At 37.7% G+C, this 60,948-nt stretch overlaps 1 protein-coding gene and 6 non-coding genes across 7 annotated transcripts; 5 read left to right on the plus strand and 2 right to left on the minus strand.

The window, feature by feature from the left end:
* The first annotated feature begins 5,817 nt into the window (after positions 1–5,817).
* On the plus strand, positions 5,818–5,899 carry TRNAS-GCU (transfer RNA serine (anticodon GCU)). The gene has a single exon. It is a non-coding gene; the product is annotated as a tRNA-Ser (tRNA).
* A 3,420-nt stretch (positions 5,900–9,319) lies between these two features.
* TRNAT-CGU (transfer RNA threonine (anticodon CGU)) lies at positions 9,320–9,392 on the minus strand. Its single transcript has one exon. It is a non-coding gene; the product is annotated as a tRNA-Thr (tRNA).
* A 2,810-nt stretch (positions 9,393–12,202) lies between these two features.
* TRNAL-CAA (transfer RNA leucine (anticodon CAA)) lies at positions 12,203–12,317 on the plus strand. Its single transcript has 2 exons — positions 12,203–12,240; positions 12,272–12,317. It is a non-coding gene; the product is annotated as a tRNA-Leu (tRNA).
* Positions 12,318–25,105: 12,788 nt separating this feature from the next.
* Positions 25,106–41,354, minus strand: Taf9 (TBP-associated factor 9). The gene is made up of 5 exons (XM_083130442.1): positions 41,211–41,354; positions 33,050–33,186; positions 31,617–31,748; positions 29,339–29,594; positions 25,106–25,573 (listed from the first exon to the last, which is right to left on the minus strand). Exons 1-5 carry the CDS (start codon positions 41,329–41,331, stop codon positions 25,389–25,391), a joined length of 831 nt encoding a protein of 276 aa, XP_082986568.1. The 5' UTR covers positions 41,332–41,354; the 3' UTR covers positions 25,106–25,388.
* Positions 41,355–41,627: 273 nt separating this feature from the next.
* TRNAA-UGC (transfer RNA alanine (anticodon UGC)) lies at positions 41,628–41,699 on the plus strand. Its single transcript has one exon. It is a non-coding gene; the product is annotated as a tRNA-Ala (tRNA).
* Positions 41,700–48,263: 6,564 nt separating this feature from the next.
* Positions 48,264–48,335, plus strand: TRNAC-GCA (transfer RNA cysteine (anticodon GCA)). Its single transcript has one exon. It is a non-coding gene; the product is annotated as a tRNA-Cys (tRNA).
* A 2,396-nt stretch (positions 48,336–50,731) lies between these two features.
* TRNAA-UGC (transfer RNA alanine (anticodon UGC)) lies at positions 50,732–50,803 on the plus strand. Its single transcript has one exon. It is a non-coding gene; the product is annotated as a tRNA-Ala (tRNA).
* Positions 50,804–60,948: the final 10,145 nt, after the last annotated feature.

Genomic DNA, 60,948 nt, shown 5'->3' on the forward strand with positions numbered 1-60,948 from the left:
CTGGCCCTTAGTCCTTGACAGAGCGCATGCTCCGTAATTATGTGTATAAAACCCATGTTTTCTGTGTATAAAATTTACGTATGTTTGGATTGGGTGCTCAAATGTTGCAGTAAACATAACTCCGTGACACACAACAACAATTACAAGCGCTTCAAAGATTAGAAACTTAGCAAGCGTTACTCATAAGACGATTAGATTGTCCGACTAACAGAAGACCAGGTGGTGGGTTGGTATCGTGTAAGTTTGGCACGCAGGAGATCCTGGGTTCGATTCCCCTTTGATTGCCTCCAATTTTTTTTCTTAACTCGAGCCACTATATATTTGAATTTATTTATTGCGAACATTCTTATTTTATTTGCTGTGCGAATTGTTGAATTTTGTTTTCCAAACGATTACGATAATTTCTTGTGAATAGTATTATATGTATTTCTGGATCATTTTCTCGAAATAAATGTATACTTTTCGCCAGGCATAACATTTTTTTGAGTATGTTTGTAAAATGATGAGATATGTGGAAAAAACTATCGTAAAAAATAATTTTCACAAATAAAATTTAAAACTGTAAAGATTTCCACCCAAAAATAAAGTAAAAATGTATTTAACTTTTACTCCAATAAATTATTAAATAAAATGCAATAATTAGTTGCTCGAGTTATTTAAAAAAAATAGGGCAATAGAACGGAAAGCGAAATCAAAGCCTTCTTTACGTGAAACTTATCCGCTACCACGGGGCCACTTGACCACTTAAAAATCATGTAATAGCTTCGCCTCATCAAGGCACTTGGAACTCATCGAAACCTTCAAGCACTTTACGCACAGTAAGAAAACTGGATCTATAGTTTAAAGTGGGATTCCAACCATTTGTGCCTAAACCGCGTATCAAACTTTTCCTCGGGAATTGTTGGCTAGCGTGCGATATTACCAATACTCGGTTCGGGCATGGATGTGGGTGTTTGTCCCAATGAGAATACAAAGAATATAGAGGAAATTGACATGTGTCATAACTGAGAAAAAGGTGAAGAACGAGGATACTATTAATTATGAAATTACTCTTTCAGTTAGTGCAATGTGCCTGAAATTGAATGCCCTATTTTTAACCGCGAACGTGTTTTGTTTCTTCAATTAAAACTTTTAGATTACAATTTAGTTCATCATACCCACCTGTTTCCTTCTCCCTTGTTTATTTATAGTTATAAATAAAATCCCATTGGAGCATGGAAAAACCTTTCACTGTTCATAAGTCAGTCATTGTTCTCTGCAGTTTTCAATGCAACATTCAGGCTCTCTGATCGTGCATCGTACGTTTCACATCAGGTATCCACATAATTTAATATATTTATAAGTAGGGAGCGGAAGTTGATGACCTAAAAAATATAGGTATATGACCTATAGAATATCCTAAAAAATGGGAAACAATGACGTAAAATGCAAGAAATGACCATCAAATTTGTTAGTTTCAGTTTAAAAATTGAAATGAAAATGAAATTAAACAAAATGCAATCTTTCTTTAAAAAAAGGGCACCAAATGATATCACATGCACATTTAATTAAAATATGCAACGAGGATTTTCAGTGCAAACGCGGTCTAGCTATGGTATTTCAAGCCTCTCCTTATCTGATCTTAAATCTGAGTTTGCCCCAGACGGGCACCTGGTGGTTTCTCCCGGCACAACAAAGGCTGTCACCAGTTCAGCATTTCTTTTGCTCGTAAATTGCAATCCTGCGAGATATATATACCTTGGTGAAAAGATTCAAGAATATTACCAAAATTAAAGAAGTGACAAAATATGATGAAACAATATACCGAATATTGCGAAAAATGACGGGTAAATGCCGAAAATCCGTGAAAATGACCTAAAACCTGACAAATGGCAACAAATTAAAAAAAAATGCACTTTAAAATTACCTTTTTTGGGTTCTAGATGAAGTTTAATATTGTGTATATTTAATGGGCATCGTGTCCGAGATGTCAGGAAAAAGATGACATTTCATCAACTTCCGCTCCCTATTTATAAGTTGTATTAAGCGAAATTCTCCATTTATATTCTTTCCATATATGATATCAGTATCACACTTCAAACAGTTATTAATGGTTTGAATGTCATTTGTTGGGAAAAAAGTTACGTTTTACTTTAGATTCGAACATGCAAACGCAAGTATCAAAGTATTGCTTTAGACAGCACTCATGATTTTGAAACGTGGAAAGGTAATCATTTTACGGGAAACGTGAAAGTTGGTGTGTGTTGACAGACTGTAGTTACTGCCATATTAGCACTGACAACTAGGAAGCGTTCTCAATGATTACGTGGCTGCATGTTTTTCGTTAATAAATAACTGCGTTTTTTCAACACATACACAAATACATCGTCGCTTCGAAACATCAAATTTTCATCTTTGATGCTTTCAGATTACCAACATACGAAGTGGCATGCAATTCAAAAGGTTTTGCAGAAACTTCAGTTTTATAAATAAGGTTGGATGAAATTAGACAAAAAAAAAAAACAACTTGCTTTCCACTGGGCTCGAACTCGGGTTGCGCGCATGCTAGTCCGACACGATAACCAACACTCCAAACGAGACAACACGAAACTCTTTCGCATGTAGTTGACTGAAACGCAAGTTAATTTTCAGATTGCTAATTCCCAAGGTATAACATGCCTAGGCAGATGTGTCTTGCATTTTCTGTACTTTTGTTATTTCAGTCGCTTTGGTCTCTCCCTAGGTTAATCACGGCAATAATGAGGAATATTTTTTTGACAAAGATGATAAACACACACACAAGAATAATCACCCTCGCAAAAAAAAGCCAGAACTCGAGTCTGGAACCTTCGACGCGAGGTGTTTGATTGATTGATTGATTTAATTTATTTTACTTCGCGTTTTGTGCCTCTAGGCTAATTTGCGAAGATGGGGATGAGTGATGAAATGATGAAATTCATGAATGGACATTCACAAACAACCAAGCCCGACCGGGATTCGAACCCGGGACCCTTCGACGCGAGGTGTGTTTCTTGTTCTAACTATATCTGTGTGTTTTCGTTAGATATGTAATGAAGTAAATAAATATCCCATTGCGATAAAGAACTTATTAGAAGAATGAAAATACAGATTAAACGAACAAATTTGATGCGTATCCTTTCGTCAAAATGCCTAGAAAACAATATTACATACTTCTTCACTAATAGAAAAGAATAAAAATAAATGTCCTTGGTGGGGATCGAACCTAGACCTCACTGATGAAAGCTCTGTACGCTAACCAACAGCCTATCAATAGCACCATGCTTTCTTTTTTCCAGTCAGTCTGTTTCCTTCCTCAGCACCTGAAGACGAAAATGCATGTTAATTTCTCTCATAATTGTTTCATTGTCTATTAATAGAAACCACGTATGTCACAAATAGACGCATTCTTTCTGTGAAAAATCCCATGTTTCGCACATCGTGCTTCTCCATTTACTGTTATTTGGACATTCACTTGGAAGTTAAAACTTAGCTTTGTGTGTTTGTTTTCACGTGCATGTGCGTGAGAAGAATGGTGTGAACGTGTGTTCGATGTTTTTATGGGCATTATTTTCGTTCAAAGCATTAATATAATTGTAAAATATGGAATTTACTGTAATGCAAGGATTGAAAATATAAACCTAGTCCGTCAGGTTCATTCCCAAACAACATTAAATAATGGAACGTAACGTGGACCGAGTATTATTCCATGTCGAGAACACGAGACATTACGATCGACAATCTTCATCTCGTATTTCTCTTTGGCATCACTACTCAATTTACAGATATGTATACCCGTGACTGGTATACAAGCCGCAAAATTGCAATGTTGTTTGGGTTGTCTAGTCACAAGGCGCTTGGTGGCCAGACATGGATGGCTTGCTTCACTGCTTCTTCAATAGGGTCGTTACAAGCCAGCTGTGTCCAAGACTGTACCTGTGATGGGGATATACGTATAACTAGAAGAAAAAGGAGGCTGTCTTTGTCCCGGTGACAAAGAGCATGATTTCGCGCCTGCAAACGGCATTAAAGTGGACTAATCCGGTCCCTTCTCAGAGAACTGAAAGTCCTTTATGAAAATACCAATAAGATAACAATTTCGTGGAACATTAATTATGTAAATTGAACTATTATCGAACTAGGAAGGTAAAATTAATAAAGAAACATAACATAACCCCACAGCTCTACAGCACCTTGGCGGGCCTTGGCTTACCTACCGACTGCTGGTCTCCCTCCCACACTGTTCCGCCGTCACCTGTTATAGCGTGGAGGTCTCAGACCAGTGTTGGGATGACGGGTGATCAGCCCGACAAACCCCCAGCCGTTGTTGTAGGTCTTCTCGACCGGGTTACGCTCACTCGGAGCTTCCCAATTTCCTCACGATGGTAGGTTGCCACCGGCCCTATACGTAGGCCGAATAAATTCCGACCAGAGCCGGATTCGAACCTACGCCGTCCCGCAGCGAACGATCTCAAGACGAGTGAACGCTTAACCCGCTCGACTACGGAGGAGGACTAATAAAGAAACATATATTAGTTTTTAATTTATTATGGTATTATCCTCATTAGTATGTTCGTAAAAAACCTGTAAACGATATGCTATGTATTCCATGTTCCGATCAGTCCCATGGTGGATAGTTACGGCAACTATTCAGTGGGGGGAGGAGTTATAAAAATTTAGGCCCTAGGCTGTGCTTTGTGTTGGACCCTGCCGGCATTATTATTATTATTATTAGTAGTATCAATATTATTATCTTAATAATAATAATAATCCTTTGCGCAACAGCCCTGAAGGGCCTTGGCTTACCTACCGACTGCCGATCTCCCTCCCACGCTTTCCTTCGTCACCTCTAAGCGTGGAGATCTTCAACCAGTATTGGAATAGTCGAGGGGTCAGCCCGACGTATCCCCAGCCGTTATAGTAGGTTTCCGGGACCGGATCTTAATTTCCATTAATTGCTTGCTCTGTTTTAATAACACTTTTAAACTTTAAAATATAGCTGATTAAGAATTTGACTTGATTTTAGACTTGTATGGGTTAAAATGTAGTACTGAAAATAGAGTTATGATGGAAGAAGTTATTTAAACGCTAGAAACTCCTTTCTTCTACCTTCTGTCATGAAAAAACAAGTAAAGGGCTTGCAATGTTGTTTAATTTTATTATTATTACAAATTTAAGGAATTTAAATATAACCCATGGTCCTTCTCACTTCTGCCTCTTCAGCGTACCCCCACCCCCCGAATCTGCTATAGCCTAGGATAGCCTAGTAGCAAATTCCCCAATCAATGTGTTTGCTTCCCGTTATTTCGAAAATTGAACAATTAAAAAAAATATGGACAATTTAACATGGTATGGTATAAAGATAAACATAAATTATTACCTATTCATCCAAACTATTGGTTGGGGGGGGGGGGGTTAATGCATTTACGGTCTTGGAGTGATGGGCACCTCTGTTTAGGGAGGAGGGGCAGATCAAGTATAGTGTTCAGTAAAGCTAAGAAAAAATTACTTTCAGTAGACACGTTGTCGTAATTAAATACTTTATGGGAATTATATATGACATGGTTTGAGGGGACGAATGACATGATTTGGGAGGATGACATGCCTTGGGGGGAAGCGTAATTATTCTATCTCAACTTTCAAACTGGCTAAGTACTTTTCCAACCAAGGAAGAATGCTTACATGCAGTGGCGGCAATTAGGGGGTTTGGGGCAGTTGCCCCCCCCCCCCACACACACACTTCTTCGTCCTACATTAGGTTTCTTTTAATGCAAAGCCTTTCATTCAAGTGAAATTGTTTTGTCCAACACAGCGCCATCGGACGAGGTGGCCGAGTGGTTAAGGCGTTGGACTGCTAATCCAATGGGCTCTGCCCGCGTGGGTTCGAATCCCATCCTCGTCGAGAATCTTTTGCTTTCATTTTCAACTAATTTGTTGCTAGTTAAATGATAGCAGAGGTAGTAACATTTGCGCAGATACACTTTAGATTAGGGGATTGGGAAATAATAATGGGGAATCTCCACATAATTGGGCTTTCAAATTTTTATAAATTTTGCGGTATATGTGTGCTTCCACTAGCAAATTCTATGCACATTTTGAATATTGATATTTTCCAAACACCGATATAACAACCTGGGAACAAATTGAAGGTAAAATAGAAAGCATTTTCATTTGACTTTTCCATTTCTTTATCTTTCAAATGAGCTTTGCATCTAGCTTCACTTCAGCCTTTCGGACATTAAGATTTCTTGAAGCTTCTCACACAATTATCTCTACACTGAAAAAATGCCACATTTTTCTGATGATGAATATCTTTTTCCTGTTAGAAATTGTATGTTACCAACTCTAGTTCCACCAACTGTAACTATTTGCACTTGTCAGACAAATTTTCAGTTGATATAATGTGGGTTGATGGCTTTACCGAGGAGGACTACCCACCGCCTTACAAATTGAGGGGATCCATATACCCCTGTACTCTTGTTTCTTCGCCACAGGGTAGTAGACACAAATTCCCAAAATTCCATTCTTGTGAAATTTCGCTTCATCACCACATTATGTAGAGTCAACAATTATGCTGATAACAGTCATAGATTAAACTGGTAATAGATTAGATATTGCCAAGATAGCCAGGCTGTTTCCGATGCCAAAGGTCCCTGGTGTGAATCCAGGGTAAGATATGGATGTTTGTGGTTGTCTGTCCTGTTGAAGAGAAGTGAATAAATGATAACGGCATGAAAACTAAGATATGAAAAAAGAAGTTTTAAAAATTAGAAAGCCCGTTGAGTGCTCGATTCATGATCTCGCCACCAGAGGCACTGCGTGTGTGAGCTTAGGTGTTTATATATGAGTATCTCCCTTTCAGGAATTCACCGAAAGCACTATCCATTCTCATCCGCGTGAATAGCCAATAGTGGCATCAAAAATGTGAAAATGTTCCTTGATCAAGAAGTGTAAACTTTTACGTTTAAAACCGGTTTCAGGTCCATTCCTGATAGAAATACACGAGTTGTATTCATGGACGTCCGGAAGAGTGGGCAAGGGGGGTTGCGGCCCTCCCTGTAAAATGTATGTCCACCTGAAAATTATATATTTCACACATAATTTTATTTTAGCCACAGTAATTTATGTTAATTATTTTATTAACGTTGAAGGAACATGATAATTTCAGATTGAAATAGCGTCTTTTGAGGGGGCATCACTATTATGAGGGAAAATATGCCTCCTTTGCCCCGCCCTGGAAAAAATACCTTGCTTGCCCCCCTTTGGAAAAAATCCTGCGGACGTCCATGGTTGTATAGTGCTTGTTTATGCCTATTTTAGTCATATATGCCCATTTAGAAGATAAATACTCTTTTGAGTGCTTAAAATGAGAATAGTGACTAAATCCAAGTGAATATCGATATATTCTCGTTGGTTCGAGTTTCATTTTCTTCTTTTGACTATCACCTCTTAGTGATAGCCAATCAGAGTGCACCGTAGTTGGAGGAATATACGTCTTCAACAACTGATTGCATTACATAGGTCTACATATCAACTGAAGGGAAGAACGAAGCTCTGATTCATTAGATAGTTTGTTTAAATGTCTGAAGAGAATACATGAGTTGTTTTACAGCACCTACTTTTTGCCTATTTCACTCATAAGTGCCAATTTCCAAGGTAATTTTTGAGTGCCTAATATGGAAAATGATGAAAACTCTGTTAATATCCATAAATTGGATTGCCTATTATGTATTTTTTCGGTTCCTTTTTTTGCCTGCCTATTTTCAGAGTCATTCTTGCCCCTCGATCATCAGTCTAGTTATATATAATAATCCAGGATTTGAAAGGTGTAAAATTTTATGGGATATCTCTTCAAATTGGACCCCTGTATATTTTAAGACCGAAGTGGAGAATTGAAATTCAACGCAAATATTTGAGCCTGCACCCATCCTGTTTAATCACTTAACAAAGGAAAGTAATTTTACGTTCACCTTGAATACTTCATTCTTACTTTCTGATCTTGCTGTAGTATATATATCGAAGTCGAACAATAAGAATCGACGAGGATGGGATTCGAACCCACGCGGGCAGAGGCCATTGGCTTGGCAGTCCAACACCTTTTTCTAAAATAAAGGAATGCCCCAAAGCGATAGTAGCTATCCCTCGTTTTTTATTCATTTCCAATTTTCACATATATCAATTTTCTCTATATTCTCCGTATTCCCATTGGGACAAACACGAACATCCATGTCCGATTCGAACCCGAATTTCATTTGAGTGGGATCAAGGTTAGACGAAATAGTTTTCGGTTTGCGGTGGTTCTGCTTTGGTCATGGCTACCAATCTTCCTTTCATTCTGTTTCCCTCCTTTTCCTCCATTACCTATTCGCGTGACAGAAGCTATTTACACTTGTACACTTTCCTCCAGGAATCAGACTGATAGAAACATATCCATTTTTGGTTCGTTTTCATTGTTTTAAAACTTTTGATTTTTTTAACCTATTCGTCTAATGCCAACAATCAAAAGGTTGAGACTAACAATTTTCTCTAATAAATTGTAGAAACATGAATAAATATAGAAATTTTCAGCGAAAAAAAAATGAAGGCTCGACCAGGACTCGAACCCGGGTCTCTGGTTTACCGTAGCAATGCTTTTTTTTTATTGAAGATTGCTCCATCTTCAGAGACGCGGGTTCCAGTCCTGGTCAAGCCTGCATTTCTAGCTGAAAAATTCCATCTAGTACATCTCCTGTGTGTGCCTAATCTTCAATGAATAAATATGTTTTCTTGAGAACAAGCAACTTTTGTAAGCAGTGGGACACCTTTGTGACCCCTGTTCCCAATATGGCCCATATGTAACGATATTGTAATTCTTTTTTTATTCTTTTTTTAAAGTTGCAAGCAATTTTACAAAATATCCACTTGTAGTACATATTGTTAATTAGTTATAAGTTGCTTTTTCATTCAGAAATTTATGTGTTATTAGAGGTTTGTGAATTTCCCTAGAAGATGAACTATGACCACCTTTGGTTCACCTACATTTATAATATTATTTATTAATACATGTAAACAAAATTGCACACTAATTTTGACCCCCCCCCAAAAAAACAGCCTAGTTATATCCCTTAATAAATGTATTAGAATTCATGAAATCTTTACTAAAAATGTTGAAATGGGAACTCCTCAAACACCATGTAGTTTAAAATTGAAAAAAAAAAGTCTAATTTTCTCATTTGAAAGTTATAAAAAAAGTTGACTATTCTATTCTTCCCTGTTTTTTCCACCCAGTCGCTGGAAAAAGAACAAGAAAGTTCGATAATAAGGATAATAATAAAACTTAGTATGCCTCCTGTGAGATTCGAACTCACGACCCCTGGTTTACGAGACCAGTGCTCTAACCACTGAGCCAAGGAGGCTATGAGACAAGCAACCAGCGTTGCTACATGTTGGGAACTAAGCGGTCATTCAAAGTGACGAGAAAGTTTATCTCAGTTGCCCAACTGGGCTTTGGAGAATTCGCCAGCGTGCATCAGACTGGTGAACCAAAAATGAGTTGAAATTCGGTGAAATCCGGAAAGCTTCATACAGAAACAAATGAAGACTAGATTCGGAAAGCGGTCGTATATTCGCGTTTATTTGGAAAAACTCACTGATAGTGACTATATCACAGAAGATATTTTATGAATATTATACTATATTTTCACTTAAAAACATAGCATCTCATTATGCATTTGCATTATGTAAATAAAATCTGTGTGTGTCAATATACTTATCTACCTATAAAAGGAACATTGTTGTATTTTCTTTCCAATTTCTGTACATTTCTTGGTTCGAAAGATGAAAATATATCATTAGGCCATTTGGGGTATATGTGTACCCAGTGGCGGCGATTGGGTTCCAAAACCGGGGAGCTCTAATCGCCGCCACTGGGGGGGGGGGGGGTTAACTCAGTGGCGTATTTCTGATTTCGTCTCGGAAAATATTTTTTGGGGGCCTTACAAATTTGTATATGTTACCACTTACCAGTCAGTAAAGTAAACTGCTGTATTGCCGCTCTAAGTATTATAGAATATTATTTATTATTAGGTCATTAATCTTATGATAACATTTACACTAGAGTACTGCATTGGACCACTTTCGCTCGCTCAAACTCGATCGAATCTCCCACGCTCGAGCGTGATTCGCTCGAGCCATTCCGTATAGCGTCATTCGTGCGAACTAGTAGACGATCGAGCAAAATAGCCTCGATGCAGCACTCTAGTTTACACGTAATTTAGAAACAGTATATTTACATTCTAAAAAAACCTCATATACAAAGAGAGCTATCGAACTAGTGTCACCGAACACTTGACCACTTGACCACATTGTTTACAACAGGGAAATTTCTCAGGAAACAGAATTCTGGGTTCACAAATTACCTACTGAAAAGGGAAGTGGAGAAAATACATCTGAAAATGCGCGAGAAGCAGGGAAATCTGAACAACATTTGCGAACCAATTCTATGCTCCCTGCGACGCCAGAGCTCCAGGGTTCGAATACCGCTCTGGGCATGGGTGTTCTTTGTAAATGTCCCTTCATCAATTTAATATCATCACTCGTAGTGATTAGCCAAAAGTGGCAGAAGAGCGACGTCAAATAACAATTTAATCAATCGATTAATGACGTAATTAAACTATTTATATGCTTACTTTTTTCATTTTTGTATTTTAAAATGCGTGATTACTTTCTTTGTAGCCTTCAAATCCAGTGAGAGTACTTCTTTCACACAAATGAATAATTTTTAAAAGGGAAAGCTATCAGAAATAAATTATATACATACGTACACATATATTAGATAATTTAAGTTGCTTTTCCCCGTCTTTAGATTAATAATGATCATAATGATAAAAGATGTTTGAATGTAAAATATATAAACAAAAAACGCAATGATTCCAACTTATAGAACCTCGCGCATTGCACGGAATATAAAGCTGGGAAAGGGAATTTTTCAGCATCCATAGGGAATTTAATTCTGTGTCAAACAGGAAGGAACCAAAATAGAAGATTGGCGCAGGGAATTGAAAGCGTGCTGTAGGTGGCTTTGTGCTGTTGTTCCTATTAGCGATTCGAGAATTTAATATTTGTTTAGCTGTTAGTGGTTTAGTATTCGTGCTAGTGTTGTGTTTACTGAAGTTAAAGGCAATGGATATAATATAATATTTGCGTGAGAAAATATTTTGAACGGGATCTTTTCCGGAGAAATTGCAAATAGTTAATGTAGGTAGACCAGTAGCATTTCTTGTAGCACAGGTCTTGAAATCAAATCTCGTGAACTTAAACTTCCGTGTAAAACAAAAAAAAAATCGGGAATGCACGAGTAACTGGGTACTGGGGTAACTTGAATTTTACACTTCAATTAATATTGAGGGTTTTATTTCACTACCGCATTCCTTTCATATTCTTTGTTACAGATTTTTCTTATAGATGTATTATATTTTCTTTTTTTATTATTTGAAATTCTAAACGTAGATTAACTGCAAGTGCAATCACAACAATTATTCGAGAGTGGTCGCAACAATAAGGTAAATTTTTTTACACATATATTCATAAATCCTGTATGGATGTTGAGGTACCCACTAGTTAAAACCAGCATCCCCCACTTTTAAGAACAATTATGTCTTGACTTTTATATATATTCTTTTTAAATTTTGATGTATGTATTGAATGTATATTATTGCAACCCTCTTTTATGTATTCTAACCTTATTTTGTAAAATAGTTTTATGCATGTGTGTTAAACCACAGTGTTGCATAAAGGCTAAACTGTTAACAACACTTAAATAAATACATTTCAATTCAATTTCAATTCAATTCAATACTTAAGAAATCTCTGACGACTGGATTTTTTTTAAAAAAATTGTGTGTGTTCCATAGTTAAGATTTGGTATTCTAATAATGTTTTCAAATCCATTTACTCTAAGGGGGATAAAAACATCCCTGGCAGGAGGAAATCTCCTGCATCCCTCCCGTTAATTCACACACTGCTCCAAGGACATGGCGTGGGAATGATATGCGCAGTTCATACGATTTGGTCTTCAAATAATTCATATTTCAATTTTCGCTCGCAACGACATAATCACCCGAGCATGGGAAGCAAGCACATCACGAACCATATCGTAGCGAACAATTAATGCGATGAAATTTTGACTCTAGGATAATCTTGTTTATGATGAACTCTGCTTCCAGTGGTCAGGATGGCCGAGCGGTCTAAGGCGCCAGACTCAAGCGAAAGCTTCCACGGTTCTGTGGTTGAGGAATTCTGGTCCTCGAATGAGGGCGTGGGTTCGAATCCCACTCCTGACAGAATGTTTTCTTCACCAGGGGTCCTTTGTTCGAGCCTAATTTGAAGGACATTACATAGGAACTCGAGTCCCATTTCAAATTGAAAGTCCTGTAGTATAAAGTAAGCTTAGAAGTGTGAATTTTTTTTAAGACAACAACCCTGTGGGTTTTCAGTGGCTCAAAATCAAGGAAGCGCGTCAAGAAGGGGGGGGGCGTCGATCCGGTCCATTGGCCCCTCCTCCCCCTGCCATGGAAATTGGCATCGTTCAATTCAAGTTACAAGAGAGCAGAATTCTTGTTACTTTTATTGTTAATTTCAGTTAGTTAGCATTCGAACAGAATAATTATAGTGAAAAGACTGCGTTAGATTGGAAAAAATAGTGTAAAATGTAGGAACCAGGTTTCTTCATGTTCTAATTCTACCATTTAATCAGTTCTCAAAAATTGCAAAAAATAGGGTTTTATGTGAGCTCACACAACATAAAATTTATGAGCAAATTTTCCCCATAACTTTTCAAACATTTTCTTGAATAAGGTGTACAACGAAATGTAAAAAATAAGAAAAAATATTGTGCTGAATATTCACTCATGTGGTGAATCAAGTAGCAAAGTCTCTTCAGGGATATAATAATAATAATAATAGTAAATTTGGAATATGAATAATCATAACGATGATATTAATTATTATTGTTATTATTTCTACTTTTCAAGTGTTATCAATGGCCTGATCACCCTCTATAGACATTTCTGGCTACGTCCATGCTCTCCACATTGTAGTTTATGTGGCGTTATATGTACTGTGTACGGGTCATCAATGTATATGTGAGTAACCTAGGTCATAAAATCTTATAATAAGATTTACACGTATTTTAGAAACAATATATTTTTATTTTAAGAAAACCCAAACTCATACACAAAAAGAGTTATCGAACTGGTAACACCGAAAAGTTGACCAAATTTATTTTGCCAAGTTGAACTTTTATGTCCTATCTAACTACCTACAAGTTTCTTATGAACACTTTAATAGCCGTAAAATATCAGCACTATACCATGAAGTGGAAAACAGTCTCCTATTGTCTAGGCTCAGTTGAGGTTGGTCAGTTGCAGAATGGTGTTCTTCTTTAATCCATAAGGCCGGTTTTAGACGAAAGCATCTCCTTTAGCATTTTTGCTAGCATAAATCTCATAGCAGAGAGTACTTTACAGGAAGCATTTCATGTAACTTTTCGGCTAGCTTTTGTGATTACAATGTATAATATATACAGCATGAAAGGCACGTCCAGTTACACCATCTATGCTGAGTGCACGGTGTTTACAATTGAAACATTAAAATATTCTTCCGTACGTGTACAGTAAACGTTGTAAAGTTTGTATTTAAGCAGCGCCATTGTTTTGTACCTAATAACGTTTTATACGAAACGTTATTCCTCTCGGTTGAATAAATGCTTTCGTCCACAGCGGGCTTCGGGCTACGTCTTTTTCGGCAGATAAATCTTTGATGAATGCAGGCGCGGCTCGTGCATTATTTTCCTGGGGGTTCACCGAAGTGATATGACACATATTCAGTTTCCGCAAATAGACTTTCTTCGGGAAACAAAGGGAGGGGGGGGGCTTAAAAGATTGGTACATAATTTTTTCATAGAATGAGGTTTCATAGTAGAGGTGTGCGTATAAATTTAGGACTAAAACTAAGTACAATAAATTGTGCATCTATGAAAGAAATTTCGGGTTTTATGGACATCATGGACGTCCTCAGGATTTGTTCCAGGGATGGGAAGCAAGATCATTTTTTTCTAGGAGGAGCAAACAAGGCACATTTTTCCTTGTAATAGTTCTGTTCTCTCAAAAAACACTCCTTGAGTCCCTGCAACGTCTTTATAATAATCATCATAAATTACTGTGACTGAAATGAAATTATATGTGTGTAATAAATAGTTTTAGGTTGACATTAATTTTTAGGCGGGTGTGGTCTCTTTTCCCCTTCCGGACGTCCATGCCTGCAATTATAAAACGACTAATCACAATGGTCCTACAATTATTAAAGGGAAATGGCAACCAATGGCATATGCGTACTAGAAACCTGAGAACCTTTCATTGGAATGCTACAGATTTTTTTTTCTTTCTTCAAATTTGGAGTTGGTCGACCAGCACACGCTTTATCTCTAATTTTCTTTCAACAGACGAAAAGGTATGTTTCCGTTAATTGAATACATTTTAGCGGTCATTTCTTACCTGCGCAGATAGCAACACCTACACTGCATTAAATGACGTAACATCCTTTGGAGCATCAATATTTTGCAACAACTATCCAAGCACTTTGAAAACTTACAACCTTGAAACATTGACACCGACAGGGTTTGTCACGTCTTCCTTTCTTGTCTAAGATCGCGCCATTCTTTTACTTTCACATATCAGAAGTGTTTCCATCTTCAATAAAAAAAGTCTGAATGCATGCACGAGTTATTTTAGTAATGTATTTCTTTTATTTTAATTCCAGCTTTCATTCATTTCTACTCATCCTTCTCTGCCACAATTTTGCATTTATGCCAAGAAGTTCGGCACAAAAATGATTCAACAGAGAAGATTGAATATGTAACGAATGCGCTTCAAACTTGAACCTCACAGGGCAACACTGGAAGGGAGGAACCAGCTGGGTCTTACTCGCAGCGAGGACGGTGCCTTCTGGCTTCTGCTGCGGCTTCTGAGAGAGCACAAACTGCGCATGACCGTTGGTTGGAGATCGAGGTACCTCAGTATCCTTTGCCATATATTTTGTCCATATAGCTACCCCGAGCTTCTGCCTGCCGCCCGAACCTTCCCTATGACAAGAGCTCTCCTGTGGGGGTTCAGCTGAGGGTCTGCACGAGGGCGGCCGACTCGCGGTTTCTCTTTCTCAGCAAAAGAATTTGCCGTGTTACGGACACAAATACATGACTTCTTGTGTAGAAATTTTAGCGAAAAATTGTCTAAAGGTAAAGACATTGTTTATTGTCCATTCTCGAGGTAAATGCCGTATATTACTGGGGGTTCACTGATCCTGTGCGCTATAAGGCCAACCGCGCCTGGATGAGTGAACCATCAATGGACAGAAATTATTTTTCAATTGTGTTTATTTTATAGTTAAGATATAGTATACTATATGCTTTTAACTCCATTTTTTTTGGGAGGGGGATAGAAAAATTCCTGCCAGGGATATTTTTTTTTTCCTTTTCCGTCTTTTTTTTTTTTTTAGTGCAGGGGCAATCCCCGGCATCGCCACCGTTAATTCGCACGCTGGTTTTACCTTTCGACTTTGTACACCATTAGAAACAATCGCACATCTGAAGTAGGCCATATTTGGTTCAGGTAATTAAGTTACTTAGAAAGAGAGAGAAGTACTTGTAGTAACCAAGTTATTCTTAAAAAGTGACTTTCAGAACACGAGTACACACATAGTTAAATGACAAACATGTTTATTTTTAAATTAGACGATGACACTAATTTGTTGGTCACGTTTGTATATCACGTTTCTTTTAACCTGCACACCCAAGTTACAACACTAGAAAGTACTTCATTTTGTTTGGCATTATTTTTAAAAGGAATAGTCTTGAGAAATTCATACCGGAATAAGTAGCTTCCAACCCGAGAAGCAATTTGCAGCCTGTATGGTTGAAATGAGTCAGCAATACAAGCACGTTCATTAATTTGGCATCCACACTTTTTAGAACAGAAATTTAGTTCGGAGATTAATACTTAGAAAGTCCTATAAGAAATCCATGAGTCACGGTGGGCGGTTCGTCTAGGGTCGGTCGTTTAGCTCCAGTTGAACCACCCTCGTGTAACTCCAAGTTTCGTATCTTGTAGTTCCGCGGCCAAGTCAGCTTGGGGCCCTTCTCAGCCTCATCCTATTTCTTGGCGCGCTCTGCTCGCACCTTATTGGCCAGTTCTAGGTAAGGCCTCTTCTGGCCCTCGTTCATTTTCTTCCAGCGACGGCTGGCCGCCTTTGTGGTGACCTTCGCAGATTTCCCGGGCATCTCCTTCCTCACCTCCGCGAGAAAGATGAAGAAGGGGTTGGCGTAGCGGGGTTTCGCGTCTTCACTCTTCACTCTCGGGGAGGGGGTTGCAAGGTTGCTCTTGAATGTCTTTTGCAGCCATCGTGCTTGCTTTCCGTATCTAGTGCGAGCAGTTGATTGGCAATCGCAACAACGGGCGCTGTCAACAATGCAGCACGTTACGCAACAATAGAATAGCTGTCATCCTGGCTGAACCTACGATTTCTTCAAACGCTGTTTGTTTATGTTTTCTAAGTCCACTTTATGCACAGAATGGCTAATTGGGACTGTACCTACAGTTTAAAGTGGGATCCGAATCACTATGAACTCTCTGCGGGTTTCGAAACCGAAAGCGGCGACGTTATTACTACGTCATCGGGGAGAGAAGGGAAAGAAACAGATAAACGGAGACAGAGAGAGGGGAAGAGGCAGAGAGATAAAAAGAGGAAGAGAATGAGAGATGAGGGAAAGAGTGCCGTTGTTCAACTTCCCTCACTCTCAGTCTCGCCCTGAGCTTCCCCCTCACAAGTCTTCAGAGCGTGAGGATGAGGTCTGCGAGGGTCGCCCTCCGGAGGGTAACCAACTCTGGAAGAACAGAAGAAATAGACAGAGAAAAGAGACAGAGATGGAAATAGGAAGAAAGGGACACAAGAAAGAGATAAGCAGAGAGAGGGGGGAGGGAGACAGGAGAAAGTTATAAAATAAAAGAGAGAGGAAGATTGAGAAAAAGTCACAGGCAAAAGAGAAAGAGGGGGGGAAAGACAAAGAGAGATAAAAAGAGAGTGGGAAAAGAGAATGGGCAAAGAAAAAGAGATAAAACTAGTGGCGAAGCAGCCCCTCACACAAGACCTGGGGGTTTTCCAATCTTCTTTTATATTCAAATAACAGCTAAGATATATTTCCCACATTGTACACACCTGTCATGTGTTAATGTTATTTTCAATTTTTAGCTACAGTATAACAAGATAGTTTATTTCTCTTCTAACTGTTATGCATTTCAAAGGGCCTCCAAAATGCGGTAGCAGGTGGAGCCCAGGAGTCAAGTTTTCCCTTGCAAAGGGCTAGTACTTCCTGATGATAAATCGTGTATTCTACATACATCTTCTGAAAAACTCAATATGCTGACCAAGGCAGAAATTTATTTCATTATAAAACATAAACGTTTAGCGCATATGGAAGGGAACGAAGAGGCAGCTCGACATGTTTGCCAAAGAAATACAAGATGAAGAAAGAGGGATATTATTGGAACTCGAAATAGAAGAAGAAGACAAGATAAGCTACCTAGATATATTGATGAAAAGGAAGAGAGGACAAGAAATTGAAAAAGCTTGGCATCAGAAGAAGTGTGCAACAGGGGTATTCTGCCACAAAAGAAGTGATGTAAGTGAGGTGACAAAAAGAAATTTTATAAAGAATATGGAGGACAGAATCAAGAAAATATGCACGAAAGAATGAGAAAAACAAGGTAAAATAAATCGCTTATGTAAACAGCTGGAAGAGAATGGCTATGAGAAGGAGGATAGACTGGACATAAACAGAAGAAGGAAGAAATGAGGCAGGGAAGAAGAAGAAGAGAAAGAAAAAAGAGAGGTGGTTTGGAATAAGGAGTATGGAGAAGACCACAGAAAAGATATGCAAAGTGCTTAGTAAAGCGGGCATTAAAACTTACAGGAAGGGAGGGAGAAGCATCTTAAGAATAGCGAAGAATAAAAACAAGCAAAAGGAAAACAGAGAAGAGGAAGAGGAAGGGATTATCTACGAAGTGAAATGTAAAGAATGTCAGAGTGTGTATATAGGAGAAACGAAAAAGAGGCTGAAATACAGGTTGAAACAACATAGGGATGATGTACGACTTGAGAGAGAGAGAAATGCAATATTTAAACACACGAGAGAAACGGGACATGACATAGAGTAGGATGAGGCTAAGCAGATAGGAAGGGAGAAGAGAATACTAGTGAGAAAATGGAAGGAGGCCAAGGAAATAGAGAAGAAAGGTGAAGAAGACACAATGAACTGGAATGGCGGACTGAAGATAAACAAAGAATGAAAGAAGGTGTTAGAGTGGAATGGACAAGAGAGAAAGAGGAGAGAAGAAGGAAGAAGAATGAAGAAAAAAGAGCGTGAGATAAAATGTCCAACCACATTCCAGATGGAAGAAAATGTTTAGCCTTTCAGGTGAAAGTACAGTTGACAAGGGAAAGCTACCTGCTAGAATGTTCCAGAACATCTTTCTAACAGTCTGAAGGGGAGTAATTTTTGTGTATATATATCATCCTGTTTTGTACCTTGTTGCATTTGTACTTGTTGCAGAGTCTGAAGAAGACCTTGCTAGAAGGTTGAAACGTTACATTTAGTTTATGTTTTATAATAAAATAAATTTCTGCCTTGGTCAGCATATTGAGTTTGGAAACAAGGCTTAATGTGTTATATACATCTTCTGTCGCATACGGTACCTACCCTCCATGAATTGTGTGTCACTAGTATTCTTTTCTGTGTGGAAGATTTCTTTTGGGATGGGGGCGGGGATGCTAGCCAACTATAGTAGTCTCATAATTTATTTCGGTAAGGGGCCCCCAAAATGTTACTTGCGGGGGGAGGGGGATGCACAGGAAATTGCACTATGCCACTGCATAGAACGAGAGGGGGAAGAGACAGAGATAGAGAGATAAGAGAGAAAGAAACGTTATGGATATTGTATTTTCCAGGGATTTCTCTTTATCCGTGTCAACAATGTTACAGAAGTTACAACAGCAAGTTTTCAACTTAACTCACGGGATGTAAGGAAGAACCCTTTCTGAATACACCTGTACGTTAACTTCTCTTCCACGTAATACACCCTGGACTCAGTGGCGTAGCGTGATTGTATGAAAGGTGTAAGACTTCCTTAGATAAACCTGACCTGAATATTGGATAAAGAAAACCCAAAGATATTTTAACTAAATAGAATCTATTTGAATCTAAGTCATGTATGGGCATACTCAATTTCAAACACAAAATGCACACACTATGTTAACAATATTAGCATATGTATTACTTAATGAAAATTCTCATTTATTCTGTAACTCGATCCGACAAATTTCGCATTCAGCTTAGTTAAGGACACAAACCCTTCTTCTGGAAAGGTCATGTGATATTTTTATTCTTATTATTATTTTTCTTTCACTAAAAAAACATTTGTGCGAAATGCGTAGGATACAATTTGCAAATGCATTCGAGAATATTACTCATTATCATGGTTACGATATTTGCGCACATTTTGAAAAGCATATCAAGCAACTTAGTGAAAGGAAAAGGTAAAAAAATATATATATCTGTAAATCACAACGCTAAGTATTACGCGTATCCTTTTAACATTAGGGCAACTGGGATGCACGCTTAACTTTGCGGGCGCTGCCGGATCTAGGATTGCCAGACATTCCTCTTTTATCTTTAACTTCGCTGCTTCTAATGAAGGTAATATCCAACATTACACCATCTCTTTGTTAACTGAATAGTTAGTTTACACGACACCCGTTTTGTTAGCTACACCTCCCGTCAAGCATTGTTGAAACAACACGGGAGTCGATTTTCTTGGTTCTCTTCGGACCGCGGCAAACATTAGTCAGATGCAGCGGGGACAGAAATTCTCGCCAGTTAGCACCCACTGTAATGCGTCTTACAGTTTGCTTACAGTGCCTGAGAATCGGGGCGCCCTGTCATTGGTTGAGAAGATACTACGCGAGCAAACACACCCGCTATGGGCGAGTCCAAATCATTTCTTCATTCACCAGTAAGTAAGTCCTCTCAAGAAGCCTTACAGAGAAACAACTCGAATCAAAACAAGTCCTCAATTGTTTCGTTAAAAGTTCTACTTGCAGTCTGATATTGCTATGTGCGTTCAAGCGATAAATATGGGAATTAAATAAGTTTTCTTCAATAATTTCAACTTGTAAGGTGGACTTACAAGCCTTACGTGGGCACTACGCCGCTGCCTGGACTCCATTTGCAGACTAACGATGCTCTGGCATCTGCACTCGCAGCCAGCTGGTGTTATATCTTATCACCATTCATCCCCATTGTCGCGATTAGCCAAAAGTTGAAGGGACGTAAAAGAACCTAATTCAGTCAATCAATCTGAGTTCTGTAAACAGGGATAATTAATCATTTCCAGTGATTAGTAACTTTTTGAGGAAAATATTGTAGATACTTTAAAACTTTTGAAATATAATAAATTGTTGCAGTTAGTAAAGTTTCTTGTTTGCGATAATTGCATACATAATTGTAACTTTTAATTGCAGCTATTTGAACTTTCGTTTTATAGTTGACCATAATCAATTATATTCAAGGTGGGAAATCATTGAAAACTGGTGGGGGGGGAGAATGTTCTTCATCTACAAACTCCCTCCCCCACAAACATATGTGTAAATAATACGATATACATATTTGTAGTGTTATTAAAAGTAAAAATAAATTACTCAATTAAAATATATTATTATTATTAATTACATAAAGTAAATTAATTTGTTACTATTATACATATCAAATATTGCAAAGTAGGGATGTGACGAAGCTGAAAATTTACCGATGTCGATGTACTCACTAATAATTTTTGGAACCGATACCGATGCCGATATTTAACCGATTCCGATACATAAGATTATTAAACAGAAATGGGATGTTATTTTCTGCATGACAAAAATAAATTTGCTATGTACATTTCTATTGCATATCATAGGTATATACATATATATTCTCAAGAGATGCAAATGTACATTTGCATCTACAAAAGGTGGTTATGTGAACCTTTAAGAAGAACATGGATTCTCAAGAGATTTTACATTAGTACAAAGCAGTTCTTTGAAATGCAAAATTAATTCCTATTCTTAATGTTGGAAATTTACTGCTGCCAGATTCAACTTGAGAAACACGAGTTTTGGAAGAAGCACTTCAGGAAGTAATCTACTTCTTCTCTTATCGCAAATCTGGTCAGCAACAATGAACACTCAATCACTGAATACTGATGCAGCAGGTATGCCCAAATATTTTCTCAGCACTTGCTTCAGGTTTGAATACTCACTTTTGAATTTCCAATACAACAGCAGATCCTGGTTCAGCAATGTACTGTTTTATTTCTGATTTTGAGTTAGGTTGATCCTCTGAATGAGAGTTTGCAATAATTTTATTACAAAAACTCTACAATAATGATGCATCATAACCTAATTTTCAATAAATCTTACAAAACTAGAATATAAAACTTGTTAGAAGGTAAAACTCCAGTATAATCTGTACCGGTTTAAATATCGGATTTTTGCTGATTCCGATACGTCAATTTCTGCCGATTTTCATACATCTGTAATCGGCTTCGGCACATCCCTATTGCAAAGCAAGTATCTAATGCCTTTACTAACTGGTAAAGATGTTAATAAGTTATGAAATAGATCAAGTGGTTTCATTATGTTAAATTTTTACTTAATTTTTGCTTTATGTTAATATAAATCAATTAGATTTCATAGTTATAATTTTCTTGCATTCTTGTTTTACTTTAATTGTGCATAGCCTATTGATGTAGATTTGTTAATGATCTCTTGAGAGAGAATGCATTCAATACTCACAACTACACTAATTTGTGTGTGTTCTCAATATTATTCTTGGTAAAGTCTATTTCAAATTAAAAGTAATTGATTATCTTTTGTTTGTTATAACAAAAACTCTCCCCCCCTGAATTTTTGAGGCCAAGATTGTTTGTTGGTGGGGGGGGGAGATCCTCCCCAGGATTTCGCACCCTGATCCTCATTATCCTAAAATGGCAGAGAAGCAGCGTAAAATAACAAAAATGGTTACCCGTGGACTTCTTGTTTAGTAGTCGATGCTAGTATTTTACTTCACTACTTTTTCATGTATTCGATATTAAGTTTTAGGAGTGAAGGAACAAAAGTGGATGGACACCCACAGCCACCCCGCTTAGTGAATAATCCAGAGTAAAATACGCTTGATATCATACGACTTCCAAAGGATACAGAAAAATGACAGCCTAAATAATGATCGTCATACAAATTTTGTACCAAAACGCTAAATTTTGGACTCCCCCAACGTCGAACCCACCTGACTATGGAAATTCTGTGCCAATCTAAGACAATCACCCTCCACCACCCTGAAATCAACAAAACATTAAAACGATTACTGTCCAAGAAGACAGCACAGCAGAAAACACGGATGCATGAGCAAATCTGGACACACCAGGGAATGCAGGGAATGCAGGCACTCCAAGAAACCCAGACAAAGCAGAGGACCAGAAGATACCCATCCTACAATATACCGGAAACCTCTCCAGAATTATCAGTCGCATTATTGCTAAACATGACATAAAAAACATTCACAAACCACAGCCAAAGATCAGGAGCCTACTTTGCAACCCCAAGGAAAGTTTAGGTCTTAAAACACCTGGTGTTTACCATATTGTCTGCAAATGTGGTAAAGCATACATCAGACAAATGGGCAGGACAATTGAACACTGCTGCAGAGAACACCAAAGTTACATCAGGAATTTCCATCCTGAGAAGTTGGGACTAGTCAAACATTCCATCAACGAGGGCCATAGAATAGATTTCAGTAACACTAAAATTATAGTTCAATAATAATAAATAATAATGGGACAAGAAACAGGTGGTGGTTCCATGAAAAAGAGGGCACCTTTCTCCACTTTTTTTTTTTCACCTCTCAACACAAGTGGCTCTCTCACTCCTGCTTTGCTGCTTGCTTGCCAGATACTCACGGTACGAATAGGTGAGTGTCTTTTACAATATTATGATGTTGGCACATGCCAAGCTTTAATTCCATTAGTTATTCACCAGATGATTACAAAATATTATGGATACATGTGTATGCAACCTTCAAGTGTGTTACACACACTCATATACAAAAGTTTGAAAGTTTGTATAATATTTTTATCTTTGGTTCTTTTCTTGTGGCTCTGCCTACTGCTGCACATATACTTTTTAGCTATTTATTTTTCAGGAATATAACCTACTAATTCAGGGTCCCCACTAATTTTTTTTGGAAACAAAGAAAAGCCCCATTTTTCCAGGTTTTCGAGGAAATTTTAAAAATAAATTTCGGAACCCTTTGGTGATGCTTGAACATGCTAATAACCAAACTTTAAGTTTCGAACTCCAATTCGAATTCAAGAAAATAAAGTTTATTTCAACATAGTTCAATGTAAATGAAGAATTGAAAACAATATGTGTACTATTGTGTAGAACAGTGGTTCCCAAAGCGTGCACCGCAGCACCCTGGCTTGCTTACAAGAGCATCGCAAAATGTTCCAATATTTTCACTGAAATGATACTTATTCCAAATATTTGCTCATTTAGTACTTTTTACACGTAAAATGTTTCTGAATTTGAAATACGAGGTGACAATAAAGTTTCCGGATTGATTTTCCAATACATTTCAAGTCACGTTGATAACAAAGAGCTGGGTAGGATACTGACCTGTGGACTATTCCCTGCCTGCACACAAACTGTTACGCACATGCGTGGAGCAGTCTGGCTGTAGCATTTGTTAGAAGCGGACCATGCATCTGAGCTCCGTCAGAATCATGTTAAGTTCGAAAGTGGAAGATGTTAATGTCACAAAACTTGGGAAATCCACCACAGAAACTTACAATTAGTTGAAAGAAATTTGTGGCGATCAGTGTTTATTTCGCACACGAGTTTTCGAGTAGTTTAAGAAGTTTAAAGAGGGTAAAGAAGGTGTCAGATCAGGTCGCCCTTGCTCTTCGAAAACTCAAGTCAGTAGTGAGAAGGTTGCTACAATTGGTCATTGATTGGGTGCCTGAAGGCACACTGTCAATCAGTTGTATTTTAAGAATCTTTTGGGGACCCTTCGTGAACGGATGAGAAGCAGATCAGGCATGTGGAAGAATGGCTCATTGATTCTTCATCAGGACACCATGGCAATTCACGATACGGTATCTCTGAAGAAGATTCTGGTAAAACACATTCCATTGTTGGAATATCCACGATACTCGCCGGACCTAGCCCCATGCGACTTTTTGCTCTTCCCAAAAGTCAAGTCCGCAATAAAAGGCGCACAGTTCGAGTCTGTGGATGCGGTGAAAGCCAAAGCGACGCAACTCTTGAACAGCATATCAGAAAATGACCTGCAACACTGCTTCTAACAGTGGAAGATCCGTGTGGAGCGGAGTAGGGATTGAGGAGGGGAACTACATTGAAGGACACAACATTTCGATTGTCTGATTTTTTTCAATAAAAGAGTTACAGCATGAGTCCGGAAACTTTATTGCCACACCTCATGTGTGTGTTTTTAACTTCAGGCAAGCAACCTAACCGCACTACCTCAGCGTCACACGTGTTAGATAGGCCTACATTATGACTTGGGTGGCCCGGAAAAATCTTGAGATGAAAAAGTTTGGGAACCCCTGGTGTAGAATATCTTCCATCAAGAACTTAGTTCAAGAAAGAGTGACATTTATTTTCAATTTTCAATCCCAAATTCTGGCAAGTTAAAAAAAATGATTTTCCAGTTTTTTTTGGGTAAGTTGCAATTGTGTAATAAATAAATAAAAGTGGAAAAAAAATGTTGAAATGTAAACTTTACATCTTGCATCACCGTCATAGAAATTTGCTGTTGTAGTATTTTTTATCCCAGCGTAATCTTAGACAGACATCAAAGTTTCACTAACATACTCTTTTTTAGGATGATATTTATATGCTACGCACCATAAAATAATAATAATAATAATATTTGAACTTCATGAATTTTTTAAAACATATCTTATTATTCAAATATTTATCATCAGAAAGGTATAACATCAATTGTACATTCATTTCATAAAAATGGATTCACATAATAAAGTTACACTTAAGTATTCAAATTTTGTACTTTTAACTCCTAGAACTCTAATGTCACATTAAACCTGTTACTTCAGAACAGGGAATATTTTGCTAGTTGATAACACATCATGCACACAGAAACTTGAACAGTACACTCTTGAGATCCGAACCTTTTATACAATAAGAACACACTGCAGCATGGCAGAAAAGACCTAGAAAAGAAAGCCCTACTCGGGCATTTCAAAATCATCATCCTCTCTTTTCCTCTTGACTCCTGTTGTGCCTGTTTCGTCCACTTCCATCTTCACTGGAACCGTACTGGTCAGCGAAGGGTTCTGCACTGCTGAGATTGCCGTAATTCCCGGAGCCGAGACTTGGATCTTGGGCATGGCAGTCGCCTGTGTGGTTGCAGCTGAAATAAAGAAGAAATGTAATGAGAAGCTAGATTGGCTTTCAAAGTTGAGAAGTGACGTTACTGCTTGAAGAAAGAGTAGTTAAATACTAGAGTATTGCATAGTACCACTTTCGCTCGATCATACTCGTTCGAATCTCCCATGCTCGAGTGTATAGAATCAAATATAATTCAATTTGATAATAATCGTAACCTATATATAAAAATCTGCCCTGGTAGTTTTCAGTACATAATCATTTATTTCATTTTCATAAATCACTATGTATAGGTTAAAACTACATTTTAACATGGAGATGATGATTATGTTCACTTAAGTTTCAATTTAACTGTGTCACCCAATTCACAATCCATATTTGAGGCCTATTACCACAGGCAGTACATAAAAATACTGGGCTTTGAGCGAGTACCAATTGTTTTACCTGTTCGAGTGTTATTCGATTAAGCGAAGATCCTGTCAATTCTGAATGCTATCTAGCATCGTCCGTGGGAACTATTAGATGCTAGAGCAAAAAACTCTCGCTGCAGCATCCTATTCATGTAATTAACTCTACAGTTAGGATATTTTAAATCGTGAAGTCAAGGCTACACGCAGGATCTTTTCCCAGGAGGGCAGCAGTGCTTAAAGTGGGAAAAGGGGGGGGGGGGTGAACCTTTCCCCCAGTTAAGAGAATTATCATAAAGTGTTCCCAGCACTAGAATGAATATTTTGCATAGGCACTTGATCAGCTGTCTCTCACGGCACCTCGTCCACGTTTTTACGCTACAATTTAAAAATTTGAATTACATGAAGTTTTCCTATATATCTCAGTGGGGCAAGTAACCCCTCTTCCCTAGCCCCAGCCCTGTTCTGATACATGAATATACATCCTAACTTTTTCATTGAGTATGTAGGAACCTGGGTTCGATTCCCAGGGTGGGTAACTTCAGGCAGTCCTGGTTTTGTCTGATTTTTCACTGTCACTGCTTTATTTGTGTGGAATTACCCTCCCGGAAATTGCTTGAAAATACTTTTTGTTTTATATCCACATCTAATCTGTATATATGTAGATAGACATGGCGAAAACTGGATCTGCTGCAAGCAATGTTTCACATGGTTTCATGAGTCATGCTTTGATGCCAAAAACTTATATATATTTGTTATACTTGCCTGGAAGCCTAAAATAGGGAATCATCTAAAAGAAATAACAATAAGGTTATTTTCTAAAGTATTACATATTCTTTCTTAGTTTTGCTAAATTTGTTTTCAATTTTCCATAAGCATAAAATTTGCATTAAATCATTACATTTGACTAATTATGCTCACTTTTTAAATGACTTTATGTAAATAATATGAATATTATAAAAACAATTTGAAAATTTGTAATGACCCCAATTTTTAGGGAGATGAATAGGAACACTTTTTTTTATTATTATGTTGCCTAATCTAGATACTCTAGAATTTTTTTAATATACCAACAATTGCTTATACAGGAGACTGGGCTTGGCTTCCATGTAAAGGGATAGTTAAAGGAGGTAAAGTCAAATTATGGAGCTCATACGTAATTTAATAACGTCTTCAGGTATGAAAGAGTGACTAGGGTACGAAATTTTTGCCCCTTACTTTTTATGGTATGTTTCAGCAATAAGAAGTGGAAGACATTTTAAAAAAACGATTTCATAACTACGAGGTGCAGGACTGGAAGCAGATAGAAACATGCGGTTTGTTGTACAATACTCGGGTACTCATTGCCCATGCATGACAGAGATGGCAGCACTGTACAGCACATAGAACTCTAGCAGCAGCGGCCAGAGTGAGGACTGTTTTGGATACTTAAAATGGCGACGTTTTCATTACAAGAGCAGCATATAATCATTTGTTTTCACCATTTGCATGTGGTGTGACACCAATTGAAGTTGAAAAACGGCATCCAGTCTCATCCATTGTCACAATCGATGAAAAGAAAGTCCCATTCATACCATCATCACGCGTCAACATGTCACGCGTGCAGCCTTGTGGTCGTCCATCAGCATTCGTGGCACCCACCTGGAGGACAGTTTTCGCATTTTCAGGTCTTCATGCAGGATTGTCTGCATAGATCCCACAGAAATGCCCAACTTTGGAGGCGATGTGTTCCACACTCATTCGGCAATCCTCCAAAACAACTTTCTCCACTCGCTCGATCATGTTGTCAGACTGGCTTGTGTGAGGCCGAGATTATCTTGGCTTGTTGTCACACGACGTTCTGCCTTCTTTGAACTGTCGCACCCATGAACGCACATTAGACACATCCATGACACCATCACCACATGTCTCACTCAACTGGCGATGAATTTCAATCGGTGTCACACCACACGCAAATGGAGAAAACGAATGATTACAATGTAATGAAAATGTCGCCATTTTAAGTATCCAAAACAGTCCTCACTCTGGCTGCTGCCGCTAGAGTTCTATGTGCTGTACAGTGCTGCCATCATGCATGTACCGAGTGCTGCCATTATGTATGTACCGAGTGCCCGCATATTGTACAACAAATCGCAGGTTTCTATCTGCTTCCAGTCCTGAAAAAAAAAAAGGAGGTGTTATAACTTGAATGTACCTTGTAGTTGTCAAGTTAACAAAAATTTCTTAAAATTTGTGCATGCATCTTTATGTTTGGAATAGGAATGGTAAAAGCAGCTTAAAAGGTAGAAAAGTACTACTCCTATGTATGCCATCCTGCTTTTCATTTGTGACGATCTAAACATTTAATTGAGTAGGTAAAGCCTTGTATTTTCATGTTGCTGTTTCAGTTGTCCAATTAATTTTGAAAACCAACTGCATTAATCAACACAGGTTACAGCATCTAGGATGAAGATGGTAGCACATCATGCTTTGTTTCAAACTTTACCTATACAATACTATAATCACATTTACTGCACCCTATCATATACAGAGTGATCCACTGAAGGTAGACAACTGGGCCACTATTTTTGCTATTGGCAAGCGAGGGAATCACAGCGATATTTCGGCACTGTAGACTGTCTGTGAAGTCGCGTGTAAGTTTCCGTAACTAGTTTAAAGATTGGTTTGATTAATGTTGATTTTTTTATTATTATTTTTTTCGGATTTTTTTGTTTCAGTTCTTCCCAGGTGTGTGGATTTGACTTGCATACAGCATTTTTAATTTACCCCAGATATAAAAATTGCATGGAACTTTTACACCTGGGAATCTTGTTTCAATTCGTCTTCGAACTTCACCTGGTGATTGGGTTAACACATATGAATCATAAATAAATACACGCTGTGTAGTAGAAAACACAATACGTAACATGCACCCTATCACAGCCGCCAGACTAATAAACGGGCCACACAATAAAAAAAATAAAAAACAAGGACCCATATCACTTCACAGTCTCATGTCTTGCCCTCGCCAGCTTATGTTAGTGGATGTATTAACAAAGATGTAACGGATGTATTAACAAAGATGTAACAAAAATTTGCGAGACTAGTTTGAACACAACCTCTTATAAATCTGGTAAGTAAATCACTTTTTAAAATAATTACAGTAACTGTTGTGCACTTGCTTCATCGACACTGTATGATGCCGACAAACAGCCGTGACTGCCATGCTTGCCGATAGCGCCACACAGGCAGTCTACATTTGAATGGATCCTTCTGTATATTTTATGTACTCTCAGTAATCGAGCACCACTCCATGCAAGGAATGGCTGAACTAAAACAAGCTTACTGCACTATTTATTTGTTAATTAAACTTAACATGTCAAAATATAATTACAAGCATTTACCTGAGAATTTTATTACAGGTTTAGGAGCAGTCACCTTCGGCCTCTGGACTGGTGGAATGGTAGCCTGCTTCGTGTAAATGGCTAAACCCTGGCTGTTTTGAGCACCGGGCACAATAGATAAAGTTGTACCTGGCTTCGCAGATATTGGTTGCAACTTGGGATTTGTCACCAGCCCCATCCCTTGTGAGCCAATAGAAATACGTGGATTTGATGATAAAGAGAACTGCGAACCACTTATCTGCACCTTTGGCTGTGGCTGAAATAAAAATTGAAGGTTATTATTGAGTTTGCATTCTCTATTCTTGACAATAAAGTTAGAATAACAGATACATTGTCTAGTGTCATGAACTAAAAATAAACAGGGTAAAACAAACATAATTCACATGAAGCAAAACCTTTGGTAGTACAAGGGAAAATGTAATAGTTTGAAAATATTTGAGACATACGTAAAAATAGCATTTCCAAGCTTATATATCACAATTGGCAAAGATAATACAAAATAACACTGACGTTAGCATCATATTAAGTATTCATATACCCAGTCTTGCCATAAATACTGTTACAAACGTCTGACGTATACCATCCAACAAGTGTAAACAATAGAGTGCCACCTATGTGCTGGCTTCCTCCCTGGTGCCTCCCAGCTGCATTTTTGTGAAAAGGGGGTTGAAACCAATGCAGTAACATATGAAAACACAGTCCCGGAGCCCCTTGTCAAAGATTTAAGCACCACATTGTTTGCAAACCAACAGTGCAGTTTCCAGCAGGATTCTGATCCAGCCCACAAGGCACGATCAACACAACAGTGGCCCGAGCATCAAGTGCCTCATTTCATTTCACCTGCAGACTAGCCTTCTAGCAAAACCAACCTCAAGCCATTGGACTACAAATTGTGGCACACCACAATTGCCAGTTTGAAGCATTCCTTGCTAGCAGCAGTGGTGGATTTTCCAGTGAACATCATGCGTGCTGCAATAGATGAGTGGCCTGGATGACTTCAAGCCTGTGTGCATCCTAAATGTGGCCATTTTGAAAACTGATTGGTGCTAATTGTGGTCAATACTCCATATAAGTGCCATGTAAAGTTACATTAATATATCATTAACCACTGCTCAGTTCTTCATTACTTACGTTGTAACAGTATTTATGGCAAGACTAGGTATAACCTGGACTCCTTGATTACCAAAAAAAAAAAAAAAAAAAAAAAAGTTTCCACTATGTCATTGGGTAAGCACTTGTGGCATTATCACTTGAATTTTGAGCCACTACATACTATCGTCTCTTCACACAATTCTTTGGAAAAATACACAAATAAAGCCCTGCTTCATCAGATTATATTTAACTACATTACCAATTTACAAATTCGAATAGAGATTACAACAAATAATCTTTACTGAAAATTATCCATGGGCAATATTTTTACTTTACTCATAGGTATGAGAAATTAACATTGAAAAAATGGGATTGATATTACTTGATCAAATTTTTTCCACACTAAGTTTCTTTCAAATCACCGTATAAAAAGACAGATTAGTTTACATTTGGTTATTATACAAATAATGAACATGTACCATTAGGCTATTGGAAAGAAAAATAATGAAAGAATCTTATATTTATCAGAATCACCATTGCTTATACTACTTTGATACAGGTTTCAAATTTTTCGAGGCACTTATTGCAGCAGAATTCCACTATTTGAATCTCCACCATCTTGAACAAAACCTTGTGCAAAGATGGTCACTTTAGCCATGTTTTTCCATTCCGGTCATCATTATCATTGTTGTTGAAACTTTGACTGGCATGGGACTTCTTAGAATGCAAGATCTTTTAGGTGTGGGCTATGGGGAGGCTTCATCAATGCATTAAACAAATAGTCACTGACTACAGGTGGCTGCTCAGTGCACATGTACATTCTAACATTCCCTCACCATTCTGACTTCATACCCATGTTTCTTGCACTTAAAATACAGATAATGGCATCAAACAAAAAGTGCAGAAGTGGCTATCTTCACAGACAGATCCATTGTAAGAGAGAATATAAGAAATATGATGGGTCTGCCTGAAAAAAAATGTTTTGGTGTAAAACACAAACGGCAAATGTGTGCAAAAAATTTATGGTACCGAAACTACCTGGATGACCCTCGTAGTTTCTCGCTGTGATAAAGTGACAAAAACCTGAATAAATATGAAGATTCGCATGAAATATAAAAAATATCTTTGAGAATTCTCATTCATACGTTACTTACTTTTCGTATACACCTTTTGCATATAAACTTACCTTTTTATTGCTACGCAATCTGTAATTGCATGCTGACAAGCAGTATCTATCAGGAGGCAAACGTAAGCCATAATGTGGTTTGATAAATGGCAGTGGGCTGTTGTTTTTCGAGCGAGCAACCTCAAGCAACATCTGTGGAGATAAAAACTGTTCATTAATATTATTTTGGGGAGGGGGTATAAATAAAAAAAAACATGAATTTCATCTCCTTTAAATGATGAAACTGACAATATTCATTTATCCCATACCCACTGTTCTATGCAACCGCAATCTGAATCACTGCAGCTTACTTCACGAGCTTCCACCAACAACATTTTCAAATTGTATTATGAGAAAAAATGAGGAAGTTCTAGACATCTCATATATTTAATAACTTTCTCAGACTAACATGGTAACCATTCTACCATTTCTACATTTATGTATACATAAAATAAATCAATATGTGACCAGACTATCATGTTGAAGTGTGCCATTTCACCCATGGTGCACATATTTGTAGGTGTGAAAAAAAAAAACTGTTATTGTTTTCGTTCCTTCTGGACTGGTTTCATTAACGTAAGTTCAATACTTTACTTGCAATACATTTTTGTAATCCCTCAATTATTTCTAAAACACCTGGTATTTTGCCAACATTTATTTAACTTAAAGTTTCAGATACAGTACTGAACGACCATTTTATACTGAAACTGTAGCAAGAAGAAAAAATAAAAATAACAACAAAACAAGACAATACAAGATGGCAGATAAAAAAAAAAGAAATTGTTACACGTACATTTTTAGAGATTGTCGGAAACTGTGTTGACAAAAAAAATATCAATATTTACAGGCAGGTTATTATATAAGTGGGGGAGCCTATAGTAAAGAGACCACTGTTGAAGAGAGAGCCTTGTAGCGGGAATGTGAAAGAGCTTTACGTTGGGGGTTGGCCATGTGGGTACTCGTAACTGAAATTGGTTGAATAGGAATTTGGTTTTAATTTTGCATGATTTTATGCTTCATTACTATGTGTGAAATTTCAATGTTGTTTCAGCAGTAGACGATTTTCATACAAATCTGGTTCTCCTTTCCATTCCGTTTGCACGATTCACCCCTATTTTATCACTGAACTTGTCCAATTGGCACTTGGATCAGTGATCAAAACTAACACAGACAGACTGTCTGTCTCTTGGTCACTCTCTCTATTTCTATGCGTGTGTGTTTGTGTGCTAGTTTTGAACCCTTCAAGAATACATAAGTGGTTATTTTTTTTAAAGCAATCAATTAATTTAAACTTGGTTGAAAAGCTGAATAAGATACAGCAAAGTTTCCAAGCTTATTCTGGAAGTTATATGATTAAAAGGTAAAAAAGAGAATATTGCATCTACCCATAAAGTATATGAGATCTTCCCAAACACTTATCACAAATCTGTTGACAAGTACCTTGGCCTACTTACATCACGTGGGGGTGGAGTTGTAAAGCATCGGTCTAGTTGCATTTGCACTGCCAACCGTACATCATCCAAGTCGATCTGTTTCTTCTTGGCATGGTTTGCATATATTTTTGCATCATCCAAAATACATGATACATAACCTAAAAAATATAGTCCAGAATTAAACACCAGATTGAAAAAATACAATGCATATGCATTACAATTACAAGTTTTAAGCACCTTACTGTACAAGTATTATTAGCTTCTACCTTAAAATCGAAGGTATTTTGCAGAATTTCTGGTATTACATACAAACTGGTAAAAACATTGTTTTCAAAATCTGCAGACACCCAAGCCACTTTAAACTGTAGGTTCAGTCCCGATTAGTCTTTCTGTGCATAAAGTGGACTTATAAACAAAATTAAAACAAAACTTGTGACCTTGACTCTTCATCTGCCTACATGTTTTCTTTCCCGTAATTGTTAAATTCCAATAACATAATATATTCACATTTACTACACTTGTCTATAAAGGCTATCCACCAGAAGGAAGTGTCTTCGCGCAGATGCTATAGTTTCAGCACAACTTCCAGTTCAGAGGCCCACAACATGTAGCTAAACGGAGTATACTTGTACATTGCGTCAGAGGTAAGAAACGAAAGGGTGCATGGCAGTAGGATGTAAAATGCAATCAGGGCTAAATAATCTTTCACAGATATCACTACATTAATTTCGTCGAGATTTAGGGTAATGAAATTATTAGTTTCAAGTAGCCTGACGAGAAAATGGGAAACCAACAAAACAGCAGTAGACTCTGCAGTTATCGCTAAGGGTGTGATGAATCTTGGAAGGTCGGTACTGGTAAAAAAAACTGTCATCACAATCCAGCCTTCGCCAAATAATTTTTCATTTAGGAAACCGAAACAGTTGAGAAATTCTAAATGATAGTGTTTAAAAATTGTCATTCTTGGTGTTCCTTGCACTATAAGTGTGTGAAATTTCTTGAAATTAACAAAAACAATCATGGGGGGGGGGGGGATAGTGTGTGTGTGTGTGTGTGTAGAATTCGAGATTCTTAAGTGTGTTCAGAAATTTTAATATTTTCTGTAACAAAAATTTCCCGATTTGGGCTGGAAATGACTATCTTCCTTGTTCACAACATCGGGATTTTAACAATATCCCATTCTGATCTGAACATAATTGTAGGCATACAAACATGTACAACATCTTATTTGACCGCCCTGAAAAATTTCAAAGTCCGGAATTCGTAAATTTGGCAGCATAGCGCTTCAGAGCAAACTTTGCAACATTTCTTCTTCCTGGATGAAAACGCTCTTGTGATTTTTTTTTTCATTCTTTCACATTCCATAAAGTAAAGATACCCTTAACCAGTAATAAAATATATGAGTAGACAAAAAAATGTTAAGTAGAAATACGAATGTTGATAATATTTCAAGATTCTTCGTTCTGAATTTGAAAATAGGAAAATGTATGTGCATTGTGAAACACTGAACAGGTTTTCATCCACCTGGAAAGAATTGTGGTCACATTTGAATGCAAGAAGGCAAATTTATGATGATTTTATGCGAAATGTTTAGTAAAGATACATTGCACAACACCAAACGATTCTGCAAAGTGTGTCTTTTCCTTGGTTCTTGGCGAAAAATGGTTCGAAACTTCGGCACAATGTTGCTTCAACTGAGATTAACGTGTTTTACTGAGCTTTCTGTTAGCAAGCTCCTGGAGTACTTGGTTAGATGACAACACTTTCTTTTTTTTTTTTACTGTTTTAATCAAGATCGAAACATCGTAGGTTCAAATCCCACCCTTTCCTGACTATTTTTTCCTTTTTATTTACCGAGTACGAAGTGTTCTAATAATGTAATATAATATTATATGATATTACTGTAAATATTTATGCAATGCATCCTCAGTGGCGGCGATTGGGTTTCAAAACTGATGGGGCAAGGTGGGGCGAGGGGGAGGGCAAGGACAGTTTCTTTCCCTTGGTAGATAATGTTTAGCATAGTGCTGGGTCATCTGCCCCTCCACACTCCATAATCGTCGCCACTGTGCATGCCTCAAATAATGCTTCTACTAATGTTTTTAATCTTTCAGTGATTGGCAGGATTTTAGGAAATACTTTTCCTTTCATTCAGCTGTTATAAGTTAACACATATTAAGAACTTACATGTCAACTTTCTGCATCCGGAAATGCTGGACATAAATCGCATAAATATCAACGGAAATATCTAAGAAATGTAGATAAGCATTCTCGTCCAAAGCCGTTTACTTCCCGAAAAAGATTTTGCAAAGAAGTAGGTTTGAACCCATGACCTTCCATTCCATAAGCAAACGATTCCCCTACACCACACGGTTCACGTTATTTTATGCACTCGGTTCGGATCCCACTTTAAACTGTAGGTCCAGTCCCGATTAGCCTTACTATGCATAAAGTTGACTTAAAACACCAAATCAACCAATTCATCTCCCTTCAGAGTGATCCTTCTATGATACTGTAGTCGGCCAGCATCCGAAAATACAGTTCTGCTTCACGTATACCAGAGTGTAATTGCATTTAATATTGTGACTAATTTTACTTTGAAACTACAGATTAAAGCGATAATAGTGTCCAGAAAAAGAACCTCAAAGTAGATCTTCACACAAAGTATTTTAATCTATTGCCAAACATTTCAGTAAAGAATAATATTATGCATCTCCATTGACCGTATTTTCGATTCATGGTGAATTTGCTAAAAGGACCATGTCAAGAAATATAAATATGTAAGTTTTACTAGAAAATGCATTTAAAATGCATGAAACAACAGGGGAGGAGAAAAATAAACCTCAAAAATAAGTAAAAATGCAAGAAAAACTGTTAAATATACTAAAAGCCAAAAAAATGTAAAATAGAAAGTGTTTTCCGGCTCTAACTGAAGGGAAACAGACATGGTACCAGGTTTAGCATTTTTTTTAAGGGTCAGAAAAAAAAGTTGATTTTTCATCAACTTCCGGACCCTAATTAGTAATTATGACCATTGAAAAAGTTGGAGGTAGCTTACTTAAAATTTTCTTGCTGAGGGATCGTATCGTCCAATATCTCCACTTCATAATAAAGAAAAAAAATCAAGTTCATATTTCGAAAATGACTTGGAGTTTTCCACCACGAAAATATGTTTTTCATAGTTTGAAGTTTGTTAGTATTATCTTTCAAGGTTTCCTTTGTTTTAATTTCACACATATTTTATATTTCATACGTTCCTCTCTCTTTTCATACAGTCTTTGGAAAAAAGGTGAAGTTTCTTGTCAAACGGGGTCTGGTTCAAATGACTCCTTTTCGCTCTCCTGTTCCTACTTTAAACAAACAACAAAATACTTCGTAACTAAACGATTCCTTGTTCAAAACACGGAATTTTTACGAAATTTACAAAATGCCAATAGACATGTTCATCATTTTTCCCTTTCATCGTTTCTCGATTTTATCTGAATTCGTTTCCTCATGAAAATTGCCATGAGGAAATTATAGATATGACATTATGTGTGAATTGGTTTCTTCAAACTGGTAGTTAATTTTAAGATGAGCTATCTGGAGAAGAGGTAGTGTGCTTGATTTTCACAGGGGAGGTCGTAGGTTCGATTCTTCACCTAGGCAGCTACGATTTTTTCAGGAGTTTATCGTTGGATGTAAAGTTTATCCACCATGCTAAGAAGTTAACATTGGTCTCTGTATTTCACGAGAGGAAAATAAATAGTTGGAGGAAGTTATTTCGATGATAGGAGGAAGTCACATGCCACGTGGAATGGACAGAATCAAGTTACATAGAGCTAAGTTTGTAATGGTGGTTTCGAATATTGCAAAGTTAGTGCGAAAAGTTTGTTATATCTGATACTTGTACTTTCTGTTCAAAGAAGACAAACGTTTTAGATACATAGCAGTGAGGAATTAACGATCATTATGAGGTTTTGAATTTTTTGTTTGTCACTCACTATATAAATACTTATTAGTAGTTTCTTCATCGCAATAACAATTAATTTATGTTAATTAGCGATTTACTATTAGTTTTAGACGCATGGTAAAGAGGGGATTGACAACAGTCATTACCAAGGAACGGACATAAAATTACCAATCTTAGCAATTTGAACTCATTAAACGCTCTCCTTCGTTACAGTACTGCACTACATCACTACTTAACATAACTGTATATCTTTTTTTAGTATATCGAAATCAAATAATCAATATTTTAGGTGTCAGTGAAGAACAAACAATACATAACTTAAATAACATTACATTTTGCATCCTGAATACAAATATGTGATTTGTGAATTAATCATGATGTGTGTGTTAACACAACATATGAACAATAACTAAAACGAAAAGTTTTAACTTTAAATCCTGGAAATCTCCAACTTCTAAGGGGAAATATGTGCAGAAGGGACGTCCCTCAAGTGTCATTTTGGATTCATTTTTTTAAATATTCTAATATCAACGGTATCTGTCCAGCAAAGAAAAAAAGAAAAAGGAGAGGGTGGGATTTAAACCGGCGACCTTTCACGCTTGATGAAAAATAAGTATAGCAGCGCCTAACCAACTGCTCTACGTTAACTTAATGACGTTATACCCTTAAAAACATGTTGACGTTTATGAAGACTCCCACCTTCCTGTGTTTCAAGCACAATTTCTCGACAAGTTGTGTAAAATATATGTTTTTGAGAACTGTTATGCAAGGTATTGTAAATAAAATGTTGCATAAACTCCTCACAAATTTGCATCTTTCTGCACAAACTTGATGGCAATTTCCTCCAGGTGGTGAAAAATTCTATTCAGTGTTTCAAACCCCCCAAATTTCAAATCGAGCAAACAGAATCGTAAATATCCTTCAAGGTTCTTTTTCCAATTTATTATTTCTGTTTGTGTATTATAATAGCGGTTTATAGTTTCTAAGTTCATGGAAAGTGTTAAATTGAAAACCTATCACCGCAACGTTTTTCGTTTAGTGGAAGGACCTACTCAACGTTGGCTACTCTCACCTGGAGCCGAAGTGGAATGTTGCTAAGTTTACGATTTCGGGACTTAGAATTCTTTCGTGGCGGTCAAATAAGATGTTGCGAAGTGTACATGCTGTAAGTGCCTTTCAATTAAATATGTATAATTATGGCAAAATGCAACAGCGACAGTAAACGGATGCTATTTTTGGATAATCCCATATTTCTTCTTAGTTGCTCATCCAATGGATCTGGAAAACCCTCTACTTTAACATGACACCTCTTCTTTTCCTTGTTATTAAGTACTTTTATGTGATACATTTTGTCTCACACTCAAAAAGAGAAAAATGCCACAAGTATGTCCTTGAACCTATAGTAATATTTAGACCAAACTGAAAATTGCTGAGCTAAAATTCCACATGCAATTTGCTTTTGTTTATTCGTGGATAGCCCCTACAAGCACCATGCAGATTTTCTGAATAGGCATCTTTTTTTTGTTTGAGAAGAATTAGACTCTCGGTGGATGTGTGAAGTGTCACGAAAGGTACTCACATTGAACTTTTATAAGGTACATTATGTAAACATGTTGTTTACTCCCATGTAAGCTTTGTCCTTATACCCCACATATAAGGGAAATAAAACAACTATGAAACCCCGATAATCATTTTGGGACACACTGTATATTCTTTTAAGGTATGAATTTACAATACCAGAAGTATCTCAAATTGCTTTCAAATTGGGCATACTCACTAATTTTGGCCTCGTAATCACGAAAAAAATTGGCGGTTATGTCTAGAAATTGCAAATTAACCTTGTCAATTACCGCTATGATTCTCCATATACTAACATGGAAACTATATGAAGACGTCTTCCTTTCCGCACAACGGTCTTGCTACCAACGTTGCTCAAGTGTTGTGCAATAAGTGAGAGCGTTGATTTGCATGTGAGAAAATGGCATCTTGCGTAAAGGTGGAAAACATGTTTGCCCCACGAACCATTCATGGTAAGGTTAGGTTATGTTAGATTATGCACACATAGTTAAAATTAAGGGTCATCATAAACATAGTTTTGAAATGCTAATCATTGCAAAAAATAGTTGTTTTCTTCATAAATCAAGGGTGCTTACTGTGTTCACGGACCCACTTTTTTGACTTATTTTGCAATTTCTAGACGTGACTGCCAAATTTTAATTGCAGATTCGTGATAACGAGGCCAAAATTAGTGAATATGCCGAATTTGAAGATACTTCCGGTATTGTAAATTCGCTCCTATTTTAATGCTGAGATCCCTACACCTGAACTTGAGCCTGAATGACTGTTTGCAAACAACCAACCATACTGAGTATACGGCAGGGAAAAATTGTTCTCCAGAAAACACGCAGTAAGCAATCACTAAGATCGAAATTAAACAATCGGAACTTGGGCCAATGCAAATCCCTCAAAATGATCTCCGATTATCATTTTTGCCATTGAACAACTCTTAAAAACAAGGTTCGGTAACATTATCGTATGAGGGAAACGGATTCCTTCAAATTTACAGGAGAAAGTACTTACGGAAATCATTTTCTTTAGCGTTGTGTAAGTTCCTGAATGTAGATTTGATCCATTTTAATGTGAATGCGTGTTGTTTCCTGCGAAAACCTCTGTCCGACACGCTGTTTCTGCTCCCCCCATTTGCTTTCTGCACGAGAGTGCAATGTTCCGTGTGTTAAGATGATGCAACCCCGTAGCCAGTGTTTCAGCCTGGCCGTGTTTTCACCAGAACATGACGTGTCGAGTATTTTTATTTTTTTTTAACTATGCTTGCCTAACCTAACTTAACAGTAAGACTGCAGAATATGGGCTGCTTAGGAGGAACGCGATTCATAATTTTTTGGTAACGTTTTGTAGTTAGTAATCGGGAAAAGTAAGTTTTAAGGTGCGGAAATTTTTTTTTCTTTAAAAAAAACAGAAAAACGTGTCCAGGTTTGGCGGTATTGAAATTGTAGCAACGAAGGAAAAGGCATATTCCTGCACAAATCTAGTGAAAGCAAAAAATGCCTATGTTGTTAGGTAGCTAGTTTAGTTCACTTAGCCTAAATAATAATTAGTCATTGTATTTATGCTAATGAAACCTAACCTAACAGGCCTAACCTAACCTTGTAGGCATTCCTCGAAGAAATAATGAAAGAAACTGTGCGTAAACAATATGGACACGAACAAATGGAAAAATGCATTGCTTTTAGTAGCAGGAAAAACATTATTCATTGTATTTATGCTATTGGAAGCCAACCTAACAGGCCTAACCTAACCTTGTAAGCATTCCTCGTCTGAAATAATGAAAGAAACTGTGTGTCTGTGATTGGGATCCGGAGCAACAAATCAACTCAAATGCCGCAAAACGAAGGGTCTCACTTATCGCACAACACTTGAGTGCGTAAACAATATGGATGCGAACAAATGGAGAAATGCATTGCTTTTAGCAGCAGGAAAAACATTTTTTACGCGCAATAATATAATAGTAATCGTAAAAGGAACACCGGAAAATGGAAGTAGAAAGTACGTACTTTCAGGGGATATAAATTTTGTTCGTCTATTTAGAGGAAAAAAGCAGCCCATGTTCTGCAGTGAGACCGTTTATGGGGCTAACGTCAATGGTTTGCGACATATTAGCATAATTTCAAATCCGGGCACGAAAGTAGATATTTTCCGGTGAACGAGGTTGCAACACTGCATAAATCGACAAAACACTCTCAGAACGCCCCCTAAACCAGTACGCTATCACGGCCATAATGTGTTACAGATTCAAAACAACAAGTAACAGTAGGTACTCGTAAATCTAAGAAATAGACATTGATATGCATTATTTCAATTTAGGAAATGTACCACATTCGAAAATAACACGTTAAATGTATAGAAGTCCGAAATATATGATTCGTAGGTGTTTCCCTCACACGATAATAGTACCCCCGGTTCAAAATGGTAATTCTTACAGTGTATCCCGCACCAGACAGGACGCAAATATGAAACCTACACCTTTACAATTCCAGCCACCTCCGGGTAAAAAATATTGCGTACGCTAGTGACGCTTAGTAACGAAACATATAGCCTTAATGTTCAAGCTAAAAGTGTTCGTATTCACGTACCAGGAACTTGATTGCACTCAGTATGAAGAGAGACACAAAATCTTCAAACACTTAACAAGAAGAACCAACTATTACTCACGATAAGTAAATTCCATCAACTGGTTTACAACTCGAGGTTCATAATCAGTAACGCCCATATCCTTTAATATAGCTTGAATAACTTGAGCGTCCTTCGGTACATGTTTATTTTGGACAGCCATGTTCGAATCGAATCGAATCGAAATCGCAGTGGTAACAGATGTTTGTCATTCTTCTGCTCGAAAGTTCTACCTGGTTCTACGATGAAATGCATGAGTATTGTTCGGCAAATTGTCCATGACTATGTTCATTACCTTACCTGTTTTGTGAGGCTACTGCGTGATTTTGGAGCCTTGGTCCCCTTTCCAGTCACCCATGAAGTGGATTTGAAATGTACTTTGCCACAATATCATTATGGAAGTACGAAATGAATAACAAGGGCAAAACTTGCCAAGGTTTTATGGAAAATCACAGATGTGGGGATGTAGCTCAGTGGTAGAGCGTTCGCTTTGCATGTGAAAGGCCCCGGGTTCGATCCCCGGCATCTCCATTTTTTCGTTTTGTCTGTATGAACCCCATAAAGAGCTAACACAAGCGGTTCTTTCTTTCTTTCTGCTGCGGTTATTCTACGTTGTTTTCCTACCTCTTAGTTTAATCGCGGCGATGAGAATGAATGATGGGACGGACGATGAAATAAACACGATAATACACCCACAGATTTTCGTCACTTTTGCTACACCCCCCTAGTTTCTTGCACCTTGCCCCTCCCCGGTTTTGGAACACAATGACCGCCATTGACGTCGACCAATCCGCCATGAAGGCCGGCAATTCTCGTACATGGATCTGCTATAGCTACTGTTAAAGTTGCACTAGAAAGGAGTTCTTGATTGTTCGATTGCATTTATTTATTTTATTTGTCTTTTATGACACTTTTGGCTAATCGTGAAGATGAGGATAATTGATGAAGGGACACTCATAAAGAACACCTACAGTGCGTCACAAAAAAATAGCACGATTATCGTGATTTAATAATAACAATAACCATAGGCGTAGCTAGAACTTTATATTTGGGTGTGCACAAAGAAAAAAATGAGGTCTTGTACCTTTTTAATAGCATATTTTGCAACACAATCACTTGGCTCTTTAACTGCACTGATGTTTGTAAAGGAATATAAATTCACTAAATGACAGTGTTTAAAATTTCTGAATATATGTAGTAGACACAAGTCAAATTGCATAAAAATTACACACACACAAAATGTTCAAAAATGTTACAAACAAATACATCAAAATACACGTCATCTATAACAAGAGACGTCTCTCAAAAGTTACAATGTTCTTACACGCATCAATAACTTCATTTACATCAATAGACTAAGCTTTTTCCTGTTCCACAAATAGCAAGAGCAGGGCTTCCAATCTATCCTGCTTCTGAGTTGCTCTTAATTTAGTTTTAACTTGGGTAAGCTTGGAGAAAGCTCTCTCACACGTGCAGCTTGTGACAGGTATAGAATAAAAGCGCTGTAGTACAGAGTAGAATGCAGTAGAATTCTTACTCCAACGACATCAAAAAATCGAAAATCTATAGACACCCGTTTCATCAGCGATAATGCACACGTTTGTACCAAGTAATGACATTTTCAACTTCTTACTAACTGCCACTTATTTTCTCTCTTATTGAAATATCTGTCTTTAATTCTCTTTGATAAAGCAGCCCATTAGGGTGTGCCTAGGCACACCCGGTACACCCTGTAGCTACGCCTATGACAATAACCCATGCTCGACAGCCTATCTCCTGACTACTAGCTATGCTAGAAGTAGTTATCAAAAGAGGTAACATTTCGGAATTTGAATATCCTAGCGGATTTTACGAAAAAGTTTTTCCTGTGATATTCCCCTCCCGCCTCAACTTACTGCATCCATTTCCTTGACAGCATAGAAGAAAAAAGTTGGTTTGGAATGAAATTTTCTCGTGGTCATGTAGGCCTATTTGTTTAAATAGGCGACAAACGAATGATTGTTAACCCAAAACCAAATGCTTCTAGCAATCGTGCACATTTGCTTAGAGTTTCCAAAAAATATAATCTAAATTACCAAATTTAGTAGTGTGTGCCTCTTTTTTTTTTTTTTTTTTTGTTGCGTTTGTGGTTACCAAAAGAACGTGTTTTGTTGTTTTAAAAAGTCACTTTTTTTCTGTGTGGGCATATTCAGTTGAGTAGCCAAGGGCGCCCGGAGGGGGTGGGGGACAAGGGGCACTTGATCCCCCATGAGATATCTGGAAAATGTTGATGCAATGGTGAAATTGTACCATTGTAGTGATATTTTATTACAAGGAATATTGTTTTCTATGATGTATAGGCTGTCAGTTACAACTATTAGGTGCCATATCCAACAAAACAATGTAATGAGAGAACGTTTCCACAAGAGACATTAGAATCATGTGGACTGCCTTAACTATGAAAATATTAATAATCCTGACATTCGGTACTGAAAAAATTCTCCATTTCCCTATTAGGAAATTTCCTGATGCGGTGAAAATCTCGAAAAGTACACAAGTCATTCTTCTTGTACTTCTTGAATTAATTTGAATAAATGTCAAACACTTACAGTGCAGAAAATATCAACAATTAACCTTCTTTTAAAAAAAAGACCCTTCGAAATTTCGTGGCTGTTCGGGATTGCGAAGGAAGAAAGGCGTATGCCGTTTTATGTAAATAGGGACTGGACCACTGGAGTCTGAACTTATACTGCGTCAAAGAATTTTCAATTCAATTTGAATTTGTAAAGTATAATAATAATAATAATAATAATAAAGTTCATGTGAATGAAGGACAAGATATGAAATCTTCCTCTGTCCCTCCTGAGAAAAAATCCTGCGGGCCCCTTTGTGGGCAGCATAACTAATTTGCACTGTTTTCGCAAATAAACCCCCCACTATTATATTTTAGATATTCATAAGGGATATTAACGTTCAATATAATTTTTATGTCTTATCCAGATGGAGTAATTTACAATTCAAATTCATTTCACTGTTTCCAAATACAATTGATTGGTTTTGTGTTGTATGTCCACTTTATTCACTGTAAGGCTAATTGGGACTGGACCTACAGTTTAAAGTGTGCCTCCACAGGGTATCGATCACTAGACCCCTTGATTACAAGGCGAGGACGATACAGGTTTTCAAATACGAAACTGCTGTTTAGTGCGAATAATTTTTCTAGTTTCATTAAAATAATGTGTAAAGGCACATTTTGTAAAGCGCTTTCTTGCATTTCTAAGAGTCTATTCTTGCAGTGTTTAATGTACTACAATGTCGAATTTTAATTATGTGATTCTGGGTTTGATATCCGATACAGGAGGTACAGTGTGGTTCGGATCCCATTTAAATTGTATACATCCAGTCCTGATTAACCTAGGTATTTGTTCAGGGGCGCCGACTTGTCAAAATTATTGGGGGCTCCGATCACTGAAATAAATGAATGAATGACTCACTCCCTCCCTTTTTTAAAAATAAAAATTACGTCTTCGTATAGCAGTTTTTAAGCAGCTATGATATTCCTCATGCAAATTAAATGTAACATGAAAAACGTGTGTCTGCTCATTTCTTTTTTAGATAAAAATTAACATTTTTATTTAAAAGTAGGCTATGTATTTACATAAAGAGGCCAACATAACAGTTTTATGCCGGCCTCGGTAACCCAGCGTATTGAGTGGTCGACTCAACTCGCTTTGATCCGAAGGTCTCGGGTTCGAGTCCCGGCGAGGGCATGGGTGTGTTTTAATGTCGGCAACAGACTTGTAAAGGAAGGATATGTGACGGGGCAAATAATCTTAGTGTTAACGTACCCATAAAAATAACGAATATTTACAATATTTAACAGTTTTATTTAATTATTTACATAAATGCTAACACAAATCGCAGGAAAATTAGTTTTAGTTTTTTTTGTTCTTGCTAGAATATTTTACTTTTTAAATTTAATTTTGCAATAATAAAAAAAACACATAGCACGGTGTGCTTTATCAATAATGCCTTTGATCATAGCCGTTCCCGCTTTCGCAATACAGAGTTTTCATAAGCTTTCCTTGTTTACTTTACTGCAAGCCAGTGTTAAATAAACTCAAAGACTTTAGAATTATTTTCCCCTTATTCTTTGGATTGGAGGGAGAGATTTCGAGGATAACTAAATATCCTACATATCAATATTGCCTGAAAGTCGTGTTTACGACCTCAAATTGTTCAGAATTCATTAAACAACATACTGGTATAATTGTCAAATCACCTCGTTATTTTGATACTCTTCTTTATTAAAAATGTTAACAATACTCATAATTATATACTTAGTATGTAGTAATAAGTCATATGTTTTGCTGTCTCCGGTCATAGCCCCCCCCCCCCAAAGTTGATAGTTTAGCGGTCTCAACCCCCGAAAGTTGATGGTCTAGAACATTTCAAATGTGTATTTAAAGTTAAGTTCTTGTGGCACAATTCAGAGTAAACTTTACAAGAGAAAAAAAATAATACATTAGATCCTCTTAAGCAAAATTATTTGAGGGGCTCTGCCCCCACATCATTAACATTGGGGGGTTCGAGCCCACCAAGCCCCATGGAGTAGGCGCCTATGTATTTGTTCATAAAATGGGAAACCAGGAACGGCAACGGCGATGGGACGCGATGAAATGAGAAAGCAGCTTGGCAGGTTCTGGCCCTCGGGTGGTTGTGGTTTGAATTTTTAAATCCACTTCATGCACAAGAAGGTTAATCGGGATTGGACTTACAGTTTAAAGTGGAATCCAGATAGTTGTCGTGCCGTGGAGTTTCGTTTAGTTTAGTCTACTTTTTTTATAGAGCAAATCAAGGCGAAGATTTTCCTTCATGTGAAAAGTTTTATGGTGTTTTAAAAATTTTGAAGAGAGACGGGTTGGTTTATGAGGATGCGTCAGTATTTTATATTTTAGCCAGATTCTCTACCCCCCTCCCCAATTTCTTCACTACTACTAAATATTTTTCGCAAGGGCCCAATTTATTGTCATTTCGGCTCTAAATTTTCCCTTACACAGGGGTTTATCCATGATTTTCCCTTGGGGGGGGGGGGAACTTTTGAGGGGTGTAAGTTTGGGGAAGTTAAGTGCATATTTTGGACTCTTTTAAAAATGTTCGCCATAATTCAATTTGTTCATAGATGTTTCCAGAGATTAACCCCCTCCCTTCCCCTTCACTTAACATTTCAGGAGAAAAAAGATGTCAAATGCAGGAAAAGATGGAAAATAGATTTTTGTGATAATGTTGACATTTCAGTTTAACGTTTCGAGTATTGCTTTCCGATAATGTTCCAATCGCTAGATAAAACACAAGAGATGATATTAAAAATCACAAAATCTTAACATATTATTACGATTACCAGGAATCATTTCATGCAATTCTTAAGTTAGTTATAAAGAAATTAGGAACACTTGCGATCTTTTTAAACTGTATTTGTATCGTTGTTAAGTAATCCTATAGTGCTACAGCCCAAAATTGGGCCCTGGCTTACCTACCGACTGCTGACATCCCTCCCACGCGGGCCACCAAGGGGCCAGAATAGAAGGACGGGTGGTCGGCCCGACCAACCCCCAGTCGTTGTAGGACGTCGCGACAGGATTACGTTCACTCACTAGGAGCTCCTCAATTTCCTCACGATGGTGGGTTGCCACCGGCCGAAAATTCCCGATGAAACCTGGATCGAACTCATGTCGCCGTCCAAAGCAAGGTGCCTTAGAACGCACGGCCAAGGAGGAGGACTTGAATCGTTCTTGCCGTAGGTGGAACTCGGAGTTCATCTTGGGGGTGCCCAGTTGAAATATCAGTGAGAATTCATAGCATGGGCGTGCGTGCACTTGCCTGTCTGAAGTAGCATTAATAAATACAGATATAATATGACTTAAATAAATCAGTATACTGCGAGCGAAGCGAGCAAGAAAATTTTATGAAATGTATTTTTATTTGCATAAAATTTGAAATAGAGGGGTGCAATTGCTCCTCTGTGCCCCCCTGCAGGTGCCCTTAGCCGTTAACTTTTGCCCCTTTTGCCCCCCTAGAATTGACTTCTGTCGACGGTTGGGGGGCCAATGCCCCCTGCCCCCTCTGACGTGGACCCTCCCCCTTATACAACTCTCTTTCTAATATATAATTTATTTTACAAAGGTATGGACTCTTAGAGGCACAAAAATGGTCACATGCATCAACAATAGACGTGAATGAATCATTTCTGTTCTTCATGAAATAGCTGCTTGCCGTTTTATATCGAATACATTCCAACCTCCTTCCTTGACACTTTGGTTTCAGTTGATCGAAAGGTCCATTGGACTATGCTTCTTGAGCTACAAATGGTTCCTTACTGTTAATATTGAAGTATTGTCATTCTATTTTTGATATGAAAATCCATATTTACACCCCCCTACAGGGGGAGTGTTCCACTTTTCTGCTTGGGGCGGGTGTTGGTCAAAATTTGGGAGGGAGTTTGGTGGGTGTTAGGGGTGTGTGGATAAATCACTCCCCTTACACGGGTGCCAAAACTGGGGTGGGGACAAGGACAGTTTACTTTATCTCGATAGACAAGGCTTGGCATTAAGAGACTATATGCGGGTGCAAAATGTTGCAAAAAGTGGAAGAAAAGTCAACTGCTAACCCTAATCGCCACCACTGATCCCTCAGTGCGTTGTGGTGAATAGATAAATCATATTGCTACTTGATGTCTAAAATTAAACGAACCCCGCAAAAAAAACATCTAAAAGTAACAACTCCTCCAGTGGCATATACAAGATTTCCGAAAAGGGGTGACGTGATCCTAAAGATGTAGTGGGGTTATCTTCTTTCCTTTGGCAATGAGAACTACATTTTGCAATCTGTTTGTGCACTTGAAGTTAATTTTTCTAGGGGGCATTCTGGACTAAATCACGGCTATGACCGGACCCGCACCAACACCCCAATAAACACGCCACTTGATTCTCCTACCCAGGAAAATTTCAGCTCTGCAGGTCTCAGCAGTATCCTCTATGATCTTGTTATCCTGGCGAGATTACAACGACCTTGAGCTATTGCGCTGGCCAGTTATTATCAACCGGAAGAAACAGGAAAGGGGGTATAGCTCAGTGGTAGAGCATTCGACTGCAGATCGAGAGGTCCCCGGTTCAAACCCGGCTGCCCCCTAACTTAATTTTTACAAACTTGAATTAGTTGGAAAATTAGCCACAATATATTTCTTTATTGTTGTGTTTTAGAAATATTATAATTCGGAGAGAGGAGCTTTCATATCAACCTATCCTACCTTAAAATTTTGTTCCTTTTATTTTACTATGACAAAAAATATGGAGTAGTAGTTACACATAACCAGGGCTCGAAAAATCCCGGTCGCCAGGTCGCCATGGCGACTAAAAATTTCAGCCTGGCGACTGTGATCTTTTGCTGTAATATGTACGAATTTTTTATGATTCTAAGTTCAAATTGCAGTACAGCGTAAGTTAGCATATCATTTTTTTTATCAACGTTGTGAGCATTCCATAGAGTCCGTAACAATTTCTTACCCTTTGTCCCCTAACACCCCATTTCCTGCTTTCTCAAATGATTTAGCGATGTTTTGAATACAGTGATGCTCAGCATCTTATACAGAGTGTTTCAAAAGTCGCACAACCCAAACTTTGGAAATGTGGTATATCATGAAAATCATAAGAGATATTTACACCGGGTTTTCAGCATTATAAAGCCTCATCCATTGAGATATATTTCAATGCTTAAAATTATCAGTTCACTTCATACGAAAATTATATAAATTAATAACTGACGGAAAGCAGCATTCAATTTTTTCCAGAAATGAACTTCTGAGTAAGAAAAATATGTAAGAAATTATCGAAGGGTCACAATCAGACATTTGATGATTTGATGCCATGTCAGTCTGTCATTTGCGACCAATATTGGACATGTGCAACATTTGATGAATTTTTGACTGGCGATTTTATGGGTTGAGGGAAAAGTGCCATTTTTGGGACATATCTTCGTATATGGCAACACTAGCAGGTCGAAATATTGCCAACAGTCGCAAACATGTGTCTAAGTATTGGCTATACATTTACGTGAAAAATCGTAAATCAAGATTTTGTGCCGAAATTGGACTCTTGAGAGAATCCTAGGCTGCCCCTGGTTACATTGAATTCTCTTCGCTCACTTTCGCCGCTACTGTGCCTGTTTGTTTTAATTGATTCAGTATGGCGTATTCAATGGAGCAGTGCCTGTGCATTGCTGAAGAGTATTTTACTACTCATTCTTACACTCATGTGCAAGAAGTTTTCCAATAAATATGCCCTGCTTCTGCTGTAGCTACCTCACAAAGCAACTGTTTCACAACCAAACACCAACAAATGATCCCACAAATTGTTTGAGAGTTGGTATTTATGGTTGAAAATTAGTTCTCAGATGTTTTCAGCAAATGAACAATGTTTTTAAAATAATGTAATTGCCTTTATTTAGATATATGCTAACATACATTTATGAACCCAGTGTTAGCCTACAGGATTAGTTTAGTGCAGAGAACCCGGTGTAAATATCTCTTACGATTTTCATGATATACATTTTCAAAGTTTGAATTGTGCGACTTTCGAAACATACTGTAGTATGCACAATTGCTATTTCCTGGCGCCTGATTTTCAGAGCTGGCGCCTAGCTTTGAAGAAAATTTTTCGAGCACTGCACATAACACAAGGGAGATATATAGACGAGATAGTATGAACCGACAGATTTTTGCCTTTGGAAAAAGTGATTGAATATTTAAAAATATACTTAGGAAGCTGGATGGAATTCATGGATAATATTTTGCAAGGGGTGACTGAAAGGTTTTGAGCCTGAACATGGAGGAGGGACGGGAGTGAATGAAATTTGAGCTCAAAATACTTGTGCTACCTATTACAGTAGGCATAGTCAGGGCAACAGGCAGATTTTTTTTCGGATGGGACCCAAGCTTTAATAAAAAAAAAAGGACGGTAGAAAATTTTAAAAAGAAAATAGTACTGATATGATGGTTGGTTGCCACCGGCACTATACACAGGCCGAAAATTGAACCTGGGATCGAACCCATGCCGTCCCGCAGCTGCCGTTCAAAGCAAGGTGCCTTAGACCGCACGGCCACGGAGGAGGACCCTTGAGTAGTAACATTATCTTATTTCTGATTACATAAGCGTAGGTAATAGATTTAGAGATCTGCACCTCAGAACTCGACTTACCTACGTGGCAACTTCTTCTAACCTGTTTACTCTAATGTGGCATATGTCATAAACTGTAAATGAACTGTTACCACTGGCCCACGCAGAGGGAGTTGATGGGCCCTCTCCCTAAATTTCTTAGAAAATCAAAATTTTCAAATGAAAGTAAATAACTCTGGGGGGGGGGGTAAATGCAACGGTCCCTTAAAATGACCACAGACTGCAATTTTTGTACTTAAACAACTATTAAAACCAAACTTAAAAATGGTAATTTTACGAAATATTTTAGTGTGCCCCCCCTTTTAAGAACTCAGCAATGCCCACCTTTACAATTCTTTTAGAGGTAATGTACGTGGGGATGTAGCTCAGTGGTAGAGCGTTCGCTTTGCATGTGAAAGGCCCCGGGTTCGATCCCCGGCATCTCCAGTTTTTTTCATTTTGTATATGAGCCAGATAAAGAGCTAACTCATGTTATTCTTTCTTTCTTTCCACTTCAGTTACTTTACGTCGCTTCTTTACCTCCTGAGTTCATCGCTGCGATGAAAATGAATGATCAAACGGACGATTTGACACCCTTGCCTCACACAGGGTTCGTACACTTCGCAACATCTTATTTGACCGCCCTGAAAAATTTCAAAGTCCGGAATTCGTAAATTTGGCAGCATAGCGCTTCAGAGCCAACTAAGAGTAGCCAACTGTGCAACATTTCTTCTTCCTGAATGAAAACGCTCGTGATTGTTTCTTTCATTCTTTCACATTTAATAAAGTAAAGATACCCTAAAGCAGTAATAAAATATATGAGTAGACAAAAAAAATGTTAAGTAGAAATGCGAATGTTGAAAATATTTCAAGATTCTTCGTTCTGAATTTGAAAATGGGAAAATGTATGTGCATTGTGAAACACTGAACAGGTTCTCATCCACCTGGAAAGAATTGCGGTCACATTTGAATGTAAGAAGGCAAATTTATGATGATTTTATGCGAAATGTTTAGTAAAGATACCTTGCACAACACCAGACGATTCTGCAAAGTGTGTCTTTTCCTTGGTTCTTGGCGAAAAATGGTTCGAAACTCCGGCACAATGTCGCTTCAATAGAGATTAACGTGTTTTACTGAGCTTTCTGATAGCAATCTCCTGGAGTAGTTGGTAAGATGACAACACTTTCATTTTTTTACTGTTTTCGTCAAGATCGAAACATCATAGGTTCAAATCCCAACCTTTCCTTATTATTTTTTCCTTTTTACTTACCGAGTACGAAGTGTTCTAATAACGTAATATAATATTATATGATATTACTGTAAATATTTATGCGATGCATGCTCAGTGGCGGCGAATGGGTTTCAAAACTGATGGGGCAAGGTGGGGGAGGCGGGAGGGGGGAGGGCAAGAACAGTTTCTTTCCCTTGGTAGATAAAGTTTAGCACAAACCTGGGTCATCTGCCCCTCCACACTCCATAATCGTGGCCTCTGTGCATGCCTCAAGTAATGCTTCTACTAATGTTTTTAATCTTTCAGTGATAGGCAGGATTTTGGGAAATACTTTTTCTTTCATTCAGCTGTTATAAGTTAACACATATTAAGAAATTACATGTCAACTTTCTGCATCCGGAAATGCTGGACATAAATCGCATAAATATCAATGGAAATATCCAAGAAACGTAGATAAGCATTCTCGTCCAAAGCCGTTTACTTCCCGAAAAAGATTTTGCAAGGAAGTAGGGTTTGAACCCATGACCTTCCATTCCATAAGCAAACGATCCCCCTACACCACACGGTTCACGTTATTTTATGCACTCGGTTCGGGTTCCACTTTAAACTGTAGGTCCAGTCCCGATTAGCCTTACTATGCATAAAGTTGACTTAAAACACCAAATCAACCAATTCATCTCCTTTCAGAGTTGGCCGTCTATGATACTGTAGTCGGCCAGCATCCGAAAATACAGTTCTGCTTCGCGTATACCAGAGTGTAATTGCATTTAATATTGTGACAAATTTTACTTTAAAACTACAGATTAAAGCGATAATAGTGTCCAGAAAAAGAACCTCAAAGCAGACCTTCACACAAAGTATTTTAATCCATTGCCAAACATTTCAGTTAAGAATAACATTATGCTTTTCCATTGACAGTATTTTCGATTCATGGTGAATTTGCTAAAAGGATCATGTCAAGAAATCTAAATATGTAAGTCTTACTAGTAAATGCATTTAAAATGCATGAAACAACAGGGGAGGGGGAAAAAATAAACCTAAAAAATAAGTAAAAATGCAACAAAAATTGTTAAAAATACTGACAAATAAACTAAAAGCCAAAAAAGTCCGAAAAATGCAACAAAAAGAAAATGTAAAAGAGAAAGTGTTTTCCGGCTCTAACTGAAGGGAAACGGACATGATATCAGGTTTAGCATTGTTTTTAAGGGTCAGAAAAAAAGTTGATTTTTCATCAACTTCCGGACCTAATTAGTAATTATGACCATTGAAAAAGTTGGAGGTAGCTTACTTAAAATTTTCTTGCTGAGGGATCGTATCGTCCCATATCTCCACTTCATAATAAAGAATAACATCAAGTTCATATTTCGAAAATGACTTGGAGTTTTCCACCACGAAAATATGTTTTTCATAGTTTGAAGTTCGTTAGTATTATCTTTCAAGGTTTCCTTTGTTTTAATTTCACACATATTTTATATTTCATACGTTCCTCTCTCTTTTCATACAGTCTTTGGAAAAAAGCTGAAGATTCTTGTCAAACGGAGTCTGCTTCAAGTTACTCCTTTTCGGTCTCCTGTTCCTACTTTAAACAAACAACAAAATACTTCGTAGCTAAACGATTGCTTGTTCAAAACACGGAATTTTTACACAATTTACAAAATATGACAAAACGCCAATAGACATGTTCATCATTTTTCTCTTTCAGCGTTTCTCGATTTTTATCTGAATTCGTTTCCTCATGAAAATTGCCATGAGGAAATTATAGATATGGTATTATGTGTGAATTGGTTTCTTCAAACTGGTAGCAAATTTTAACATGGCCCACCTGGAGAAGAGGTAGCGTGCTTGATTCTTACGAGGGAGGTCGTAGGTTCGATTCTCCATCTAGGCAGGTTTTTTTTCAGGAGTATATCGTTGGGTGTAAAGTTTATCCACCGTGCTAAGAAGTTAACATTGGTCTCTGTATTTCACGAGAGGAAAGGAAATAGAGAAAGTTATTTCGATGATAGGAGGAAGTCACATGCCACGTGGAATGCGCAGAATCAAGTTACATAGAGCTAAGTCTGTAATGGTGGTTTCGAATATTGCAAAGTTAGTGCGGAAAGTTTGTTATATCTGATACTCGTACTTTCTGTTCAAAGAAGACAAACAATTTAGATACAAAGCATAGAGGAATTAACGATCATTATGAGGTTTTGAATTTTTTGTTTGTCACTCACTATATAAATACTTATTAGTAGTTTCTTATCGAATCGGCCTTCGTCGCAATAACAATTTATTTATGTTAATAAGCGATTTACTATTAGTTTTAGACTCTTGGTAAGATGGTGGTGAGGGGATTGACAACAGTCATTACGAAGGAACGGACATAAAATTACCAATCTTAGCAATTTGAACTCATTAAACGCTCTCCTTCTTTACAGTACTGCACTAGATCACTACTTAACATAACTGTATATCTTTTTTTAGTATATCGAAATCAAATAATCAATATTTTAGGTGTCAGTGAAGAACAAACAATACATAACTTAAATAACATTACATTTTGCATCCTGAATACATATATGTGATTTGTGAATTAATCATGATGTGTGTGTTAACACATGTGAACAATAACTAAAAAGAAAAGTTTTAACTTTAAATCCTGGAAATCTGCAACTTCTAAGGGAAAATATGCGGAGAAGGGACGTCCCTCAAGTGTGCATCGGATTCATTTTTTAAATATTCTAATATCAACGGTATCTGTTAAGCAAACAAAAAAAAAAAAGAAAAAAAGATAGAGGAGGGGGTGGGATTTGAACCCGCGACCTTTCACGCTTGATGAAAAATAAGGATAGCAGCGCCGAACCAACTGCTCTACGTTAACTTAATGACGTTATACTCTTAAAAACATGTTGACGTTTATGAAGACTCCCACCTTTCTGTGTTTCAAGCACATTTTCTCGACAAGTCGTGTAAAATATATGTTTTTGAGAACTGTTCGATATTATGCAATGTATTGTAAATAAAATGTCGCATAAAATCCTCACAAATTTGCTTCTTTCTGCACAAACGTGATAGCAATTTCCTCCAGGTGGAGAAAAACTCTATTCAGTGTTTCAAACCCCCCAAATTTCAAGTCGAGCAAGCAGAATCGTAAATATCCTTCAAGGTTCTTTTTCCAATTTATTATATCTGTTTGATTGTGTATTATAATAGCGGTTTATAGTTTCTAAGTTCATGGAAAGTGTTAAATTGAAAACCTATCACCGCAGCGTTTATCGTCTAGTGGAAAGACCTACTCAAAGTTGGCTACTCTCACTTGGAACTGAAGTGCAATGCTGCTAAGTTTACGATTTCGGGACTTAGAATTCTTTCGAGGCGGTCAAATAAGATGTTGCGAAGTGTACCTAGGATCTCTTACTTCATAACGTGTTGCTCTGACCATTCCATCTCTGAGACCGGCGATTCAATTATACATATGTATACTGTTAAGTTCTATATTGACACTTTATAGGGCAACTATTATTTGTTGTGAAATGAAAAAAGTATTTTGACTTTTCTGGTCTCTAGCTTATATTATGTAAACGACGAGGATGAGTGCTGCTTAGTGCTTAGGTTGGTTCCTACACACTTTTATTTTTAGTAAATTAAATTATGTCGCTCAAGTGTTGCCAATCACACAGCAATATCTCCGACAAATAAAGTCTGCTGTGGGATGGTTCATGTGGTACGGACATTTTTTCGGGTACCTTTCCCGATCATGTGCCAAACACAAATGACAGGTGGTCTAGAACTATGGAATATTGAAAATAAATGTAAGTCCCTATTTTTAGCTAGAAATTATAAATTGTACTTAATTGAACGGTCGATTACATCAATGTGGTTGCGTATATTCACCGATACGTTTCCACCGCAAAATCCACCCAACTTGTCTCGACTAACAAAGAACCCTATAATAATAATAATAACCCATAGCGCGACAGCCCTTGAGAGCCTTGTCTTACCTACCGACTGCTGGTCTCCCTCCCACACTGTTCCTCCGTCACCTGTTATAGCGTGGAGATCTTAGACCAGTATTGGGGTGACGGGTGGTCAGCCCGACGAACCCCCAGCCGTTGTAGGTCTTCTCGACCGGGTTACCGCTCACTCATTCGGAGCTCCCCAATTTCCTCACGATGGTGGGTTGCCACCGGACCTATACGTAGGCCGAATAAATTCCGACCAGAGCCGGATTCGAACCTACGCCGTCCCGCAGCGAACGATCTCAAGACGAGTGAACGCCTTAACCCGCTTTTTTTTTTTTTTTTTTTTATTTAAAAGGAAAGCCCCTATGCGGAAGCTTCCCCCATCACACTTCATTCACTCATATCATTTCATTCATATTTCAATTTCAAGACTTTTCAGGACAGACAATCACAAACATCCATGGCCGAGCCGGGAATCGAACCCGGGACCCCTGGCTTCGTAGCGCGATGTGCTAACCACTCCGCCACAGGGGCCGCCCTCCCGCTCGACTACGGAGGAGGACTTACACGTAATTTAGAAACAATATATTTTTATTTTTAGAAAACCCAAACTCTTACACAAAAAGAGTTATCGAACTGGTAACACCGAAAAGTACGAATCTTTGTACAAGAATGGAGTTATGTGGAGTTTCCCATGGACTTGAAGGAGAATACTCTGTCAAAATATATGTATGAACATTTTCAACGACAACTTATTTTGCAGCAGAGTCGAATAGAGAAAAAATTTCCTAATGTTATTTGGTCAAATGTATGCAAAATCTCCACAAGCCTTTCCTTAACACGGACATACGAAGTTTGTGGTATACCCTGGTGCATGATCTAGTTCCAACAAATGTTCGACTGAATGAAATAAAAAGACTACCAACAAATGAGTGTAGACAATGTGGAGAGGTGGATTCAAATGAACATCGCCTCACTACATGTAAAGGAATTTCAGAAATTTGGGCCTTTCTCCTTATGTGCCTTGCCATATGTCGTATATCGCCACAATGCTTTCAAGCAAAAATTTGTATATTACCAGACTTCAAATATTTCCCTGTGAAGAAACAAAATGCCATTGTGTGGCTAATAGCACATACAGTATACTATATATATAGCAAAAAGTTTGAACCAAATATAACCCTATATAAAATGTATCTTAAAAGATCTAGATGGAAACAATCAAATAAACAAAATGTCCGATTGTCACAATATTTTGGTAAATATCTGGATGTAATGTAATTGTATGTATACATGTAGGAAAAAAGTCCATAGATATAAACAGAATAGTGAAATAAAACTTTAAAAAAAAAAAAAGTGGTAGAGCGTTCGCTTTGCATGTGAAAGGCCCCGGGTTCGATCCCCGGCATCTCCAGTTTTTTTTTTTCATTTCGTATATGAGCCAGATAAAGAGCTAACTGATGTTATTCTTTCTTTCTTTCCACTTCAGTTACTTTACGTCGCTTCTTTACCTTCTGAGTTCATCGCTGCGATGAAAATGAATGATCAAACGGACGATTTGACACCCATGCCTCACACAGGGTTCGTACCTAGGACCTCTTACTTCATAACGTGTTGCTCTGACCATTCAATCTCTGAGACCGGCGATTCAATTATACATATGTATACTGTTAAGTTCTATATTGACACTTTATAGGGCAACTATTATTTGCTGTGAAATGAAAAAAGTATTTTGACTTTTCTGGTCTCTAGCTTATATTATGTAAACGATGAGGATGAGTGCTGCTTAGTGCACCAGGTGGTGAGAACAGCATGTAGGGCTATTTTCACCAGCATATGTAATTACCTGAACCATACCATAAGATTGTATTTTATCTTTCTTTGTATTATATTCATTTATAGTGTTGCTGAACTTACTGTCAGGAAGTTATGTATTTTAAATTAAAAAACCTGTGCAACTACTACTGTCACCAGGTAGTGAGAATAGCAGAAAGTGTTGAAGACCAGAAATTACATGATCACGTGTTGGGAAGTATTCACAGAAGTAATTATAATGCTAATTGCCCTAAACCTGACCTTCCTATTTCTAGTTAACAACGAAAGCATTTAGGAACCTAATACCGCTTCATACTTTTGTGATGTGACATATTAACAGCACAAGTCCACATCAGAAAACTTTGATGTATTTTTTTCAACTCCATGGCATGCAGAAAAAAGTACTGGTCTCCTGCACGAAAATAAATGCACACCGACAAAGCTTCACACATCAACAACTAAAGAGCACACACACCCGTGCAGCAGGGCAGGCTAGGTTGTACATCATGCACATGCACAGTTTAAAATCTGGTGAAAATAGCTCAAAAGCTAGCTTCATCACCTGGTGAAGATTGTCACTTCGTAGTAGGGGCGTGTGGGATTCCGGAAAGTAGGGGAAAATATTTACAGTCCCGATCCCGACTTCGGGAAATGACTTCCCGACTTTTCGGGATCCCGAGCAGTCGGGAAATACCGAATGGTCATTTCAAAATGTCTTCAATTCTCGACGTTTTCTGCATTGTAAGTTCCTGGAACTTAACAGAAATTGTTAGTTTTTATTCCAGAAATGCAAAAACAATCACTTGAAGGGAAAATAACATGTAGAATTCGAGATTTCCAAAGCATCGGGAAATTTCGAACATTTCTCGTCCCGAATGTCGGGATTTAAAAAGTTTCCCGTCCCGGTCCCGACCCGACCCAAAAAATTCTGTCCCGCACACCCATACTTCGTAGATTAAATTGGTGAGTGGATAAGAGCAATTTTTAGAAATGGTGAGTTCGGACTCAAACATAAAATGTTTCGACAATGCTTCCTCACTCAAGAAAATATCTTTAAAAAAAACCGCCAAGATAAATTAAATTAAATATGACATATGTTTAGAACTTCAAGCTAATCTTGATGCGTTTTACTTTGCTTTCACTGTTGGTGCAGTGTTTCTTTCAGGCATCTTTCAGGGAATGCGGAGCGCCCCCGGAAGGAATCTACCGCCCCCGGACAAAATTGTACAACAAAACCAAAGTATAAAACTTTTCTGCTACCGTTGTTTCCCTCACATCGGACCGCATTACTTTGTGTGGTAAATATTTTTGCCTTTATATTTTCCTCTATAAATAACAACGCCCACACTTGTCCAATCTTACAGAAGAAAAAGAATAAAACTGGCAACCGCACTAGCCTTATCTCCTCTCTCCCATCACGAATGACAGTTTCATTATTACTTGCAATGTGATGAATGAAATCCTCAGTACACTTTCTATCCTCAGCAACGCTTTGCATAAGAAGCATTTGAGTCTCGCTAAAGTCATCCCTCTAATTACTTCAACCAAATTTCATTTGCAGGATATTGCAAATCAGTGTGAAAACATCAACAGTGATCTGCAAAAAAAATTCGGACCGAACTGAAGAATATCGGATCTGAAGCGCACCTGGTTGCTGTTGAAGATGCTAGGAAAACTTTCTGTGGGACGAAGGAATTGAAGAACTGGAAAACAGGTACAACGATCAATCTGTTGATACCATGAGATTCGCTAGTCAATTTGAAACCTTTCAGTCAGTAGTAGACTTGCAAGACACCAAAGTCAAAAGTTTTGTGATAATTTTCCATTGCTTAAGGTGCAAGGCGTTCTTGCTGACCTCAAATCCTACATTTTTTTTGTCAAGTTGATGCTTGATAATGGAATATATACAGAAGCTGACAATCTATTGTTGAAAATCTTAGAAACTGGCGTGGGATATTGCTAGTTGAAAAAACTCTGTGAAGTCCTTCTAACCATTCCCGTAACCACAGCCGGCGTAGATAGGTCTTCCAGTGCTATGACTAGGATACTAACAAGAAGTAGAGTTCTAGGACAAGAAGTAGAATGCTACCAGGAACTTCAATGCATTGCATGATAATAAGCATTGAGTGACCTAAGATTCCAACTGATGATTTTCTGGAGAAAGCAGTAGATTTATATGCCACGAAGTAAGCTTGCAGGATAAGATTGCTGTAAATTCTTCATGCCATCTTAAGCTTTGCATGACGTGTTCTATTGAGTTTAATAATTGTAATATTTTTCCTGGTTCACCATTGCGGAATTAAATGTAAAAGTAGGTGATCAATTACTATTTACTATTGTAATGCTAATTGACAATATAAAATTTGTAACTGTTAGACAACAGACTATTAAAAAGAAACAGAGACAAATAAAAAGAAAATTCTATGTCTTTCCACAATGAATTTCTAAGTATACTTAGGCACATCCTACTTTATTTTTGTTACTGTATGTCATTTCCCACCTGTAACGCTCAGCGTCAAATCCATTGACGAACCACGAACGACCACTGGTAATTCTCAATGTTTGAAGCACATATGTTGTATTTCGCAGATGAGATTCACAATGCCCTCCCGGTTCTCTGGAATGCTCCCCCGGAGCAAATTTTCTGAAAGAAACACTGATGGCGTGTGAGTGTATTTTCTATTACAGCGAAAGCAAACAGCATTAAGATTCATGTGCTCTAGTAGAATTTCTGAACTCAATTTGAAATATCCTAGCGATTTTCCGAAAGGAGATACACTTTAGAAAACTTTTTTCTAACTCAAACGAACAGAAATCTAAAGTCTGAATCACACGGAACTGGATTTCAAGTAGGAATGCTCTAGTTGACGCTGGACTGGCTACATATTTGCTAGTTTTCGCCTCACACGGTACTTGTTACACCGTACTTGTCGATAGACTTTTGTTCTAATAATGACGACCGTGTGAAATGTAAGCAACGTATCACTTCACACTTTTAAAATACGATAACTATTCAAGCGAGAGGAATGTCGCTTCGTGTTAAATGAAGGTAGGTAGGGTAGAATGGCGCTGATAAAATACATACTTTACAACGTTTACTGTAGACGCATGGAAGATTGTTTTAGCTTTTTCAATTGTAAACACCGTCCATTCACCATAGACGGTGCAACTCGACGTATCTTTCGTGCTGAATGTATTATACACCACAGAATCCAGTCGAGGATATCTAGCAGCAATGGACATTTCCAGTCAATTTTTTTAAAAGCAATTTTAAAAACTACATCCTGAGAAAATGGCCCCTGCAATTTTTCGCGTTTCCCTGCGTTCTGTTTAAGGGGAAAACCAGACTTCCAAAGTTGCGAGGCTAGCGTTCCGCTGAAAAACACGCCCCGCCATGTTAATACGTCACTACTCAGAGAGAGCTGGTTTGTCGTCTGCTTCGAGCGTCCAGTTTACTGGGGGTAGCTCACGGAGAGCCAACGCGTACAGCAGTTTTGCAAATCTGTGTAGAGTTACATAATGGAAGAAGGAATGATCATGGAAGGGAAAGCTATGATTTATAATTGCCATTCATCTATTAAATATCCCTGCTGCTCACGCGA

This window comes from Lepisma saccharinum, chromosome 10 (genome assembly GCF_977018435.1).
Source record: "Lepisma saccharinum chromosome 10, izLepSacc3.1, whole genome shotgun sequence".
In the NCBI taxonomy this organism is placed as follows: Eukaryota; Metazoa; Arthropoda; class Insecta; order Zygentoma; family Lepismatidae; genus Lepisma; species Lepisma saccharinum.

What these genes read in the sequence shown, in the direction of transcription:
- Taf9 (XM_083130442.1), bottom strand. Translation starts at nt 41,331, where the DNA reads ATGGCTGTCCAAAATAAACATGTACCGAAGGACGCTCAAGTTATTCAA. An exon ending in CAACTCCACCCCCACGTGAT is followed by an intron (nt 31,749 to 33,049) that starts GTAAGTAGGCCA and finishes TTATCTCCACAG; the next exon opens with ATGTTGCTTGAGGTTGCTCG. An exon ending in GATTGCGTAGCAATAAAAAG is followed by an intron (nt 29,595 to 31,616) that starts GTAAGTTTATAT and finishes TTTTTATTTCAG; the next exon opens with CCACAGCCAAAGGTGCAGAT.